This window comes from Silene latifolia, chromosome Y, assembly GCF_048544455.1.
Source record: "Silene latifolia isolate original U9 population chromosome Y, ASM4854445v1, whole genome shotgun sequence".
NCBI lineage: Eukaryota > Viridiplantae > Streptophyta > Magnoliopsida > Caryophyllales > Caryophyllaceae > Silene > Silene latifolia.
Window position 1 is genome coordinate 53,361,531 of NC_133538.1, and position 72,089 is coordinate 53,433,619.

Sequence of the window (72,089 nt, forward strand, 5' to 3'; positions counted from 1 at the left end):
GGTCGAACCCATTTCTCGCCACAAAATTTTAATCTAAGAGGACTATTTGTTGTTGGCTCTTTTTCTTATTTTGTGAATCTAGACCTTATTTTGTGAATCTTAGAGCTTATATTGTGAATGTTAGAAGACAATGTTGTGAAACTTGGTCATAAATGGTCGAAATCACCTATTTTCCTCCTTTTCTTATTTTGTGAATCTTATGCCCTATTTTGTTAATCCTAAAGCTTGTTTTGTGAAACTAGAAGACAATATTTTGAAACTTGGTTATAAATGATCAAAATCACCTATTTTTCTCCTTTTCTTATTTTGTGAATCTTATACCTTATTTTGTGAATCCTAGAGCTTGTTTTGTGAAACTAAAAGGCAATATTGTGAAATTGGGTCATAAAATGGTCGAAATCACCTATTTTGCTCTTTTTCTTATTTTGTGAATCCTAGACCTTATTTTGTGAATCTTAAAGCTTATATTGTGAAACTAGAAGGCAATATTGTGAAACTTGGTCATAAATGGTCGAAATCACCTATTTTCCTCCTTTTCTTATTTTGTGAATCTTATGCCCTATTTTGTGAATCCTAAGGCTTGTTTTGTGAAACTAGAAGACAATATTTTGAAACTTGGTTATAAATGATCAAAATCACCTATTTTTATCCTTTTCTTATTTTTTGAATCTTATACCTTATTTTGTGAATCCTAGAGCTTGTTTTGTGAAACTAAAAGGCAATATTGTGAAATTGGGTCATAAAATGGTCGAAATCACCTATTTTGCTCTTTTTCTTATTTGGTGAATCCTAGACCTTATTTTGTGAATCTTAGAGCTTATATTGTGAAACTGGAAGGCAATATTGTGAAACTTGGTCATAAATGGTCGAAATCACCTATTTTCCTCCTTTTCTTATTTTGTGAATCTTATGCCCTATTTTGTGAATCCTAAAGCTTGTTTTGTGAAACTAGAAGACAATATTTTGAAATTGGGTCATAAAATGGTCGAAATCACATATTTTGCTCTTTTTTTTTTTGTGAATCTTATACCTTATTTTGTGAATCTTAGATCTTGTTTTGTGAAACTAAAAGGCAATATTGTGAAATTGGGTCATAAAATGGTCGAAATCACATATTTTGCTCTTTTTTTTTTGTGAATCCTAGACTTTGTTTTGTGAATCCTAGAGCTTGTTTTGTAAAGCTAGAAGAAAATATTGTGAAAAATTTGATCATTTTTTATTTTGTGAATCCTAGACCTTATTTTGTGAATCTTAGAGTTTATATTGTGAATGTTAGATGACAATGTTGTGAAACTTGGTCATAAATGGTCGAAATCACCTATTTTCTTCCTTTTCTTATTTTGTGAATCTTATGCCCTATTTTGTGAATCCTAAAGCTTGTTTTGTGAAACTAGAAGACAATATTTTGAAACTTGGTTATAAATTATCAAAATCACCTATTTTTTTCCTTGTCTTATTTTGTGAATCTTATACCTTATTTTGTGAATTCTAGAGCTTGTTTTGTGAAACTAAAAGGCAATATTGTGAAATTGGGTCATAAAATGGTCGAAATCACCTATTTTGCTCTTTTTCTTATTTTGTGAATCCTGAACCTTATTTTGTGAATCTTAGCGCTTATATTGTGAATGTTAGAAAACAATGTTGTGAAACTTGTCATAAATGGTCGAAATCACCTATTTTCCTCCTTTTCTTATTTTGTGAATCTTATGCCCTATTTTGTGAATCCTAAAGCTTGTTTTGTGAAACTAGAAGACAATATTTTGAAACTTGGTTATAAATGATCAAAATCACCTATTTTTCTCCTTGTCTTATTTTGTGAATCTTATACCTTATTTTGTGAATCCTAGAGCTTGTTTTGTGAAACTAAAAGGCAATATTGTGAAATTGGGTCATAAAATGGTCGAAATCACCTATTTTGCTCTTTTTCTTATTTTGTGAATCTAGACTTTATGTTGTGAATCTTATACCTTATTTTGTGAATCTAGACCCCTATTTTGCTCTTTTTCTTATTTTTGTAATTTCGTTGTTTTTTGTGTTTTGTTTTAATGGTTTCGAGTTTGACGATCCATGTTTTTTTAGAGCATTGCGGATCCGGAGGAGTTGACTCGGGTCCATGCTGAGTTAGATGAGTCGAGGGCGACGATCCATGGACAGGAGCTTGGAATCATCAATCGTGACCAGAAGTTGCTGCGTTGAGAGGAGGAGCTGCGATGTCGAGAGGCTGAGATCGTCTCGCTTAGGGCCCAACTAGCTACAACGGAGGCTTCTCGTGTGTGGACAAGGCCCTCGGGAACTGCGTCCGAGGGATCCACACCGGCATAATCGACTCGAGGTTCTTTCGAATCGAATTAAGACCAATTAGAGTCGCCACCAAGTTTTTTGGGAACTTGGAACCGTTCAAGTCAACTTTACACCTTTCATCGAAAAGCATAAAGCCAATCGACTACGAGTGATTAAAGATAAAGACTTGTACCCTATATCACTCGATTTGAATGACTCTCGTAATCCAATGGTATTTCGACGGATCCACAAACCATAGATCTTGAGTAAGGGGTGAGGGTACGTGTTGGGAAGCCCATAAGGACACCCAACCCCGCCCGTCGATAACGGCCTCTACTAAGTCAAGTGTCGGAGTTCAAACAAGGTCATAGCTACTACGATGTATGATATGCAAACGTTGTTTTAACCCTATCATGTGACAACAATTTCTATGTCGTTTTAGATGCAACTAAACTAACTTTGTCAAAGTTGTAATTTAGCATGTGGGTTGATTGATCTAACAACATACAAATAAAGCAAACAAGGCTTAAGGGGGAATGGGGGAGCCGTTGGGATCTACCTATTACAACCCAGGCATTTCATGCCGACACAACAACTAATTAAAGATACAACTCGATCTAAATACAATTGCTACATACAACTCAAAACACGACACAAAACACACGGCCATTGGGCCTTGAAAACCGTGCACATGGGGGAGGTGACTCACGGCCTACATGACACACGGCCGTGGGTCCCTCCTCGTATTGCGTGCTCTCACTTAATCCCATCGAATTAGACATTGGGCTACGCACCAAAGCATGCATTAGCATAAACCGGGCCATGTTGCTTTAAACAACATGCGGTTTACTACGCTCCTACAAGCATTGGGAACAACCGTCTAACCAAATAAAACTAAGGTTTTCAGAAAAGGTTTTGACTCAAAAAGGAGAACTAATTACAAATAGATTACAAAACGTGACTCAAAGAAACATAAATTAATTACAAGTGATAAAACAAATAAAGAACGAACGATGCAAAAACAAACGAAATAGGAAAGGCCAAACACACGGCCAAACACACGGCCAACCACGGCCCAACCAAAGCCAACCTAGTTCCTAAGTTAGATTTATTGATTAGATCGAATGATTGCGAAAAGGAATCGAAAACAAGTTAGAAAACGAGTTAAAAACGATGTTGATTGATTGTCGCGCAAGGGTGCATTCTACACGGCCTAAAGGGTCCAATTAGGTTAAATTCGCTAATTAATTTAACTCATCGAGTGTCAATAAGAAGGCGCTAATCACGCACTCTTATACTAGCGAGAAATTAGGTGAAAGAGATAGATGCATTCAATTATTTACAGAAATCGTCGATCGATTTTATAACTTACGTCGAAGCCACCTAAAGTGTCTAATTAGATTATTAAATTGATTTAAAGTCATCTAATTACGTCATAGGTTAACAATCAGAAGTTAAACTAACATGCAACGGGTCCTAAGGTCCATCGATTTGGCGAAAACAAGAAGAGGGTCGAAGCGAAGATCGAAGTTAGATAACTTGTTTTATTTATGCCCTACCTTGAACACGAGGATATGTAAATGAGACGGGGGTGTACGACCGACAGAAGGAGCGGTTTCTTTTCCCATCTCAAGTCAACGCGGGTGTTCATGGTGGTACTTTAACTCATACTCGGACTAACTAGTTTCGTAGTTAATTTAAAACAAACGATAATTAAAACGAAAAACAAACAAAAAAAGACAATAAAAAAAGGCATAAAAAACGAAATAAAAAGAGAGAAGAGAAGGGGATTTGATGCACCCTCAACCTACATGTATCGTTGACACCGTCTTGGGTCGTAATCGATGGTAGATTTTATCTCGAGAGGCCGTCGTCGACGAAGTAACAAAGCAACACGCGTTTTGGAATGTTTCTGGACAGCAGTTTTAAAACAGTGATATCTCCCTCGTTTCACGACGAAAATTCGATCCGAAAGATGTTTTGGAAACTAGAAAGAGAGGAGAACAAGGATCTTAAAACAACCCCTGCTCGATTTGGGTTATTGGGCACGAAAAACGAGCACAAACAGAACTGGACAGACAAGAGTAAACCGCGAAAACAGAGTGTTATTTCACTCTGTTTTTCGAGGGATCTCGTGTACTCTCAAGGGCAATTTGGCTCGTAAATCTTTGTCTAATGTGTAGATGGATGTTATGTGGTTAATTAGGAACAAGAAACTCGAATTTTTATGGTGATTTGATGGAGGAACGAAAGGGTTTTCGAAGGAGACACACAAACAGTTTCAGTTTGTGTGTCGGTTTTGTTTAGGGTTTTTGGAGGATGTTTAGGGTTTGTTTCTGAGGTTTAAAGCTTGTGGGTGATGGTTGGATGTATGGAGAACTTAGAGGAATGAATGTATGGTGAAGGGGTGGTATTTATAAGGGTTTAAAATAGGTTAAAAGAGAGGGGAGGCAAATCGGGCTAGCTGAACATAGCTGCTGTCCAGCAGCTTTGAGGGGGGTTTCTAGGGTTCGTTTTGGGGGTTTTCTTGGTGATTAAGCTAGGATAATATGGGTAGGATACTAGGGTATGGGTTAGGGTTAATGGGTACGGGTCTTGGTAGTGTTTGGAGCGGGTTTGGGCTCGAGAATTGGCGGCCAAAACAGGGGCCTGTTGCGGTTTAGTGCGGGCTGCTTGGGGTTGGTTTTGGGACGAGAATTTGGGCTGCTTGTGAGGGGGTTCGAACAAGGGTGGATGGGTATTGATCTAGGTGGGTTAATGTACTCGAGATTCGTGCCAATTCGCAAAGGAAACGGGCTTAAAAACCGAGCTAAAATCGAGCTCAAAACACACGGTTAAAAACGAGTTCTTCGCTTTTAAAATCGATTTTTCAAATCAATTAATAAATTAAAATAAATGACTTTTCAAATCAAATATACTCATAAAATGATTTTTCAAATCAATTATTTATTTTATTTTCAATAAAATAAACTTAAGAAAATAAATTCAAAATAAAATAAAATAAATTGAATTTACCTAAAAAACCATAATTTAAATATCATTCAAATTAACAAAATGAACTCACTAAAAAACATTAAATTAAATATCATTTAAAATAATAAAATGAATTCCCTTTAAAAAAACATTAATTTAAATATCATTTAAATTAATAAAACACTTCATCGACGACGCCCATTCTACCTCGTAAAACGAGCTCCAAATAATGACAATGACAACTAAAGAATACATGTGTCCTATCATCATCGGGTGTTTGTCGGGTTCTCTATAAATTCCAATATCGACGGATACGGGTATCTACAGAGCCCCCACTTTGACTGAGGCTTGGACAAGGCGAAAGTCAAATATACCCCAGTCCCTTTCGACCCGAGGATTATGGGTCGTTTATAGTCCATTAGACTTGCGTATATAAGCTCGCCAGCCATAAGAAGAGATCATACCTGAAACTTCGTCGGGGATTAACTCTTCCTTCTGTTGCGTCGAATTATCTTCGTTGGTCGTCGACCCACAAATTGCGTATATGGTGGATTGAGCCTTATCCTTAGGCGCCTACGTATCCGTTTCTGACGGAATCAAACCCGCGTCGTAGTTCGGCCGCTGCTGACACATGCCCAAAGTTTATCATCTGCTGGCATTCGTCCGAATTCATCATCTGTTGACATTTGCCCAAAATTTATCATCTGCTGGCACTTGTCCGAAATTCATCTATTGACACTTGCCCAAAGCTTATCATCCGCTGGCAGGTGTCTAAATGGGACGGGACTTTCCGAGGAGGTTGCCGCCGCTTTCATCATTTGCTTTCAGCTACAGAATTCTTCCATTTCATACTCTTGTATTGAATTGAATTATTGGTGGATGTCATCCTCTACATCTTGATAATGGTCTCTGAAGCCAACGGCTTCAGAGCCCCCAGTTTGCAATGGCTCTAAAGTCGAAGACTTTAGAGCCCCCAGTTGAAGCATATCCTGCTATATTTGAAACACAGAAAATGTACAAGCAATAATCATCACATAAGCACATTTGGATCATCGATCTTGAAATTGGATCATTTGAAATACTGGGTCATCGACCCGAATTTTGAATTTGAAAATTTTGAGTTATTGGGCCATCGACCCGAATTTTGAAATTGGCATCACTTGGAATGTTGGGTCATCAACCCGAAACTTGAGTTTGAAAGACTGGGTCATCGACCCGAAATTTGAACATGTTGAAAATTTTGAATAATTGGGCTATCGACCCAAATTTTGAATTTGAAATGAATCACTTGGATGTTGGGTCGTCGACCCAAAATTTGATGCAAAAAGTTTTTGAAATTTTGAAATTTTGAAATTTTGAAATTTTTGAAATCGAACCTTGACAGGTGAGCATGAAATACGACTCAGACACTCCGTATGACTCGCGAACAACGTGGGCGTAGCCCGCTACCGCAAAACAAAAAAGAAAATAAAACCGTAAGTGTGCACGGGCTTTAATTCAAATATGGACTTGTCGAGGGTAGAAAATGTAAATCGGCCGTTCCGGCGCCAAAATATGGCAAATGGGAATCACAAGGTCGTCGAACTTGGGACGGAGATATCGTATGGCATGGGCGTGCTCCCGAGGGCACATGGGAATTAAGATCACTTGGCATTGACAAGGTGGATTAAAACTCACAGAGGAACAACGTTGGCTTCGCCCAGACACTAAACATAGGTTAATTTTATGAGAACACTTAGACATCACACATCACTCTTGTTGGGAACATGCTGTCACTCTTCTCCTCGCCTCCTTTCTTTTCAGCGAGTTTTCATCATTTCTTGCCACCGCCTTCTTTCTTTTCAGCGGGCTTTTACTATTTTTCTTCCACGCCTTCTTTCTTTTCAGCGGGTTTTTCATATTTTCTGTTCCCAACAAAAAAACTCACATCTATGTGACTCAGCATCTTTGCCTAAACCGTTAGATAAAGCTCATTCTGAGACTTGATACTATTCATCTGAACCTATATCCTTATCCTAGCTTACATCGAGTACTAAGACCAACTCAAACAAAGGTGGCTTCATTTAGACTTGGTTAAAACCCGTAAGAAACTAACAAGATGACAACTTGGATGATGGGTGGATTGAATCCCTTGTTCAGAAGGACTGCCTACGTATTCGCGTGGAGCGAAATCAAATCCGACGTAGTTCGATCAAGGTGCATAAACTTGGCATATTGATTGTGTGTACACACTCGAAGGTTTCACCTAAGGTATCATGTCGTATCCCATTCTAGCCTGTAAGGTACCGTTAAATCCCGTGTCTGGGGTTAGGTGTAAAAGGCTTGGATCTTCTGGGATGTGGAGCTTGGTAATAACAAGTTGGAATGGTTAACCATCATTCTGAAGGTTTGTTTTGTGGTGCTAAGGCCAAGGGCTATGGCTGCTGATGTGGTTGGAATGGGTGTCTCGGGTTTGATGAACCACGAGTGCAAATGGGTTGAAAAATGATGTGGGTTCAAATTTCCATGTCTGGACCCTAAAGGCTGGGTGTAACAACACAAGCGGAATGATTCTCAAAATTCCCGACTATACCCTTGTAACTGTCTCAGGAAGGACTTAGGGGTAAAGAGGTTACTACTTAAGCTTTTGGGCTTCGCCCATTGAACCTCAACTATGGGTACTTGACTTGAATTCTGGCTTCCGTAACTTCGACATTCAACCAAAAAGCATTCCGCAATAACTTCAACATCTTTTTCTTTTTTCTTTTTCTTTCATCTTTTTTTCATTTTTCCAGTTTTTCTCTTTTTCTCATTTTTCATTCTTTTTCATCTTTTTTCCTCTCTTTGAAAATGATCTTCTATTCATTCTCTTAGTCATGAATGGATACACCTTGAAAACTGGGCTTCGCCAACTAAATTGGATTAGAACTAACAATTCCTTATTAGAATGGGTTGATCTCTTCTCTCTTCGAGAGGGGATGATTTTATGGGGAAAAGGCTTGCCTTCCATCATCGATAGGGGAAACAAGGAGCTAGTCCGGGTTCGTCATAGAATCATCTAAAAGCTTGTCATAAACATTGGTTCAGATGGAGGTTTTCTACCACCAGGACATGGAATAGGTAAAGGAAATGTAAACGGATCCTAAAGTATCCTTACATTTTGAAACGGGACATATTTCTACCCCAGGGATGCCTTTGAGTGTGTTGTGCATTTTATCATGTTTCCGGAATGATTGAGGATTGAAAACAAGACATATTTGGAAACGAAACTGTAACTTTTTATTGGAAAGACAAATGCTTGACAGACTCAAAGGAACGATTCCTAGGACACACCCTAGGTCATCGCGGAACAAACGACTCAACTTCAGGAAAAGAAAGTCCTAGACTCGACTCGACTAAGATAAGAAAACAGATCCCAACTCATAATTTCAAATCTGGTCATGAGCTTTCTCTTGTTCAGCTGTCAGCTTAGATGCCCGACTCTGGTCCTTGATCCCTTTGATGGTCTGCCTCCATCCCGAGGTAGTCCTCTGAGGATCTACGCCAGTGATAAAGGTTGGTGAACCGAATTGTCTTTTATTAACTTCGTTAACGAGAGGAGTACATTCTAGAGCAAGACTCCCGACTTGAATTTCATTCTTCGGGTTTGGCAAGAATTCAAAGCAATCCACAAATATCTTCCCGATGAACATCCCTTTCAAGTGACATGGGCGTATAAGATGGGAATAATCGACATTGTCTTCGACAGAAACAAAGTTAGTGTGATCGCCAAATGGATTGGTGATGTTATTGGGTTTAACAGTTGGGATCGGGAGTGTTCCATTCTCGATCATGTCTTGGATTTCGTGCTTCAGTCGATAGCACCTTTCAGTATCGTGTCCCTTCCCTTGATGGAAAGCACAGTTGGCATTTGGTTTGTACCATTTTCCTTGTTGCTCAGCGGGAGGGTCCGGAGTTGGACCAATAGGCTTTAGCTTTCCTTGGGCTATGAGCCTTTGGAGAGCGTATGTATAAGTGCATCCGATATCGGTGAATGCCCTAGGTGCTTGGCGCTGCGACTTCTTCGATTGCCCTTCTAAGAGATTGATGGCTTCATCAATATGGGCCATTGCTGGGGCCTTGCCCTTAGACGATGAGGCCCCTTGGTACCCTTTCGGCTTTTCAGCCTCTGCCCTTATGACATCATCTTCTACCTTTATCCCGATTCTTATCAATTCTTTGAAAGAACCAAAATTCTGGTATTTCAGAGCATTACGGTAAACAGGTCGTAAATTCTTCACGAACTTATCTACCATTTCAACTTCATCAGGCTTCTTAGCTAGTTTCACGCTTTCAGCGCGCCATCTTGCGAGGAATTCAGTAAAGCCCTCTTTCTCCTTTTGTGTCATAACCTCCAAAGTTCTTATGTTGGTTTGAATCTCAACATTGTCAGCATAGTGCTTACAGAACTCCACCGTAATGTCTTCGAAAGTGGGGAAGTTCTTGAGGTCAAGATTGTAGAACCACGCCTTCGGGTGTTCTCCTAGAGATTGGGCAAAAATTTCAGAGAGCATATCAGCAGGTACTCCCTTCATGCTAAGTACCCTTTATAGGCCTTAACATGGTGAATGGATCTTCATGCCCTTGAACTTGGGGATGTCGGTGAGTACCATGTTCGTGGGCAATTTGTCTGAATCGGGGCATAGGCCCTAGCATTCTCATAGTGGATGTTCTTCCCCTGGGAGAGCTTCAAACGGTCCTCGATGAACTTGAACCGTTTCTCCAAATCAGTCAGAGGTGGGGTAGATGAAGAGGAATCTTCAACCAGCTTAGACTCGATCACATCCATTCGGGTCATCATGAGGTTCACGGCCTCCGTGAGCTTGTTGATAGCATCTTCCATTGCTTGACGTCGGGTTTTGGGCGGCCTTTCTACAAGAAAACCCCGTACTGAGTCAATATTTAAAGTAAGAGCCCCTGCACACTTAAGGACACGATCCCAACTTGACTCAAACAAAGACTCGACTTGAGATTGATTAACCAAAGGTTCGACTCACATAGCCCTTGGTTCATTTTAGACCTTGGTTCATTTTAGACTCGACAAAACGACACGACTCAAACTGTCATAACTCGATTCTAAACTGGACTTGGTGTGACTAAACCCGTGATTGGGCTAACATAGCCCATGGGTTCGAGTGAAACGTCCATAAGGCCTAGCTTGGACGTTTTTTGTGGACTATTCTAGACCAAAAGGTCGACCAACATGACTCAAAGCCCAAGAGGTGAGTTTGGGTGACCCGACAAGGTCGTGTTCTAGACTCTTGAAACAAACCCGGCCTAACACGGCCATGACCCGGACACGACTCGACGCATTTCATGCTTGGTTGAGGTTCGAGAAACATTTTGGATTGATTTTGAAAAACGAATGATCGATTTGAAAAAAAGAGATTTGAAATGGGCAAAAGATGCCGCTATAAAAGCTTGTTTTGGGCCGAAATTCTAGTCCTATTTGGGCAGCATTCCGCGTTTTGAAAATCATGCTAGGTTTGAAAGTAAGTTGTTCAAAAGTTCGGTTTTGAAAAGGACTTGGAATTTTCGAAAAAAGGACTCGGGAAAACACATTGCACGTTGTCATTCTCATGTTATAAGGATGTATGCTCCTAGACATCTCTAGGTCTCGGCAAGTCTTCTATAAGAAGGTCTATGCCCTCCATCCTTTTGCGGTCTAATAGAGCGAGGTGTCTTAAGGTAAAGTACCTAGAAGATCGTCCCCACCCTCAAGAACCACGCGAGGCGAAGTGGAAGCGAGCAATGTGCAGCTTCTGGCATAGTGGGACGTCGCCCCCACGCATCACGAAGAAACGCTGGGACGGCCCGGCAAGTCCTTAAGGGTTTATGCATGAATCGTAGCACTATGAGTAATGTTTTACTTTCCAACACTTTCTTTTCAAGTTTCACCTCGGAGGAAAAGACCCTAGAAACACAAAGTGTAACTAGTCCTCTTTTCCCCAGTGAGTCGCCAAATCGTGGACAAGGCCCTCGGGATCGCTCCGCGGGATCCACACTAGGCATAATCGACTCGAGGTTCTTTCGAATCGAATTAAGACATATTAGAGTCGCCACCAAGTTTTTTGGGAACTTGGAACCGTTCAAGTCAACTTTACACCTTTCATCGAAAAGCATAAAGCCAATCGACTACGAGTGATTAAAGATAAAGACTTGTACCCTATATCACTCGATTTGAATGACTCTCGTAATCCAATGGTATTTAGACGGATCCACAAACCATAGATCTTGAGTAAGGGGTGAGGGTACGTGTTGGGAAGCCCATAAGGACACCCAACCCCGCCCGTCGATAACGGCCTCTACTAAGTCAAGTGTCGGAGTTCAAACAAGGTCATAGCTACTACGATGTATGATATGCAAACGTTGTTTTAACCCTATCATGTGACAACAATTTCTATGTCGTTTTAGATGCAACTAAACTAACTTTGTCAAAGTTGTAATTTAGCATGTGGGTTGATTGATCTAACAACATACAAATAAAGCAAACAAGGCTTAAGGGGGAATGGGGGAGCCGTTGGGATCTACCTATTACAACCCAGGCATTTCATGCCGACACAACAACTAATTAAAGATACAACTCGATCTAAATACAATTGCTACATACAACTCAAAACACGACACAAAACACACGGCCATTGGGCCTTGAAAACCGTGCACATGGGGGAGGTGACTCACGGCCTACATGACACACGGCCGTGGGTCCCTCCTCGTATTGCGTGCTCTCACTTAATCCCATCGAATTAGACATTGGGCTACGCACCAAAGCATGCATTAGCATAAACCGGGCCATGTTACTTTAAACAACATGCGGTTTACTACGCTCCTACAAGCATTGGGAACAACCGTCTAACCAAATAAAACTAAGGTTTTCGTAAAAGGTTTTGACTCAAAAAGGAGAACTAATTACAAATAGATTACAAAACGTGACTCAAAGAAACATAAATTAATTACAAGTGATAAAACAAATAAAGAACGAACGATGCAAAAACAAACGAAATAGGAAAGGCCAAACACACGGCCAAACACACGGCCAACCACGGCCCAACCAAAGCCAACCTAGTTCCTAAGTTAGATTTATTGATTAGATCGAATGATTGCGAAAAGGAATCGAAAACAAGTTAGAAAACGAGTTAAAAACGATGTTGATTGATTGTCGCGCAAGGGTGCATTCTACACGGCCTAAAGGGTCCAATTAGGTTAAATTCGCTAATTAATTTAACTCATCGAGTGTCAATAAGAAGGCGCTAATCACGCACTCTTATACTAGCGAGAAATTAGGTGAAAGAGATAGATGCATTCAATTATTTACAGAAATCGTCGATCGATTTTATAACTTACGTCGAAGCCACCTAAAGTGTCTAATTAGATTATTAAATTGATTTAAAGTCATCTAATTACGTCATAGGTTAACAATCAGAAGTTAAACTAACATGCAACGGGTCCTAAGGTCCATCGATTTGGCCAAAACAAGAAGAGGGTCGAAAGCGAAGATCGAAGTTAGATAACTTGTTTTATTTATGCCCTACCTTGAACACGAGGATATGTAAATGAGACGGGGGTGTACGACCGACAGAAGGAGCGGTTTCTTTTCCCATCTCAAGTCAACGCGGGTGTTCATGGTGGTACTTTAACTCATACTCGGACTAACTAGTTTCGTAGTTAATTTAAAACAAACGATAATTAAAACGAAAAACAAACAAAAAAGACAATAAAAAAGGCATAAAAAACGAAATAAAAAGAGAGAAGAGAAGGGGATTTGATGCACCCTCAACCTACATGTATCGTTGACACCGTCTTGGGTCGTAATCGATGGTAGATTTTATCTCGAGAGGCCGTCGTCGACGAAGTAACAAAGCAACACGCGTTTTGGAAAGTTTCTGGACAGCAGTTTTAAAACAGTGATATCTCCCTCGTTTCACGACGAAAATTCGATCCGAAAGATGTTTTGGAAACTAGAAAGAGAGGAGAACAAGGATCTTAAAACAACCCCTGCTCTATTTGGGTTATTGGGCACGAAAAACGAGCACAAACAGAACTGGACAGACAAGAGTAAACCGCGAAAACAGAGTGTTATTTCACTCTGTTTTTCGAGGGATCTCGTGTACTCTCAAGGGCAATTTGGCTCGTAAATCTTTGTCTAATGTGTAGATGGATGTTATGTGGTTAATTAGGAACAAGAAACTCGAATTTTTATGGTGATTTGATGGAGGAACGAAAGGGTTTTCGAAGGAGACACACAAACAGTTTCAGTTTGTGTGTCGGTTTTGTTTAGGGTTTTTGGAGGATGTTTAGGGTTTGTTTCTGAGGTTTAAAGCTTGTGGGTGATGGTTGGATGTATGGAGAACTTAGAGGAATGAATGTATGGTGAAGGGGTGGTATTTATAAGGGTTTAAAATAGGTTAAAAGAGAGGGGAGGCAAATCGGGCTAGCTGAACATAGCTGCTGTCCAGCAGCTTTGAGGGGGGTTTCTAGGGTTCGTTTTGGGGGTTTTCTTGGTGATTAAGCTAGGATAATATGGGTAGGATACTAGGGTATGGGTTAGGGTTAATGGGTACGGGTCTTGGTAGTGTTTGGAGCGGGTTTGGGCTCGAGAATTGGCGGCCAAAACAGGGGCCTGTTGCGGTTTAGTGCGGGCTGCTTGGGGTTGGTTTTGGGACGAGAATTTGGGCTGCTTGTGAGGGGGTTCGAACAAGGGTGGATGGGTATTGATCTAGGTGGGTTAATGTACTCGAGATTCGTGCCAATTCGCAAAGGAAACGGGCTTAAAAACCGAGCTAAAATCGAGCTCAAAACACACGGTTAAAAACGAGTTCTTCGCTTTTAAAATCGATTTTTCAAATCAATTAATAAATTAAAATAAATGACTTTTCAAATCAAATATACTCATAAAATGATTTTTCAAATCAATTATTTATTTTATTTTCAATAAAATAAACTTAAGAAAATAAATTCAAAATAAAATAAAATAAATTGAATTTACCTAAAAAACCATAATTTAAATATCATTCAAATTAACAAAATGAACTCACTAAAAAACATTAAATTAAATATCATTTAAAATAATAAAATGAATTCCCTTTAAAAAAACATTAATTTAAATATCATTTAAATTAATAAAACACTTCATCGACGACGCCCATTCTACCTCGTAAAACGAGCTCCAAATAATGACAATGACAACTAAAGAATACATGTGTCCTATCATCATCGGGTGTTTGTCGGGTTCTCTATAAATTCCAATATCGACGGATACGGGTATCTACATCGTGTCACGACAGAGCCAGAGATCGTGATGGAGGAGGAGACGCTAGAGAGCTCTCCAGAGAGGTGGCCAGAGTGCGAGATCGTGTTTGCTTTAGTCGCGACTTCTGGTGAGACTGAGACTGGCCCGCCAGGGGGTGCTGAGTAGTTTGTTGTTGTTTGCTTGTATTTTGGAATTTGACTTGTTTATGGCGAGGCGGCCGACCTCACCAATTTACTTCATAGTTTTGTGAATCCTAGACCCGATTTTGTGAATCTAACACACAAACAAGTGACAGTGGACATATATTAACATTGATAAATATATTATAATCGTATATTTATATTGGTTTATCTATGTGGGACTCGAACCCACACCTTGCGCAATAGCACAATGCTCTACCTTTTGAGCTAATAGATAATAAGTACAAGCAGTGCATCAACAAAATCAAGTTTCTACTACATAAGATTCAAGTCAGCCCCCGTTTTAAGGATTCAAGCCTCACCCCCTTTAATTTTTGTTGTTGTCAAGTTCGGGTACTATTGAATCAAAAGTACCTAAATCGACTGTGCTTGATTATGATCAATGACGATTAGAAAATCCATGGCCAAAACCAACTCCAAAACCAATGCATGCTTCAATATTTTTGCACCTATCTTTTTCAAATTTGGGAAAGAAAATCCCATATCAGAGTAGAAGAAAGATACCCGAATTAAGTGAAATATGCTCAGGTATTAAATACAGGAAAACAAAGAGCAGACATAATCTACGTACAGATTGATTCACATGTCTTCCGACACCCGAGACGGAAACGGAATTAATAAAGTAATGTGTACTGCTGATATGCAAGACAAATGAACTAATTATTGTGGTAAAGATGAAATGATAGGATAACGGTTCTTTTACCTCCATACCAAAGTAATTAAACTGCCCCTCAGTATATATAGATAAAATCACACAGAAACCCAATTAAGAAATATAATGAGACATATAAGTATATAACCACTCTTACTTTGACTTAAGTCATTGCAACACACACCCTGCACAAAGTAGAATAAAAGCTGCCCACTGGACTTCACTCAACCTGGAAATAAAGTAATAGAATAACTCATTTTGTGAATCAAATACACTCTTGATGCCATGTTCGTATTGTAAGATAAAAGCCTATGTGCAAGATATTATATGTTCGGGAGTGAATTACCATATTAGGCACTATGATTTGTCATGTTATCAGTTCCAGATCACATTGATGTGAACTAAATTACGTGCGCAGCAAAAAAAATTATTACTCCATATTTTTTTCTTGACTTGATTAGTAGAAAGAACTTAATAGCATGGCAAAAAAAAAGAGTATGCTTGGTGATTGTAAGGTGATGATAATGTAACTTGATTAATTATTAATGCAATTTTCACATTTCACCAAAAAAAAAAAGAACTTAATAGCATGACTCAACACAGTATAGAACACCCGTGTTGATGATATTCAAGTTTTTCAATATCTGATAGCCTAGAGCATCCACATATGCGAAGATATAATACTGCTCAAGGAAAAGGGTAAAATGAGAAGTAAACGACAACAGTCCAAGTTGACTACTTGTTTTTAAATATACATGTACATTAATCCCCGAAGCCATAAACAAACCTGAAGTAGATTCTTGACAAGATAAAGAATTGCTGGAATGGGGTAAACAATGACTTCATCAATCGTGGTGCTTAACCTAAGGGAAGCAAAGCAAATAAATCGAAACTTATATGGACATTTCACATTAAAAGATCACCAAATGATAAGCGGTAGAGTTCATAAACAATCAACAATTACCGACTAAGGCGAGAACAAATCATTCATTCCGTTATCTCGCTAATAGGATGGAAACACGCAAAGCATAAGGCAAAGTTCACTAACCTATTATCTTCAGTAACACCATCTTTCCTCCAAATCCTTACCAAGGCAGCGAGTGATAATGCACACTTTAAAGTTTCAACCTAGTTCCAGAAGAAGAAGGATTTGAAGTCAATGCACGAAATTCAAAGGAAACAGGTCCAATTTATACGAGGGAAAATGACTAATTTTACTGATTTTCCAAAATCAGCTATTGTACCATAAACTACATTATTTGAGATAAAAACAAATACAGTATCACATATAAAGGTGACTTCAACAGTCACCAATGGCAGGTTGACGACTGCAAGCAACGTTCAACAATATTTCGGATTTCATATCCCGTTTTTTGAAATTCTGACCCAATGAAGAGTGCATCACAACATATAAAAGACAGAAAAGGAAACCATATAATTCAATTCAAATATAAACATTGCTCACCATAAAATTGGCGGTGGTGACACTGTATTCATATTTCCCAGCTCTCTTAGACCAGACAATAAGTATTGCTTGTGAACTTGTAAGCGAGTCGTCAAAAGGTAACCAACGACCTATTTTAGTGATGGCGAAGGTATAAAGCACCATATCAGTCGATAAACCAACTCCGAATCTAACTCCATTATCAAAAACAGCAAAAAAACAAGCATACTTGCGTTTCCATTGAGGTTTTGCACCTGTTATCCCTCCCAATGCAATTACATTACTCACAGTACCACCTGATATTCGTCGAAATCCATAAGAATCGTCGTTGCAAGTTGCAACACTAAAATTAAGGTTTTAAGAATCCAAGTACACTAAACTGAAATTATATCAACAAAAAAAAACGAACATTAGGAATAATTCGGTACCTTTTAAGCGCGAACTTTCTATGTCACCTTCAGATTCTTCGTCTTTATCCTACAAAATTAATCAAACACATTCGTCAAATTCTCTGATCGAGCTTAATTTCTCAATTACATACAAAATTTCACACAATCGATCAATTAACTAGAATCAGGAGAATCAATCAAAGAATTATGAGATCGTCGAAAATCATCGCGGCCGTGAATCACGAGCTCATTTTCATCATAATCATCATCAAATATCTAAATACTTAAATTTCACACAATCGATCAATTAACTAATGAATTAATCAAATAATTTCACCAGAATAATACATAAACAAAATAATAGCTGTGTAAGATGAACAAATTCAATAGTAAAACCTAGAAAATCGGAAATTACTAACAATAATAAAATTTGAACAATAAAAGAGCAAGTATATTATCAAATAACTGACAAAAATCACATGAAGATCGAAGAAACATGGTGAATCACAGCATGATTATGGTGTGGACGATGAAAATCAGGGTGATAAAATGGTAATTGAATTCGAAGTGAACGTCGAATTTGAGTTGAAGAACAATAGATGAAGAGAGAGAAAGTGAAGAGATGTGAGTGATTGCGCGTGTGACTAAATGAACAAAATTGAAGACGGAAATGTGTTTTAGTTGGGGTTTTGTATGGGGACACGTGTCATCATCTGAGCCATCTGTAGTTTTTTAATCTGACGGTTTAGAAGGTGTCCAGCCGCCTCACCCTAAGAAGGGTGCCTCACATGATTCAATCTCTCTCTCTCTCTCTCTCTCTATATATATATATATATTATATTTTGGTTTGACTTTCACAGCCAATGTTCCTTCATTTTTCAATTTTAATTAGTTTTGATCTGTATTCATCAAGTTGTGTTATGGTCTTCACCATTGTTTTGCAACATAATTTACTGTGAAATGTTGCAATCTGTCTTCATTATAAACATGTGATTTGTACAACAGTTTGTCTTTCAACTGTCTTTACAATATCCCGCAACTCATTGATAGATATGGGGCGAAAGATTGTTGCAGCCAAGGATAAAGTTCTACTAAAAGAAGGTCGGTCAGTCAAAGATTATTTCCCACCAAAATCGAAAGCTGCAACAACTGATGCTGTTGACACAAGTAATTTGAGTAAGAAAATCAGTTTAGTCTTGCACATTCATGAAAAAACAATATCCTTATCAGTGCATGAAGTAGCGTTGTACATGCATGAAAGAAAAATGTATGTACATTAAACAACCCTACACATGCATGAACTAATCAACATTAATTTTGACAGCCTCGCAAAATGCAGCCTCTCCTTAGAATGAGAAATAAGGGAAAGGGTTTAGGGTTGGATTAGGGGGATCGCTACCGCAGATCCGCCTAATCCAACCCTCAACCCTTTCCCGTTCCGTTCTTGGATACCTGGCAACATATGTTTATTAAACAACCGTGTACATGCATGACAAAGCAGAGTATGTGCATTAAACAGTCTTCTACATGTATGAGAAATAAGGGAAAGGGTTGAGGGTTGGATTAGGCTGATCCGCGTAGCGCGGATCTGCCTAACCAACCCTCAACCCTTTCCCGTTCCGTTTTAGGATACCCGGGCCTCTACATTTAATCCCGTCCCCAAACAAGGGTTCACTCAGCCCCTCTAGGGTGTCTTTTGGTCTCGCGGCCGATAGAGTGAGAAGGGAAAGGGTTGAGGGTTGGATTAGGCGGATCCGCGGTAGCGCTCTGCCTAATCCAACCCTCAACCCTTTCCCGTCCCGTTTTAGGATACCCGACCCTCTACATTTAATCCCGTCCCCAAAAAAGGGTGTCTTTTGGTCTCGCGGCCGATAAAGTGAGAAGGGAAAGGGTTTAGGGTTGGATTAGGCGGATCTGCGGTAGAGGTCCAACTAATCCAACCCTCAACCCTTTCCCGTCCCGTTTTAGGATACCCGGCAACATATGTTTATTAAACAACCGTGTACATGCATGACAAAGCAGAGTATGTGCATTAAATAGTCTTCTACATGTATGAAAAATAAGGGAAAGAGTTGAGGGTTGGATTAGGCGGATCCGCGGTAGCGGTCCACCTAATCCAACCCTCAACCCTTTCCCGTCCCGTTTTAGGATACCCGTCCCTCTACATTTAATCCCGTCCCCAAAAAAGGGTTCACTCGGCCCCTCTAGGGTGTCTTTTGGTCTCGCGGCCGATAAAGTGAGAAGGGAAAGGGTTGAGGGTTGAATTAGGCGGATCTGCGGTGGCGGTCCGCCTAATCCAACCCTAAACCTTTTCCCGTCCCATTTTAGGATACCCGACCCTGTACATTTAATCGTGTCCCCAAAAAAGGGTTCACTCGGCCCCTCTAGGGTGTCTTTTAGTCTCGCAGGTGATAAAGTGAGAAGGGAAAGGGTTGAGAGTTGGATTGGGCGGATCCCCGGTAGCGGTCTGCCTAATCCAACCCTCAACCCCTTCCCGTACCGTTTTATGATACACGACCCTCTACTTTTAATCCCGTCCCCAAAAAAGGGTTCACTCGGCCCCTCCAGAGTGTCTTTTGGTCTCGCGGCCGATAGAGTAAGAAGGGAAAGGGTTGTGGGTTGGATTAGGCGGATCCGCGGTAGCGGTCCGCCTAATCCAACCCTCAACCCTTTCCCGTCCCGTTTTAGGATACCCGGCAACATATGTTTATTAAACAACCTTGTATATGCATGACAAAGCACAGTATGTGCATTAAACAGTCTTCTAAATGTATGAAAAATAAGGGAAATAGTTGAGGGTTGGATTAGCCGGATCCGCGGTAGCGGTCCGCCTAATCCAACCCTCAACCCTTTCCCGTCCTGTTTTACGATACCCGACACTCTACTTTTAATCCCGTCCCCAAAAATGGGTTCACTCGGCCCATATAGGGTGTCTTTTGGTCTCGCGGTCGATAGAGTGAGACGGGAAAGGGTTGAGGGTTGGATTAGGCGGATCTGCGGTAGCGGTCCGCCTAATCCAACCCTCAACCCTTTCCCGTCCCGTTTTAGGATACCCGGCAACATATGTTTATTAAACAACCTTGTACATGTATGACAAAGCACTATATGTGCATTTACATTTTACATCAGTTGCTAGGTTATTTGATGCAACTTCTGTTGATACATTAATGCTAAACTTTTCCATTTTAGGTGAACTGCTGAAACAATAATGCATTAAAAACTTCTGCATATCACCTAATTGATGTTTAATATTTGACACATGATGAGGATGTTTTATCAGAAACAGTTGACAACGAAGCTTCTAAACCAGAAACAGCTGACAAGGAAGCTACTAAAACAGAAACAGTTATTCCGCGTCGAGTGAGTCCTCGTACTAAAAGACCAGTTGATGAGGCTGTCTTACCGAAAGATGTTCAACCATCTACCAAAAAAAGGAGAGTGTCCACTGTTTCTGATAAGAAAGATGCTAGCAGCAATCCTAGTAGGAAAGGAATTCCACATAGGAAGCGTGGTGAAGATTATGATACGCTGGTAACTAGGATGAGTTCTTCTTTGATAATTAATTTTGTCAACTCGAACCCGTCTGAGAAGCAAATTGAAGCTATTCAGAGCATGGGTTTTGGAGAGTTTATAAAACTTCAATCGGAAGAAATTCATGGCCATTTGGCTAGATGGATTGTGGAGTCTTTCAATCCATTCACTTGTTTGTTGATGAATGGGGATTTGACTATCACAGATGAGGATGTCTACCTTGTCACGGGAATTCCTATGGGGCCATTAGAGATCAATCCAGTTGGGAGGTACTGTAAAGAAGAGGGTTATTCAGAGGCTGTCCGGAGATTTAAGGAGCAATTTACGACTATAGATATTACCAAGAAGGTTTACTAGAGAAGATGATTGAGCAGCGGGATGCTGGAGATGATTTCAAGAGGAATTTCCTCGTATATATTGTTTCTGTTCTGTTGATGGGGGTAGCTAGTGATTATCCCAACACACGTATATTAAGCCGCATATCCGATCTGTCCAATGTACCTAAATATAATTGGTGCAAGTTACGAAGGAAAAGATGGACAAGGAACTCATGGAGGGACCATCTTTCAGTCTCTTTCACGGTGAGGATGCGTTATATACATCTCAAGAGTTCCGCGAAGCACAGAGGTCTGGTGATATGCGTCATATGGACGTTCCCCATGCGAGCACGTCAATTGCACCTTTTATTCTATCCCCTCCCTGTGCAACCACGTCAGCTACACCTTCAATTCCATCCCCTCCCCGTGGAAGCACTTCCACTGCACCTTCCATTCATTCTCCTCCCCATGCAAGCACATCAGCTGCACCTTCCATCGCATCTCCTCCTCGTGCAAGTACGTTAGCTACTCCTTCCAATCCATCCCATGTATCACCAATACTTATCTCGTCACAACTGTCATTGAATGAATCTCCAATTATGCCTTCTACTCCGCTAGTAGAACTGTACCCAACCGTCCCCTCCCAGACTCGCAAGTGTAAGAGGAAAGTTGAGTTGCCTGACGTTTTTCATTCACCTTTTTTCATAAGAAATGTGAATGTGATGGCTGCCTTGAGTCAGTCTGAAAAACTGATTGGTGACTATGCATTCGCTGCTGACTTAGATGAAGGGTATGTATTAGTCTATTAATTTTGCTTTTATTTTTTTCTTATTCGGTATATGTATTATATTTTCTTTCTATAACACTAGGGTTTTATTTTTGTAGCGAGGTTCTGTTCAACCGTGGGGGCAAGATTCTTACACGATATGATATGAAGACCTTGCTATTTGGTGGTAGCGTTAACATCGATGTGATCAGTGTGTGGTGTGATTATCTGAATAATGGAAACAGGTTAAGAGATCGTTGATCAATTTCCCGTCTCTTTCTCACTGAAACAACCGATGTAAGTTTGATATTTAAATTTTGTTTGTCTAAGTTATCAACTTGTACCTTTTTATTCTCTAATACGGGTCACCTAATTGAAACAACAGATAGCATTATTTGATATCAACTTTAGAGACGTGAAATTGGTAAGTTCAACATTTGAAAACTTTTCAAAATACATAATTAAATAATATACAAATCCAACTAATCATTGTTTGACAGGTTTTTTTCCCTGTTGTTGCACCAAACCCACTTCTTCATTGTTTTGATGTTGATCATAACTTGTATGAAGTTATACACCCGTGTGATCAAGGTTGTGCTTATTTTAATATCAATGTTCAATATGTGGTATGTTTTCACACCGTTTGGCAATACGTCTGTTAAATGGCTGATTTAATTATTACGTAACGAACTTATTTGCTTGGCATTGTCTTTGTCTAACAGAAGAAACAGTTAAGTGCAAAGCTTTCTTCTATGATTCCAAAGCTGCATGCTACATATTTTGTAGTAGCCAAAGAGTATGTTCCGAATAAAAGTTTCTCTGTCGAGCGTGATACTGGAATTTACATGATGCGACACATGGAGACGTACAATGGGAACAAGTGTCGGTATACTTTAAAGCTGCTCAAGGACGTTAGTCTCCATTATTTAAGTCAAATTTTTAGTTGGTGTTTCTATATTTTCTGATGCCAGTAGCCATCAAGATGCATGGATTAGCTTTGTTCTTTCATGAATCAGCCTTGTATGTGTATTAGATATGTAGGTTCTACTGTTGATTTCACTTTATATTATTGTTTAGAGAAGTGATGTGAAGCATTACATTGTGAGGGTTTGCAATGAAATTTTGACTTGGAAAAACAACACTGTGAAAGATCAAGTGACGTCTAAAGCAAAGGCTTACAAGAATGGCTGTGAGATTCGGTAATCAGAAATCTTTTACCAACAATGCTTCTCATTAGTATATGATGACTCCTGGTTTATTAAAAGTGTGATATGATTATTTAATTGTTCTGTGTTTATCCTTTTTTCTCCCCAGGAATGAAGTTCCACGAGACTTGCCCTATACAGATGAACACTTGATGAATTTTATTAGGACAAATGAGGCAGATAAGGAGTAAGTTATCACTGACCATATAATATCTTTTTAAGTTATTTTTGTCCACTTTGTTGTTCTGTGTGCATCTAATTACAATATGTGCATTATTAGTGACATTGTTGTAGACACTCCATGGCTGCAAGTAACCCAAGAAGCAATGTCGACTTTGTTTCAAGGAAAATGGCTCATGCATATGGTAATTGACCTTGTTGGTCTTCGTTTAACACTTGAAAGACCAAATCTTGTGTACTTTCCGACAATAATGAAGGTATTCATATTCATCCTTAGTAACCGCTAATGTTTCTACTTGGAATTACCAACATTTTTTACAAATTTTCTCAACTTTCAGGATGTTGTCGCTAAAAACAGTTTTCAAAGTCAGTACATTAAGCTTCAGTACTTGCCCAAAAGTCTAACCAAAGCTAAACTGGTAATTATCCTGTCACTTTTTTATTTTATTGTATCGACGGAATTTACTACTTGCCCAAGAAAGAACTTAATTAATTATACTATCTAACCTGTTTGTATATTATCTGTTTTCATTTCCCTATGTGCGTTTTTACAGGCTTTCTTTCCTTACTGTGTCAACCGTCAACATTGACTTGCTTGCATGTCTGACTTTGTTAAAAAGACCAACTTTATACTTGACTCAAGCTTGCCTAGGCGTCCTGACGGAAGATGTAAATTTTTAGTTGAAACGGTATGATTATATCCGTATGCCTTAGGGGTTTGTTACCTCAAGTTTGTCTTGCTTTTCCTTCGCTTTTATATTATTGTGTTTTTTTTTTTTGGTTTTTGTTTTTGTAGTTATTTCCTGCTTTGGGGATTATTGCAAGAGACTTTCCAAGATACAAAAAGCTGTTGCAGATAAACAATTCTTCGTTTGTGATTGTGGATGTGCCTCGACAAAAGAATGGGTACCTCACATGTTTAAATTATACTCTACTCGTTTTAATATTTTCGATGGGATACACACCATTTTAAAGCGTTTAACAAATTTCATTATTTTAAAAGGTATTCTTGCGGAGTCTATTCGCTGAAGTGGCTAGAAAACTTGAGTTGTCAATCATTATGGTCCGATAAGACTTGTTACGAGGTAATGATATCTAAACCAAGTTATATTAGTCAAACATTATTCGGCATTTTTTATTGCAACACTTTCATTATTGTTGTCAAATATATATGCAGAATTTGGATGAATATGGTGAGAGTTTGATTGTAGATCTTATCAGATGGGAGGAAAACAAGAGAACGGTAATATCAAGATCTTTCGAATGCTTTATCTAATTTTGTTTCTATTATTTCCCCATCTTTTAACTGCAAGACTTTCAATATTGATGTCAAGTGACTTAAACGTAACAATATTTCCCTACCTTTTTTTGTAGGATTATAACTAGGTGTTATTTTTGAATGAATATGGTGAGAGTTTGTGTGCTTAGCAAACGGGAGTGGCAGAGAACCTTCTCATTGTCTTTTGTTGATTCCTTGATTTGGGCAGGCATTAGTTTGTAGGAGGAGTAAATTTGTAGGTTTCATATGTGTAGATACTCTAAGTAACTTTTGCCTGTATAAAACACCCTTCTACGTGCATGAGAAGGCGTTATATGTGTATGAAATACCTTTATACGTGCATGCAATTTGTCAACTTTCGGGTCCGTTTATATGCTAAATTGTAACGTGGGGGCACAATTATGTCACTTGATTATGGCCTTTTTTAATGAGACTTGTAATGAAAATTAACCCATTTGTCAGGGGGGTGTCGTTTTAAAATCCCAAAGTAACATGCCTAACCCGATTTAATAAACGTAGTAATGTGGGCCAAAATTATATAACTTGAATATTTACATGCATGAGAAGGCGTTATATGTGTATGGAACAGCCTTCTACATGTATGAAATTTGTCAAAACACAATTTACTTGCGTTATTTAGAGATCGCCTAGGCAATGATCGGTCATGGCCTGGGCATTGCTCAAAATGCCCGGTGCCGGCCCACCGTGTTGTGAAGTTGACAAATTTATGGAAGAAAAAGGCACAGCCCAGGCCCAGGCCTGTGTCGTGCTCGAGCGTGCCTGACCAATTCTTCAACTTTAAGCCAACTCCTATGTATTTTGAGCGTGTCGTGCCTAAATTATGGCCTAAAGTGCTGATAGGATGGGCCCGACTTCTTCAATAATCACTCACATTTAAGTTTTGAGACTTGAAATGAGAATTAAAGCCCACATTTATATTTAGAGACTTGAAATGAGAATTAAAGCCCAAAGTAACATGACTAAATTAAGCCCAATTTATTTGTTAAATTATGGCCTTTTTAAATGACTTGTAATGAGAATTAACCCATGTCATTGGGAATTAGCCCATTTGGGTTATCTGTGCATGAAATGACCTTCCATGTGCATGGAATAACCTTGTATGTGCATGATATTAAACGACTTGTCGTACACGATGATGATTCAACTAATCACATTTTATTGTTGGCCTATTTTTTTTCAACTTTTTAATTACCAAATTTGGAGAAACAATGATCACATTTTTCAGATGTCTTAATACTTGCCTTATGTGCATAAAATGATCTCGTACGTACATAAAATGACCTCGTACGTGCATGACATAATTTGCTCAGGGAAACACATGTTTTCCATTCTTAAATCCAGAATCACAATTTCATCTTCTCAAATATACAATTCAAAAATCCGGAAGACTCCCGTTACATTTATTACTAAACAATTGTGAATGAAGAAAAATAATCCAAAAAACAAATGTTGTCTTCTCAAATGATGCTCAAAAATTCCGCTGCACAAGTCCAATTCCTCGCCAAAGACTTCAATCTTACACATAAGAAAGCAAATGTCAGCAAAGATAAAAATTAGAGGGAAACAAAAAGGGTAAAAATAGAAAACTTATGCTAATAAGAGACATCACTTACTCGACTAATTGTCAGTGATCCTTTGGTCGGTCACAATTCCTGCTGTCGTGGTTCGCCATCTGCCCATAAGCCTTGCATCTTCTTAGTGGTTTCTTACTGACTTCCCCCGCTCTTTCTCTTTGTGAAATCATTCTTTTTCCCGAGCCTTTGTTTTCGCATTGTCTTGGAGACAAAATTTTAATTTCGCTAGGCACACTTGTTCCCAAGAGCATTCTAATTTCAGCATTTTTGTCCCTTTTCTTTCCAATACTACTATTACCACCATCATCAGCGACACTACTTGTTGTTTCTGCAAGTACCCTTTCCTTGAACCCACGTAAAATGTTTAGTAACTCATCACAATTAACAGAACTTTGTTCAACTAGTGACACACAAGTGAACATTTCTGACCACAATTCACTCAGTTTGTTCTTCTGTGCATCGACTGATCTGCAATCAGCAAGCAACTGCCCATCAGAATTGAAGATTGGCTGGCAGGTTGCTAGTTTGCTCCACCTATTAAATAGGTATTTGCTTGGAATTTTCTCAAAACTATAATCTTTAAGAACACAGAGAATATGTCGACAGAGTATTCCATGTCTTTCAAATTTCTTTCAATTGCATACTAGTTTCACTTCATCTGTCTTATAACCCACCTTATAGTCTTTCTTTCTCTCACGATCCTTGACGTCTATGTAGAGAATTGCATGATTCTTATCTTTTTCTTTGTCCCCAATGGCAGATGTAAAGCATGCTGCTTTTATTTCCTCTTTGAACTCATCGAAATTCTCGAAGTGTAGGTTTCTGCTGCATGCTTTTCTAGGTCTAGAGGAATAGCCAAGTTAGAAACGAGTACTTTGATTGTGCAATCAGTTTTGATTGAGCCCATCGTTGTGTATCCATTTCACTCTCAAAGCGCATCCAAAATTCAACAAGGTTCAAATTTGGATTAGTGAAATTGCTAAAAAAATGATTTTCTGACTCGGACCTCGAGGTTGTTCTCATCAACCCTCATAAGAACAAGTCACGAAAGTAAGCTGGAATCCAAAATTGTCTATTGCCATACTTTTCCTGAAGCCACTCATTATCCGACAACCTATGAGCTTCTACAATGGTTGTCCATCTTTCCTCAAATTCAGCATGCTCCACAGCTTCGCCCCAAACACATGAGTTTATCTCTTTCAAAAACTCAGTTTCTTTACATATCACAGGCCCTACCTTCTCTGGCAACTTCTTCAATATGTGCCACATGCAATATCTTATTGCACCTTATCTTTAAAGACTTTCTTAAGTCCTCCTTCTATCCCCAAATCTTCGTTAGTTATTATACACACAGGATAACGACCCCCCATAACTTCTAGGAATCTCGTAAATAAACAAGCAAATGACTCCTTGCTCTCATTAATAAGAAGTCCAGCCGCAAAGGTCACACATCTCTTATGATGATCCACCCCTATGAAAGGGGCGAATATCATTCTATACTAATTTTTCCTAAAGGTAGTGTCAAAGGATGCCATGTCCCCAAATAGCAAATAATTTTTTATATTAATAGGGTCAGCCCAGAAAACATGTGACAATCTACCTTTCTCATCTACCTCAAAGTCAAAGTAAAAGGATGGACACATTCTTTTTATTTTCATAAAATGCTCAATAAGCATTTGAGCAACCCCTTCTGACAAGAACTTTTTGATATCCCTTGAAAAGTTTTTAAAGTCTTCCAATGAAGCACCCACATTCTGATAACCTCTGACATACTCCTTAAACATCCTATAGGTCATAACTGGACCTTTGTTAACCTTGAGTTGCAACTATCATTTTTTTATGAACTATATTCAATTCTCTCGTTTGCGTCAGATGTACCATTGTTAATGGTGTAGCTGGCATATGATTATGCCCTTCAACAAAACCATAAATTTGGTATTTACCTTTAGCAATTCGTTTAAAGTTAATCCTAGCAAGGCAACCTACCCTAGTCCTTTGCCAACAGTGTTTTTTGCCTATGGCTTCACATTCTCCAGCCTTATTACACAAACAAGTTTTATGTGTAGTGACACCTTGTTACTTTTGTGAGCCTTTTCTAGTCACAAACCCACATTCTTTTCCATATGCTTCATAAAAGGCAATACCGAGTTCAAGTGTATCAAAGACCATACCAATAACAGGCTTGAGATGGGCAGGACTGTAACACCCGCGAATTTCCCATTTTGACAATTATAATTTATTAAACCGTTTAATTACTTTATTTTATATTTTTGAATTATTCAATTTAATTAATTTTATTTTAAACACGATTTTTATGGAAGTAATATTTTAAAGCTTAATTTATATAAAAATACGTATTTTAGTCGGATAATATTAATGATGATAATAATAATAACAATGTTTCCGTCTTAAGATATAAACATAATTCCGTCTATTATAAGACCGTCACATTTTTATATATGAGGCTAATTTATTCGGACAAATCTGTTTCCTACTACACATACTCACACCCACCTTATCCCTAACTTAAAATATTATTATTATTATTATTATTATTATTATTATTATTATTATTATTATTATTATTATTATTATTATTATTATTATTATTATTATTATTATTATTATTATTATTATTATTATTATCCCGTCCCCACCCCCCCTTCATTCCCATTTTCCATTTCGTTGATGTTGAATCAACAGCAAAACAACAACAATTGCAAATAACCCAGAAAACTCCATTTCCGCCGTCCTTTAACTCCGATCCCGTCCCCATTTCTCGACCAAATCCCATAATTTTTGTACCATTCCCCTCCTTACTTCCTCCTTCATCTTTCAAGGTAATAAAGTCTTATTTTTGTGACGATTTCGTTTTTCGCCGTCTTATAAAAGTTTCGATTTTTGTCTCAATCCTTTCTTTTTCTTGCTCCTTGATAAAGGTCTCGAAGACCCGGTGGAAGACTCAATCTTTAGGGACTGTTTATTCGAAGAATAAGGAGCGTTTAAGGTAACAGTGATAGGTTACTCGACAAAAATGTCGAAATTCCGTCTTATGGGTCGTTTTATATACTCTTGTGTGATACAGTTGGGTCCTCTATGCTTTTCTCTTATTAATGGTCGAATGCGTCGGAATAATTGTTTTAGTGCCTGGGTTATATATGTGAAATTCCGTCACAATTTGTGCTAGCTTTGGACCGTGTTTACTCAGTAGAATGGTGGATCGTGTTAATGGTCATCATTAGTGCTAGGGAGTTTAGGATATAGTTATTTTGTTCAAGGAAATTTTGCTGATGAATGATAATGACATTGAAACGCACTTTGCTCCAAATCAATTTTTGTGTACGTAGTTCAACTCTTAGGAAGAGACCTGCTGGAATGACCGGGTCGTAGGGGACTGTTTTTGGGTTGTCCTTGAGACGCTTTCATAGGGCATTCGGGACTGTTTTTAGTCGTGAAAATGGTACCTTGTTGGGACCGGTTTTGGTGTTTAAAAATGCAGGTTTTAAGACGATTACATGTTGAGTTTAGGGGACTGGTTGTATGCATTTTTAGGACTGTTTTTGAGTCAGTTGTTGCAGGTATTCTAGGACTGTTTTGGACAGTTTAATCGCGGTGCATTCAGGTCAAGTGGGACTGCTTATAGGTCAAGTGGGACTGCTTATAGCGGCTGAGCTGAGAAATTTATAGGGCTAAAATGTTGGTTGAATACGTAAATTATTTGAACTTCCGTCTCAAGTTTATATCTGAATTTTTCCCGCTTTCACATGCTCTCTCTCTTCTGTGTTAGTACTGTTTTGGGACGAGAATAGGGAGTGTGTTGGTACTGTTTTGGGGCGCAAAACTGTGCTATTTTGGGACTGCTCTGAGACGGAAAATGTAGTGTTTATAGGTGTTGTACACGGCTGTTTTAGCAACCTATTTTGATGGTGTTTGCGGCCTGTTTTGGGTGGTTGTTTGCAGCTTGCTTTGGCCTACTTTGTGGTCTGGTTTTGGCAGGTTGCGTGATTAGTTTTGGGTCTGTTACGGCCTGTTGTAGTGTGCGGTTTTGGCCTGCTTTGGGGACTGTGTTGGTGGCCTGCTCACGGCTTGCACTTGGCTGTTTTGGTACGGGTTTTGGGGCAGGAACTCGGGCCTTTTGATACGGTTTTGGGTAGAAGTAGGGCTGCCTGTGGCATGTTTTGAAGGTGGGTCACGGGTGGTTGTTGGGTCGTGAATGGGGTTGCCAAAAAGGTCCTTTGAGTCGTGTCATAGCTCGTTTGGCGCAATTTGGTTATTTGAAATATTTAAATTCCGTCTCATATTTTATATAGCGTAATCCGTTAAATATCGCTCTTTCACATGTTTTATTTATTGGGCTTAACATGTTCTATCTGTTGAGCTTGTCATGTTTATTTAGTTGGGTTTGACATGTTTATTTGAGTGGGTTTGTCTTGTTAATTTAAGTGGATTTGTCTTGTTAATTTAATTGGACTTGTCTAGCTTGCTTGTTGGGCTAAGTTTGTTCTATTATTTAGACTTAGGTTGCCGCTCTCGTTGGCCGCACTGCCGAGAGTTGGTTAACATACTCTTTCGATATTTCTCTCATTGGCCGTTCTGCCGAGAGTTGGATATCTTATTTTATTTACGCCGCTCTCGTTGGCCGCACTGCCGAGAGTTGGTTACGATACCCTTTCGACGCCTCTCTCGTTGGCCGTCCTGCCGAGAGTTGGATGTCTTATTTGAGTAGTAAAGGTCTTGCTTGGTTATAGATATTGGTATCTATCTTTTTATGCCTCGTGTTGTTAGTCTTGGTCCTATCGGATTCTAGAGGTGAGATGCAAGCCTCCTAGTTGCGATATGATCGCCGGGATTGATGTTCCCATCCGTCCTTATGGTGAGATGCAGGCCATAAGTATGAATGTGACATTAGTAGCCACGTCCCGTGCAATGGTTGTTAAGAGGTTTTAAAAGTAACGGCTACAGTTTCTATTTGATCCCTTACTTAACTGCTTCACATGATTCGGATTCTAATCTCATATCTATGTTGTATTTCCTTGAAATGCGTGCTTTTGTATAAATGACCGTATTCTTGTCTTTTATATTATTTAATTGTCTCACATGAATAGTTGATTCTTTATTATGCTAATGTTGATCTATCTTGTTCCATCTCATTTAATTGTCATGTTTAATTATAAATTTGATATTCATATCTTTTGTAAGTGTCTTACATGACTTACCTGTTTTAGTTGTTTGTTATGTTCGTTTCGACTTATTGTGGCTAGGAGAACCTTGAGTTACTCCCCACTGACTGTGGCGTTCATGTTTACATGAATGACAGGTATTAGTTGGTGCATTCATGGGGTGAAGACATGTGTGAGCTAGCGAGCACTTTGGCCTAGTAGTTGGTTTATTAGGATCGTTTAGACTCACCTTTTATTGTATTTTCATTCGAGAGATATATTTTCCCTCACATTTGACTATCACGTTTGTATAATTTAATCTTTATTTCCGCATTCTTTATTTGTCTTTTAGATTTTTTTTTTACGAACCCGCGCTTTATAAACTTTAAAAGTTTTAAAAATTTCCTAAAATTCCGCATTTTATAAGTTATATTTTCCGCGTTATCGCGGGGTGTCGCAAGGACAACCAAAAATCCGATTCATGTTGCTTGAACCGGACGCCTCCTCCTCCTCTGCATCCTCTATTACCTTTGCCTCCTCCATTACCTCTGCCTCGTCTACTACGTCATCTGCAAATGTGATGAAATTAAAGTAGAGTTAGGATTTAGGTTACTGGATAACTCAAGTATACAACAGCACAGTTATATAGAACAGTATCTTATCATTCAACAGTTCAACATAATTGTACCTTGTACGATTTCTGAATTCAGATTTTCAGGAACATCAATGTTAAGGGCAAATATTTCTGATATGGATTGAGATGCAATAACTTCAACCATTTGTCCTTCATTTGTAATGTCATATTGTCATTTGTAATGACATTAGAAGAACTATGCGATCCCATTGAACTAAGAATGTCATTGCTGCAATAACAACCATTGAAAATTAAATAACTAACAATAAAATCATATCAGGAAATTATTACATAGATATAACCCAAATTTTGATGCACATAGCAATAATTTGATGCATGTAGCTAACAGTTTGACGATTGTAAAACCTGTCTAATTCATAAAACTGAGACAACAATATCACGATTTCAACCAATTTAAGCAATTTCTCAATTTACCGAACCCTAATTTCTCAAATTACCGAACTGCAATTTCTAAAAATAGCTAAAGACGATGATACAAACAACAAATTCAACAAATTTCATCGATTAATTGAAAAATTACAAACATATCAAAATATAAACCCTAATTTGATGCACATAGCAACAATTTGATGCACGTAGCTAATAGTTTGACGATTGTAAAATCTGTATAATTCATAAAACTGAGTCAACAATATCGCGATTTCAACCAATTTAAACAATTTCTCAATTTTCCGAACAATAATTTCTCTAAATATAAACCCTAATTTCAAAAAAATTAATCAGCAATTTCGAAATATTACCTTGAATAAAAAGGTTTCAATGATGAAGGACGCGTCGAATAGGTAGATCGTTGAAGAGATTGATGGATCAGTAGTTGAGGATTAATCGTATCGATCGTAGAAGAAAGAAAGATCTAGCGTTGTGTAAGATGGTGATATTCGAGGAGAGAGAAAGAAAGATGAGAGGGAAAAGAAAATTGGTAAATGACGGAGTTTAGAAGGTTTAGGGGTACGATATTGATTTTGGCGCGCTGTACAATTGATACGTGACGTTAAGCGTATACAAATTAATAATTTATAAACCTATCTTAACCTCAAAAATATAAACATAGTAAAGGATAAGTAGGGTCGATCCCACGGAGAGATTGGAAAACTAATTAACTATCTAGTATTATTATCTACTAACTTAGATATATATACCATAAGCTACGTATTTACGGCTATTAACATTATGTACGATTAGGGGGGTTTTCATTGTGATTAGGTAACTAGACGAACGGAACCAAATACTAAAGCAAGACCGAAGTAAAATACCCCATTAAGCACATATTCTACTGGTAATTCTAGTTTATCAACCGGTTATTGTTTACGTCAAATCTCCAGTTTATTCATAGATTAAATGCAGAATTCAAGATAACAAGAACTCCCTATCTTCTCTTAGATTACAATTGACCTGAACTAAGACAAGATCAATTCTTAACTAACCGACCGATGTAAGTTTGTCACACCCTACTAAAGACCGAATTAGGAGCATTATCGAACCAAAAAGATATCATTAACCCAATTAATCCCTTCAGTGTCGTCACTACCTAAATATTAATCGACCAAATTTTACTCCTAGCTTAAACTAAACCCCAATTTGCTGAGATTTACCTAAACTAGTTGCTACTGGGATTATGTGACAAGAACTAAGCCATAATCACACAATTAGCATAGTTAACAATCTCAGGCCATAATAAGATAACAAATTATAAACTAAAATTGCAACTTTCAATTAAGAACGAGTAAAATTTCGGATACAAATAACTGAAAGATTAACAATAAACATCCAACGGTTTCCAATACTAAAATTAATCAACGAAAATAAACCATAAATTAAATACAAGAGAGGTAGAGAAAACTTAATTACTGCCCGGAATTTGTAGTCGGAACATTGGATGTCGCACCTCAGAAACCGCCTCAAATTCGCCCTTACTCGACCGTGTGCTAAGACTCCGCCCGAGTACATCTCCTACGGCTCTCACGACCCAATCAGGTCTCAAATCGTCACTCTTTATCGCTCAGTATCTCTAAAATATTTGGGTATTCGGCTCTGCCTCCTTCGCCTCCCGCTCTGACCAAGGAATCGGGTATTTATACTCGATTAGGGATCAAGTTTTGTGAGATATAAGATAGATTTTGTGATTAAAATATGGGAAGAGATCGAATTCGAGAATCCAAGACGGAGTTGAATTTTCATCTTCATTTGGTTGCTTTGCGTTATTCCAGTAGCCTCCATCTTATGTTCTTATTCTACTGCTTCTTTACTTTTGCTTTTATTCATTTGGACTAAGACCCACGTGTACAAGTTGGGCTCAATGCTTCTCTGCTTTCTTCATGATCTATTTTATACTTCAGCGGTCCATATGCTTGTGATCTGTCCGTTTTATTTGATGGCCCGCGAATCTTGCGTTATTGGTTAAAGATTACGTACGTGCTTGCTTGCGTGCTTCTTTATTTGCTTTGTTTCGCTTTTTATTTTGTTCCTTGGTCCGTTTTACACATACTTGCGTCATACTTTTGATCCATTAAGCGCGTCATTCAACCCATTCTCTTCCGTCTTGTAATCTGCTATACCAAAACACACTAAATAAGCTCATTTGCATTTAAAATAATAATAACAGTAATTAAATCTCGAATTAACGAATATATAATAATTTAGCTTAAATAATGCGAAAGGCGATACTAACAATATACGGATATGGGATAAAAACATATATAATTATGGGCTCATCAACAATTATTACAATAGATTAAGGTGGTCTCACGGTTCTCATTATATGGGTGGTTCTCACTAGATCTCGAACCTATATATATATATATATATATATATATATATATATATATATATATATATATATATATATATATATATATATATATATATATATATAGAATTAGGATCACATGAGTCCACCCTATCTTTTTGAGTCCGTGAGTCAATGATATAATATCACACGTTATATTAAATAATATCACAACCTTACAAAGATATCACACGTTATACTAAACAATATCACATCAATTTGGAAAAAAAAAACTTTTGAAAAACAAAAAATTGAAAAAAAAAATCGTGATATTGTTTTGTAATACAATATCACCCGTTATACTAAACAAAATCACAGCTTTTACGAAAAAAAAAATTGTTAAAAAAAATTTTCGAGAAAAAAATTTGGAAAAAAAATTTTAAAAAAAAAATTTCGTGGTATTGTTTTGTAATACAATATCACAAGTTATGCTAAACAATATCACACGTTATACTAAACAATATCACAGCTTACACGAAAAAAAATATGTAAGAAAAATAAATTCAAAAAAAAAATCGAAAAAAAAAAATTGAAAAAAAAATTTTCGAAAAAAAAAAATTTATTTTGAAAAATAAATTCGTTATATTGTTTTGTATAATGCGTGAATTCGTTATATATATATATATATATAGAGAGAGAGTGAAGTTCAAATGAGTCCACCTAAATTGAAACTTTAATATTTTAAAAGTGAAACTTTAATCTGTAAATGTAACTTTAATTATTAACATATGTAACTTTAATTTTTTAAAATTATTTTGTATATAAAAATTTAAATTTTTGTATTTTTGAATATAACTTTAGTGTTCTAGACTGAAACTTTAATGGAAAAAAAATGTAATTTTAATTTTTTTAGCCTATTTTTTAATATAAAAATTTGATTTTATGAAATAATTTAATTGGGACTTGTATTTATTTAATTTAACTAATTTTAAAATATAATTTTAATGTTCTACGACTGAAACTTTAATGAAAAAAATGTAACTTTAAATTTTTTAGCCCATTTTTTAATATATAAATTCAATTTTATGAAATAATGTAATTGAGACTTGTATTTATTTAATTTAATTAATTTTTGACTGTAACTTTAATGATATACGAGTGAAACTTTAATATTTTAAAGTGAAACTTTAATGACTAATATTTATTTAATTTCACTAATTTATGAATGTAACTTTAATGTTGTTCGAGTGAAACTTTAATGTTGTTCGAGTGAAACTTTAATGTTGTTCGAGTGAAACTTTAATTTTTTGGCCATTTGTAATTTTTCCTTGTTCATGAAACGTTATTCTTTTAAGATTGAAACTTTAACCCGTGACTGTGAAATTTTATACTAAATAGGGTAATTTTGAATATATTAATTTCAATTTACATAAATTTAGTCGTTAGAAGTGTAATTTTAGTCCTCATCCATGTAATTTCAGTCCATATCGTTCTTAACCACCTCTGACCACCAACCACCGCCTCCACACTAGCCACCTTCCAACCACCCACTCGCCACCCTCTGACCACCAACCACAACAATTTCGATCGAAAAAAAGTGTATATCTGACCAAATAAATAAAAAAAATGTCGACAATAACAAAAAAAGTGTAGATCTTGAGTTAACTAAATCTGAAAAAACAGATAATCACCCATAACCCACGCCCACGGCCCGCCACCAACACCACCACGGCCCAAAACCCACCAAATCTGGAAAAAAAAAAGAGGGCAACTTCTGCCGCCACCATCTAACTCGCACCCACAACCACCACCACCACAGCAATTGAAGAAAAATCAGGAAAAAAAAAAGTTAAACTAAATCAGAAAAAAAAACGACAACCACTACTACCACCATGGTCCACCACCTATCAAATCGGGAACCACCAGATTTTAAAAAACAAACAGAGAAAAAGGAGGAGGAAGGCGGCACGTTGGCGTGGAGGCGGCGAGGCAGGGGGTGTGGCAGGAGCGGGGTGGTGGCGGTAAGAAAGGCGTGACAGGGGGTGCACGGCAGAGTGGCGGTTGTTTTAGGGGGTGTGGCAGGAGCGGGGTGGTGGTGGTTGTGTCAGGGAGAGAGGGAGGCAGCGGCTACAGGTGAGATTTTCGAAAATTTTTGAAAAAAAAAAAGAAAAAAGAGTAGGAGAGAGCGGCGGCAGCGTAGGTGGTGGCAGCCAGTTGTGTGGCGGCGTCGTGGGCAGGTAGAGAGAAGTTGAGAGATTTATGTTTGAGAGAGATGAGAGGTAGAGAGAGAAGTTGAGAGATTTGTGTGATGACTGAAATGAAAAATTAGGGTTTTGGAGTCCTCTTTTATAGTTCACCCTTTCATTTTGTTCTAATCTTAACCTTTCATTTTTTAAGAACCAAGGGCTGAGATTTGGACTTACGGACTCACTAGAGGGGAGTGGACTCATTTGATCCTCCTTCTATATATATATATAGGCAAGATCCGGTGAGTCCACCTATATATTTGAGTCTATGAGTCCATAAAACAATATCACGCACTAGACAAAACAATATCACGAAAGGTTTTTTTCGAAATTTTTTTTTTCAAATTTTTTTTTTCGAAAAAGATTTTTTTTTGTGTAAGCTGTGATATTGTTTAGCATAACGTGTGATATTGTATTACTTCCTCCATTTCATTCAATTCCATACATTTGTTTTATACACGTATATCAATGCTCGTTTTCTTTTATTCTTATCTTTAGTTCCATATTAGTAAAAATTATAAAAATTTGTTATTTACAATGTACTCGGTAAGACAATTAAAACAAGATCTCACATGACTATATTTTATACTATATATTAGAAGTTGTATCGAAAATTCTCCCTACTTGTGAATAGTGCTCAAAAAGGCAAATGTATGGAATTGAATAAATTGGAGGAAGTACAAAACAATATCACGATTTTTTTTCGAATTTTTTTTTCAAAAGCTTTTTTTTTCTGCTTTTATATTGTTTAGTATAACGTGTGATACTGTAAGTTTTGATATTGTGTAGCATAATGGGTGATACTTCCTCCGTTCCATTGAATTGTTTACGTTTGTTTTTTGGACACTATTCATAAGTGAGAAGAATCTTCAATACAACTTCTAATCTATAACATAAAAGATAGTCATGTGAGATCTTTTTTATATTGTCTTACCGAGTGCATTATGAATATCAAATTTTTATATTTTGTAATGGTATGTAACTAAAGATGTGAACAAAAGAAACAAGCATTGGCATACGTGCATAAAGCAAACGTAAACTATCATATGGAATGGAGGAAGTATTATATTACAAAACAATATCACGATTTTTTTTTTGGAGTATAAGCTGTGATATTGTTTAATATAACATGTGATATTGTATCATGGACTCACGGACTGAAAAAGATAGGGTGGACTCATCTGATCCTATATATATATATATATATATATATATATATATATATATATATATATATATATATATATATATATATATATATATATATATATATATATATATATATATAGAGAGAGAGAGAGAGAGAGAGAGAAAAGTTCATATAAATCCCTTATATTATTTGAGTCCCTAAGGCTTTACTCTAGCCCTTGGATCATCCAATATGGATGGTAGAGATTGAAACCAAAAAACACCATTAACACTAATTCATCACTCTCTCTCCTACTCATTTTAATTAATCACTAACAATATAATTAAACACTAATGCACTATATATATTTTCCTCTCACCCACTTCTCTCTCATCTCACACATTTCAATACTCTTCTCTCTCAAAGACCAAAAAAATAAAAAATCCAAAAAAATCAAAAACCCAAGGAAAAAAAATCCAAAAAACCAAACAAATAAAAAACTCAAAAAATCCAAATAAATCATTTACTCATCTATTTCTCATTCACCACCACCGCCAACCCCACCACCACCGCCGCCACCACCACCACAACGTCCTTTTTTTTTAAAAAAAAACTGATGTTTGGGTGTTGTTTTTATTTTTTTGTTGTTTTTTTCCTCAAATATCGTCTTGCTATACCATCTTGTTTTAAATTTGTGAGTTTATTTTATTTTGATCTTAGATCTACTAAAATAGATCAAATATTATTTCTACTTTTTTTTTTTTCATTTGCGTTTTTTTTTTAATTTTGATGTTTTGGTCTGTTTTTGATATTTGTTATTTTTCAAATTTTCATATAAAAATGATTATAGTTACATCGTCATAGACTAAAATTACAACCTCAATGAACTAGAGTTACACTTTTATGGACTAAAATTACACTTTTGTGGACTAAAATTACACTTTTGTAGAATAAAGTTACACATTTGAGGCTTAAAGTTACACATTTTTGGACTAAAATTACACTTTTATGGACTGAAATTAAACTTCTGTGGACTAAAATTACTCTTTTATGGACTAAAATTACTTTTATGATCTAAAATTATACTTTTACGGACTAAAATTACATTTTCGTGGACTAAAATTACTCTTTTTTGGACTAAATTTACACTTTTGTGGACTAAAAGTACACTTATAAAATGATAAAAGATGCACTCTATCAATGTACTAAAGTTACACATTTGTGGACAAAAGTTACACATTTGTGGACTAAAATTACACTCATAAAATGATAAAAGATACACATTATCAATTTACTAAAGTTACACTTTAGTGGACAATGATTGAAATTGCACAATATCAATGAATCAAAATAAATGAATTGTGTAACTTTAGTCCAAATTGTGTATTTTAGTCCAAATTTAGTCGTAAATAGTGTGCTGTGATATTGTTTAATATAACGTGTGATATTGTATCATGGACTCACGGACTCAAAAAGATAGGGTGGACTCATGGACTCATCTCCCAACAGCTTCTGAGGTTGCAGCTCTTATTGTTGGGGACATTGATGAAACATTAGAGAAGAGGGACATAATTATTGAGACGCGTAGTGGCCGATTGCAACGAATATCTGAGTTGCATCCTTCCTACCTATCATTGCAGTATCCTCTCCTATTTCCATTCGGCGAAGACGGTTACAGACTCGGCATCAAGCACAGTGAAAAATCAATTTCTAAGTCAAGCAAAGGTGAAAACGCACGAAATCAGCTAACTCTTCGTGAGTTTTTTGCTTTCCGTATACAGGATCGACCGTTGGACAAAGAACCTTCAACGTTATTATCATCGGGTAAAGCATTCCAACAATTCTTGGTTGACGGCTATATGATGGTGGAATCACAACGGCTTTCCTTTATCCGTTACAACCAGCCAAAACTTCGATCAGAGAGTTTCAAAATTCTAGCTGATTCGGTAGCAAGGGGAGAGACCGAACCATCTTCATCTGGGAGCCGTATCATTGTACCACCATCATTTTTAGGAGGTCGCAGTTACTTGAAAGCAAACTATCAGGATACCATGGTTATTTGCAAATGGTGTGGTTACCCCGATCTGTTCATCACATTCACGTGTAATCCAAAGTGGCCAGAAATAACCAGGTTCCTCAAAAAGAAGGGACTAAGGTCTGAGGACAGACCTGATATACTCGATCGAGTTTTCAAGATAAAGCTACAAGAGCTCATGAAAGACTTAAAAGAACGTCATATTTTTGGGCGCACAAGAGGAGGTTATTTCTTTACCTTTATAACTTTGTAATGTAATTAGGCTTTTATAATCAAACGAATTTAACACCAACAACTGAACTAATCCACGATTTTATATATTTCTATTTTCACAGTGGTATACACAATTGAATTCCAGAAACGTGGCCTACCTCATGCTCATATATTGCTCTTCTTGCACCGAGATGATAAGTTCCCCGAAGTTGCTGATGTGGATAAATTGATATGCGCAGAGATACCAGATCCGGCTACAGATCCTGTTCTGTATGAGGCAGTTAAGGAATACATGATACACGGTCCGTGTGGGGATGGTTATCCACAATCTCCGTGTATGGTTGATTCCAATTGCTCTAGACATTTTCCAAAAAAATTTAACGACCGAACAATTGTCGACTCTGAAGGATACCCTCGGTATAGGAGGAGGAAGAATGGACGAGAAGTTGAAAAGGGTGGCAAACTTCTTGATAATAGCTTTGTAGTCCCATACAATACCACATTGTTGCTTAAATATCGCGCACACATTAATGTGGAGTGGTGCAATCAGGCGAGGTCTATCAAATACTTATTCAAGTATATTAATAAGGGCTATGATCGAGTCACGTTCACCAACTCACGGAAGTCGTAATAATCGAATCCGGATCGATAGACGAGATCCGAGGTATTATGATTGCAGATATATTTCACCGTGCGAAGCTGTTTGGAGAATTTTTTCGTTCGACATTCATTATAGGACACCACCCGTTGAGAGGCTAGATTTTCACCTACCAAATGAGCAGAGGGTTGTTTTTAATGATGAAGACCACATCAACACGGTCCTTGAAAGAGACAATATTAATAAGACAATGTTCTTAAAGTGGATGGAATATAACAAACACCATCCTGAAGCAAGAGAATTGACATATGCTGAGTTTCCGATGAAGTATGTGTGGAAAAGGGATAAAAAGAGATGGTCCGAAAGAGAACGGGGATTCTCCCTTGGAAGGATGCACCATATGTCCCCTGGTGGTGGTGAACTGTATTATATGAGAACACTATTGAATTTTGTCAAGGGTCCTACATCATACGAGGACATACGGACGTTTAATAAGGAAGTTTTTCCAACGTTTAAAGAAGCGTGTTACGCTCGAGGCTTGCTTGGTGATGACAAAGAATATATTGATGCTATCATAGAAGCGAGTGATTGGGGATCAGGTGTATACCTAAGACACCTCTTTGCCACCTTATTAATGGCTGGCAACTTAGCTAAGCCTGAGTTAGTATGGGAGAAGACCTGGCGTCATTTGACAGATGATATTCTCTATAGAAGACGTTTAACACTACGGAATGAAGGTATTTTAAAACCATACTCAAATTTTATATAATGTAAGCTTTATGAAATAGTTTGATTACATTTTTAAGGGTTCGTGTACAATGTGCGTGATCTACAACTTAGCGAGAGAGAGCTGCAACAAAAGATGCTTTGGCAGAAATTGAAGCATTGCTCAAAAGCAATGGTAGCACCCTTCGTAGGTTTGAAAATATGCCATCCCTTGATGATTCATTCACATCAGGAGACATAAACCAATTGATATTAGGTGAGTTGTCTTATGACAAAGATGCACTAAAGGAGGAGCATGTTAAACTTATCACATCTATGACAGATGAGCAAAGAGCTGTGTATGATGAAATAATGGATGCAGTCAAGGCTCAACGAGGAGGGGTCTTCTTTGTCTATGGATACGGCGGTACGGGAAAAACTTTCATATGGAAGACGTTATGCGCCGCCATAAGAAGCGAAGGAGAGATTGTACTTGCTGTCGCTTCAAGTGGGATTGCAGCAATCCTACTTCCAAATGGATCGACAGCTCATTCAAGATTTGGTATACCGATCAATGCGTCCGAGCACTCCACGTGTCCGCGCATAAAACCGGGTACTGATTTAGCGGAATTATTGATAAGGACTAAGCTTATTATCTGGGATGAAGCACCCATGGTCAATAAAAATTGTTTTGAGGCTCTTGATAAGAGTTTGAAGGATGTTATGAGGTCCTCGGCTGGTGGTGACCAGAATAAGCCCTTTGGTGGTAAAGTTGTCGTCTTTGGCGGCGACTTTCGTCAGATTCTACCGGTGGTGCCGAAAGGGAGTAGGCAAGATATCGTGGGCGCTTCGATCAGTTATTCATACTTATGGTCTGAATGCAAGGTAAAAAACTATACTTTATACGAATTTACTATTACCTACTAACATATATATATGGTTTTATACTCCATTTCTGATAAGCTATTTTTTTTTTAATATAAAGGTGTTAAAGCTTACAAGAAACATGCGTCTCCAAGCTGGAGGTTCTAATTCCAATGCAGATGAGATCGGGCAGTTCTCGTAATGGATATTGAAGGTGGGAGATGGGTTACTCGGCGGCCCTAATGATGGGGAGGTTGATATTGAGATGCCAGAGGACATTCTCATACCCCAAACAAGTGACCCTATTGCAAACATTGTCAATAGCACTTATCCATCACTGGAAGATAATTTAGGGAGCCACGAGTACTTGCAAGAACGGGCGGTTCTTGCTCCCACGCATGAAATCGTTGAGACAGTCAATGATTATATATTGTCGAAGATTCCCGAGATTGAAAAAGAATACTTAAGCTCAGATGAAATAAGTAAAGAAGAGAGCAATATATACATGCAAGATTTGTACTCTACCGAGTTTCTCAACACTATAAAGTGCTCTGGTATCCCCAATCATAACCTAAAGTTGAAAGTCGGTGCTATGGTAATGCTCCTTCGAAACATTGATCAAACCCGTGGTTTATGCAACGGCACAAGGCTGGTGGTTACTAACCTAGGGGAACGCGTTATTGGTGCCACTATCATAACCGGTAGCAAGGTGGGGGACAAAGTATATATACCTAGATTATCTTTGTCTCCTTCAGATGAGACTAAGTTCCCCGTTAAGTTCGTAAGAAGACAATTTCCAGTGACCGTATGTTTTGCTATGACTATTAATAAGAGCCAGGGACAATCTCTCTCCCATGTTGGGCTTTACCTCCCTAGGCCGGTGTTTAGTCATGGACAATTATACGTTGCAATCTCAAGGGTAACAAGTAAGAAGGGATTGAAAGTGCTTATTTGTGACCAAGAAGGGGTCACATCTAATGTGACGACAAATGTCGTCTACAAGGAAATATTTGATAATTTGTAACGGCATGTTGTCAGCGTACATTATTGCCTACTATTTGAACTTAGCTCAATAAATTAGCGACTCTTTTTACTCTTTAATTTCAATACATTAGAGCAAAAGATTTATGGTTCGAATCATAAAATAAAATAATAAATGCTGTGTATAATATTAACAGCAGATCAAACAGTATTTTTAGAAGTAATACAATCATATTTCATGTTCAATTGCAAAGATGTATTTTCACTACCAACAAAGCAATGATGTTTTTGTTAGGCCCTTTTGATTTTAATTTTTATTTCATTTGTCCTACCATGAATTAGAGTGCTACCTGCTCAAATATGAAGTTTCTTAGAGATGACTAAGAGACCCCCCTTTTCCAACTACCTGCTCAAATATCACGTGAAATCTACTTCTACTTTTTTTTTTTTTTTGTATTCATAAGATTTTATGACATGCAAAAAATAATATTTGAGCGTATAAAAAAATATTTGCAAATTTCGTCTGTATAAATATCATTCAAATTATAATATTAGGTATACCTGTGATATTTTTAAAATAAGAAACAAAAATTACTCACTTGTCAAACGTATGAAACAATGAAACATAATTTTTAATTCCAACAAATAGTTTATACAAAAAAACTTTTAAAAAGGAAAAACACATTTTATATATAAACAAGGTCAAACACCCCCTATATCTTATCAACTTATCTTCTCTTAAAAAATTATCTTCTCCAATATAAATATATATCTTATCAACTTATCTTCTCTTAGAAAATTATCTTCTCCAATATAAATATCCCTAAAATAACTGAACTAAAATGATATGCGAAATATACGACCTAAAATAACGGCAATTAGGCCACAAAAGAAACCCTACAAGAATCACTATAAAATCGACAATACAGCCCCAATCATCTCCATTGTTCACAACCACAAAAAACTTAAAAAAAATTAAGAATTCCAAAGATGTCTAAAGACAAGGAGACAGAGAATGGATCAGAGAGTTTCAAAAATATAGATAATTGTGTAGTGAAGGCAGAGATCGAACCATCTATATCTAGGAGCCATATAACTATACCGTCATTATTTTTAGGAGGTTGCAGCTACTTGAAAGCAAACTATCAAGATTACATGGTTATTTGCAAATACTATCAAGACGTTGCACTGATTTCAAACACCAAAGAAGTCACGCCAAAGAAAATGAATGATAGTGTTTTAATGTTGAGCAGGTAGCACTATTTATCTTATGCTGTTTTAATTAAATGTATTCGAATAAATCATCAGCGTGTGTTCAAATATCGTGTGACGACGGTTTTTAGAAACCCAAATAATTATGGTAAAAGAATTTTTTTTAGTGTGGTTACTGTTGTTAAAATTCCGGTGAACAACAAAACGACTAATGTTAAATATTTGTTCCCTAATGTCAAATTTACATTGCTTCAGAAAACTCAAATGAAATCACAAGTATCATCAAATTAATCACGAATATAACAATCAAGGTACAAAAACTCACCTTAATTGAACAATCGAACATCAAATAATCAGCGTGATCTGAGTTATCACTCCGCCCTTGACATGATCATCACGACTGATAAAATACGATTCCCAGCTGTGATTCTTTTCCCTCTAAATACAGATCTGCTTCCTTGACAACATAAAGAATCACAAGTAACATCAAATTAAATTACCAGCACAGCAATCGTTAGCATTATATAATCAAAATATCTGATACAAAGGTAATAATTACTCACCGAGGACGACATCCGTTGATGCGAGATGATCTGTGACATAATTAGACGATCAATACTCAGATTAAAAAAGAATATGTTTACAAGAGCTGACCTTTGCATAGGAGCTATTGTATCTCTCCATGTAACCGGGGAAAAGATTAAATCTTCCTTTCTTAGAAGCATCTGATTTAGGATCCAAGTACTTGCCAGTGAGGTTTCCACCACCGAGAGGAGAATATGCGAGCAGACCAATGTTGTAATTATTTGGATGACAAACTTCAACGAGGTCAACTGCAAAGCATTAAAAAACATTCTCAAAGATCAAGGCGAAATTATAACTTAGCAGCTAACAAAGTTCCTACTGATTTGAATTCTCAAGAAATCAAAGTCAGAGACGGGTTTGGATTCTCTGGGAACAAAATGTTGTGTAAACACACTGGATTACGTAAACTTGCCTTCAAACTTGCATCGAGTTATCAAGTTATAGCAGTTCTGGATGCTAACAATCTTTGGAAGGCCTGCAACTTTTGCAGCATGGACAAACTCCATCACTCCATACGAAGTTTCATTTGAAACACCAATGTATCTCACCTACATATGTAATAAGTATTAATAATAGTGTCAAAAGGAACAAAAGAGGTAGTTCCGACAAAGACAAGTCATTTCTCGAGGAAAATGCAAATTTGATGGGAAATTAATCAATTATGCCTTAATTTGGATCAGAGGTCAAAACCATCTTGCATAAGGTTTCTCAGCCACTCACATATCTCATAGCATAGAATCCACGCAGCCCACAGAAACTAATGGAACCGTTGTGACATTGTGAAAGCAAACATATCGAATTTACATGTTATATATTTTTGAAAAACAACATTGTTTCATTCATCTTTATCAAACCTGAGTTTCTGACAGCGTGATTCACAACTATAGCCAGTTCAGAGTACAACTACAAATATATACACTTCTCCCATTCGTTTGGTCTAATCCCTCCTTTTCCTATTTTGAGACTAATTTTGGCTAAGATCTATATATTTGCCAAATAGCTGCAAGATGCATTAGCATTCCTACACTTTCTGTAAGGATGCAATACCTTTCCTTCATCAATAACTTCCTGTAAAGCCTTAAGTTGATCCTCAAATGGCACACCCGACCTCTATTTATTGAAGTCATAAGTAAATTCACCAAAAATTGCAACATACCTATCTGGCCTGAGAAAACGAAATTTTTCTTTAATCAGTAGTCCATCAAAAAGGGACGCGGAGTCATAAATGTCAGAAATTTTGAAAGCGGAGAAAAAAATTTGTTAATGTAATAAAGGAGAAAATTATACCAGTGAATTTGCAATAAATCAATATAGTCAGTGTTAAGCCGCTTAAGGCTTTTCTCCACGCTTTCCTTTATGTTGGCAGCATCAACGCGCAATACCTTTGCATTGTCGCGGATATAACCTGATCGCATATAAGACAAGGATATCTTTAGTGGTAAAGATTCAACGGCGGCCATTAACTAAATATGATGACGGATTTACCTTAACAGTTCGTTCAGCGGCCTATAGATCAAGGAAGCGGGATCGGAACCATGCATTGATTGTCAACGCGAGAGACGATTGAATTTGAGGTCAATCGGCCATTAATTATTCCCAGATCAAAAAATGGGAATAATACAGCAACACCATCTTCAATAATACAGCAATAGACCTCAAATTTAGAGGAACTTCGTTCAACGCGCGAGATGATGATGATGATTGAGGTAGAAGATGGTGGGGTGTGACGATTGAGGAAATGATGAAATCAGACGGAGTTCAGTTGTTGGACGAACGACGGAGTTTTCTAGATGTAAGAGAGAGTTGGACGGAGTTAGGTGAGGAGGTAGGACGGAGTTTTCTAGATGTGGTTGGACGGAGTTAGGTGAGGAGGTAGGACGGAGTTTTCTAGATGTGGTTGGACGGAGTTAGGTGAGGAGGTAATGTAAGAGAGAGTTGGTGTGTGAGAGAGTGGGTTAGGTGAAGATGTTTAAACGGTTTTATTTTTGTTTTAGCGGTTTGTGTCGAGTAATGTAAATTAGTAATACGGACATTAATTTTATTAGAATGTTGTAAATGGACTCGGTTTCTTACCCGTGAATTTTAATACAATATTTGATATTTATATTCTATTAATGAAAATTGAAATGTTTAACTTTATAAGAGTTTGATGATATTTTTAGTAATCGAGTTTGTATCGAGTAATGTTTAATTATTTAACACAATTTTTTGATGATATTTTTATTAATCGAGTTTTCTAACAATCCGTAATACACAAATTTTAATGTAAGACTATTTTTATATATTTTTAAAGTTTGTGCAATAGATAATTAAATTTTTATATATTTTAAAATTTTGTGCAATAGATAATTAGATGTGTACTAATTGTATTGTAAGTTTTGATCATAGTACTGAACACGACATATCTCAAAGATGAACACTTATTCGAAAATAATAACTACGTAACATCTTTAAACTATATATCTTTGTTACTATTAACCATTCTGATGCTACCTCAAAAAACAGACCCGTGAATTTCACGGGTTTTAACCTAGTATATATATATAGGCAAGATCCGGTGAGTCCACCTATATATTTGAGTCTATGAGTCCATAAAACAATATCACGCACTAGACAAAACAATATCACGAAAGGTTTTTTTCGAAATTTTTTTTTTCAAATTTTTTTTTTCGAAAAAGATTTTTTTTTGTGTAAGCTGTGATATTGTTTAGCATAACGTGTGATATTGTATTACTTCCTCCATTTCATTCAATTCCATACATTTGTTTTATACACGTATATCAATGCTCGTTTTCTTTTATTCTTATCTTTAGTTCCATATTAGTAAAAATTATAAAAATTTGTTATTTACAATGTACTCGGTAAGACAATTAAAACAAGATCTCACATGACTATATTTTATACTATATATTAGAAGTTGTATCGAAAATTCTCCCTACTTGTGAATAGTGCTCAAAAAGGCAAATGTATGGAATTGAATAAATTGGAGGAAGTACAAAACAATATCACGATTTTTTTTCGAATTTTTTTTTCAAAAGCTTTTTTTTTCTGCTTTTATATTGTTTAGTATAACGTGTGATACTGTAAGTTTTGATATTGTGTAGCATAATGGGTGATACTTCCTCCGTTCCATTGAATTGTTTACGTTTGTTTTTTGGACACTATTCATAAGTGAGAAGAATCTTCAATACAACTTCTAATCTATAACATAAAAGATAGTCATGTGAGATCTTTTTTATATTGTCTTACCGAGTGCATTATGAATATCAAATTTTTATATTTTGTAATGGTATGTAACTAAAGATGTGAACAAAAGAAACAAGCATTGGCATACGTGCATAAAGCAAACGTAAACTATCATATGGAATGGAGGAAGTATTATATTACAAAACAATATCACGATTTTTTTTTTTGGAGTATAAGTCATGATATTGTTTAATATAACATGTGATATTGTATCATGGACTCACGGACTGAAAAAGATAGGGTGGACTCATCTCGATCCTATATATATATATATATATATATATATATATATATATATATATATATATATATATATATATATATATATATATATATATATAGAGAGAGAGAGAGAGAGAGAGAGAGAGAGAGAGAGAGAGAGAGAAAAGTTCATATAAATCCCTTATATTATTTGAGTCCCTAAGGCTTTACTCTAGCCCTTGGATCATCCAATATGGATGGTAGAGATTGAAACCAAAAAACACCATTAACACTAATTCATCACTCTCTCTCCTACTCATTTTAATTAATCACTAACAATATAATTAAACACTAATGCACTATATATATTTTCCTCTCACCCACTTCTCTCTCATCTCACACATTTCAATACTCTTCTCTCTCAAAGACCAAAAAAATAAAAAATCCAAAAAAATCAAAAACCCAAGGAAAAAAAATCCAAAAAACCAAACAAATAAAAAACTCAAAAAATCCAAATAAATCATTTACTCATCTATTTCTCATTCACCACCACCGCCAACCCCACCACCACCGCCGCCACCACCACCACAACGTCCTTTTTTTTTAAAAAAAAACTGATGTTTGGGTGTTGTTTTTATTTTTTTGTTGTTTTTTTCCTCAAATATCGTCTTGCTATACCATCTTGTTTTAAATTTGTGAGTTTATTTTATTTTGATCTTAGATCTACTAAAATAGATCAAATATTATTTCTACTGAACCGTTTTTTTCATTTGCGTTTTTTTTTTAATTTTGATGTTTTGGTCTGTTTTTGATATTTGTTATTTTTCAAATTTTCATATAAAAATGATTATAGTTACATCGTCATAGACTAAAATTACAACCTCAATGAACTAGAGTTACACTTTTATGGACTAAAATTACACTTTTGTGGACTAAAATTACACTTTTGTAGAATAAAGTTACACATTTGAGGCTTAAAGTTACACATTTTTGGACTAAAATTACACTTTTATGGACTGAAATTAAACTTCTGTGGACTAAAATTACTCTTTTATGGACTAAAATTACTTTTATGATCTAAAATTATACTTTTACGGACTAAAATTACATTTTCGTGGACTAAAATTACTCTTTTTTGGACTAAATTTACACTTTTGTGGACTAAAAGTACACTTATAAAATGATAAAAGATGCACTCTATCAATGTACTAAAGTTACACATTTGTGGACAAAAGTTACACATTTGTGGACTAAAATTACACTCATAAAATGATAAAAGATACACATTATCAATTTACTAAAGTTACACTTTAGTGGACAATGATTGAAATTGCACAATATCAATGAATCAAAATAAATGAATTGTGTAACTTTAGTCCAAATTGTGTATTTTAGTCCAAATTTAGTCGTAAATAGTGTGCTGTGATATTGTTTAATATAACGTGTGATATTGTATCATGGACTCACGGACTCAAAAAGATAGGGTGGACTAATGTGATCCTAATTCTATATATATGTATATATATATATATATATATATATATGTATATATATGTATATATATATATGTATATATATATATGTATATATATATATATGTATATATATATATATGTATATATATATATGTATATATATATATATATATATATATATATATATATATATATATATATATATATATATATATATATATATATAAAAAGAAGGATCAAGTGAGTCCACCTAAAATCCATGAGTCCATAAGTTCTCATTAGGACCATTGAAAAGATGGGATGAGGGGTTGAGATTGAAAGGAAAAAGGGGGGGGGGGGGGGGATTAAGGCTAAAAGGAGGGGATTGATGCTAATTAATCACTTTCCCTCACTACCATCACTAATCTAACCTCTAATTTCACTATATAAGCTTCTTTTTCCACTCACTTCTCTCTCCTATCACACAAATATCATTCCTCTTATCTCTCTAAAAACCAAAAAACCAAAACAATTCCAAAATCAAAAAATTCAAAAAATCAAAAAAAAAAGAAGAAGCTCCTCTCATCCTCACTAGTCACCCCAACGACCACCCCACCCCTACCTCCCTCACCACCGCCGCCCACAACCAAACAACAACACCACCACGCACCACCACGACAGCCGCCTGCACTCGACATCACCACCATCTCACCCCACGACTGCCGCCACCAACAACACCCCACGACAACCACCACCGCCTCACATCACCCCACGACTGCCGCCACCAACAACAACCACCAAAAACTCCCACAACCGCCACTTCCTCCTTTCTTCTTTTAGATCTAACCACCATTTCTCGTCGCCTCCTCCAACAACCAAAACCACCACCATTTCCCGACCCGACCACCACTGACCACCCTCCTGTCTCTTACTCCACTATTGCGCCACCACCTCCACCACCCACACCCACAAAACCCCTCTTCCTGCCGAATTTAGAAATATTAATGGTGTTGTTGTGGATGTATGGTGATGTATGGTGTTTGGTCTTATATTTCGAATATACTGTCTTTTTTGCTTTTTGATGTTTGGTCTTATATTTCGAACATCTGAATTCGAACATACTGTGTTTTTGCTTTTTTTTTTGTTTTAATCTTTTCTATTTCAGATTTTTTTGTTCCAAGATAGCTTCGTCTTATGTTGTTGTTGTTACATAATTTTTTTTTATTATTATTATTTTCATTTGTTATTGTGGATGGTTAATTTTTACTTGCGTATCTCATCTTTTTTTTTTTTCTTTTTTAGATCTATAAAGTTACACTCTGGTGATTTCAGATCTATTTATTTTTTTGTGTTATTTTGAAGTTACACTCGTTTTTCTTTAAATTTACACTTGTATTTCCTCACATTTACACTCGCATTTCTTTACATTTACACTCTTATGAAGTGTAATAAATTGTTGATCTTATTCGTAGATCTAATAAATATATAGTAGATTTTTGAAAAAAAAATCGTATTAACATGATTTTTATTCTTAGATCTAATAAATATATTAATTTTACTCATATTTTTTTTACATTTACAATCGTATTTTGTTACATTTACACTCATATTTCTTTACATTTTAACTTATATTTCTTTACATTTACACTCATATTTCCTTACATTTACACGCATTTTTCAGATTTACACTTGCACTTTTTACAGTTACACTCGTATTTCTTTACATTTACACTCATATTTTTTACATTTACACTCATATTTCCTTACATTTACACTTGTATATCTGTACATTTACACTCCTTAAAATTATATAGATTTGCACTCACATTTACACTGGTTTTTCTTCACATTTACACTCATATTTCTTTACATTTACACGCATTTTTCAGATTTACACTCATATTTTTTTACAATTACACTCGTATTTCTTTACATTTATACTCGTATTTCTTTACATTTACTCTCGTATATTTGTAAATTTACACTCGTTAAATTTATATAGATTTGCACTCATATATTTTTGTGGATATGAGTTGGTGGTGGAGGACGACGGTGGTGGTGTTTGTTGGTAATCGGACAAAAGTTTTACTCGTAAAGGACCAAAGTTACACTTATAAAGGACCAAAGTCACACTCAAAGCACCAAATTTACACTCTAAAACCTTCAAATTTACACTTAAAATACTACATTTACACTCGGAAAACATCACATTTACACTTGTAAAATGTTAAAATTATATAAATTCAAAATTTCCGTCACAAAAAATCAAATTTACACTCTAAAAATGTTACATTTACACTTGTAAAACATCACATTTACACTTGTAAAATGTTAAAATTATATAAATTCAAAATTTCCGTCACAAAAAATCAAATTTACACTCTTAAAATTTTACATTTACACTCGTAAAACATCACATTTACACTTGTAAAATGTTAAAATTATATAAATTCAAAATTTCCGTCACAAAATCAAATTTACACTCTTAAAATGTTATATTTACACTCGTAAAATATCACATTTACACTTGTAAAATGTTAAAATTATATAAATTCAAAATTTCCGTCACAAAAAAATCAAATTTACACTCTTAAAATATTACATTTACACTCGTAAAACATCACATTTACACTTGTAAAATGTTAAAATTATATAAATTCAAAATTTCCGTCACAAAAATCAAATTTACACTCTTAAAATGTTATATTTACACTCGTAAAACATCACATTTACACTTGTAAAATGTTATAATTATATAAATTCAAAATTTCCGTCACAAAAAATCAAATTTACACTCTTAAAATGTTACATTTACACTCGTAAAACATCACATTTACACTTGTAAAATGTTAAAATTATATAAATTCAAAATTTCCATCACAAAAAATCAAATTTACACTCTTAAAATGTTACATTTACACTCGTAAAACATCACATTTACACTTGTAAAACTCATACAACATTACATTTACACTTCTGAAATCTGAAACTCAAAACTGATTAATTAGAGGCTAGAGAGAGAAAGAAAAATTAATTAGTGTATAGAAATTTGATTAGTGGGAATTTTTTTTTGGTAATTTTCAATCTCAACCACCCATCTCAAACCACCCATCCACATTTTTTACCTTTTCTTTTTAATAGCCCTTAATCAAATTCATCTCAACCATCCATTGAGTCCATCCAATGGTCCTTAGAAGAACTTATGGAGTCAATGACACATGTTGCACTCATTGAACTCCTCTCTCCCTCTCTCTCTCTCTCTCTCTCTCTCTTTCTCTCTCTCTCTCTCTCTCTCTCTCTCTCTCTCTATATATATATATATATATATATATATATATATATATATATATATATATATATATATATATATATATAGAAATGTTCATATAAGTCCCTTATATTATTTGAGTCCCTAAATCTTTACTCTAGCCCTTGGATCATCCAGTATGGATGGTAGAGATTGAAACCAAAAAACACCATTAACACTAATTTATCACTATCTCTCCTACTCATTTTAATTAATCACTAACAACATAATTAAACACTAATGCACTATATATATATTTTCCACTCACCCATTTCTCTTTCATATCACACATTTTAATACTCTTCTCTCTCAAAGCCCAAAAAAATAAAAAACCCAAAAAACCAAACAAAAAAAAAATTCAAAAAATCCAAATAAATTATTTACTCATCTATTTCTCATTCACCACCCACCTACCACCACCCACCCGACACCACCACCATCACCAACCCCACCACCACCGCCGCCACAACCACGCCCTTTTTTTACTTTCTTTTTTTTAAAAAAATTGATGTTTGGGTGTTGTTTTTATTTTGTTGTTGTTTTTTTTCTCAAATATCGCCTTGCTATACAATCTTATTTTAAATTTGTGAGTTTCTTTTATTTTGATCTTAGATCTACTAAAATAGATCAAATATTATTTTCATTGAACCGTTTTTTTTCATTTGCGTTTTTTTTTTCAATTTTGATGTTTTGGTCTGTTTTTGATATTTGTTATTTTTCAAATTTTCATATAAAAATGATTATAGTTACATCGTCATGGACTAAAATTACAACCTCAATGAACTAAAGTTACACTTTTATGAACTAAAATTGCACTTTTGTGGACTAAAATTACACTTTTGTAGACTAAAGTTACACATTTGTGGATTAAAGTTACACATTTTTGGACTAAAATTACACTTTTATGGACTAAAATTATACTTTCGTGGACTAAAATTACTCTTTTGTGGAGTAAAATTACACTTTTATGAACTAAAATTACACTTTTACGGCCTAAAATTACACTTCCATGAACAAAAATTAAAATTTTGTGGGCTAAAATTACTCTTTTATAGAATAAAATTACACTTTTGTGGACTAAAATTACACTTATAAATTGATAAAAGATGCACACTATCAATGTACTAAAGTTACACATTTGTGGACTAAAGTTACACATTTGTGGACTAAAATTAAACTTTTGTGGACTAAAATTATACTCATAAAATGATAAAAGATATACATTATCAATTTACTAAAGTTATACTTTAGTGGACAATGATTGAAATTGCACAATATCAATGACTCAAAATAAATGAATTGTGTAACTTTAGTCCAAATTGTGTATTTTTTGTCCAAATTTAGTCGTAAATAGTATGTTATGATATTGTTTAATATAATGTGTGATATTGCATCATGGACTCACGGACTCAAAAGGATAGGGTGGACTCATGTGATTCTAATTCTATAATATATATATATATATATATATATATATATATAAATATATATATATATATATATATATATAGTGTCAAGTTCTTATAAGTCCTTCATATCTTTTGAGTCCATAAGTCCCTCCCATATCCCTTAGATCATGGTTGGTGGTTGCTTGAGATTGAAAGTAAGAAACACACTTAACACTAATTAATTCACTTCTCTCTCTAGTTTTAATAATACATTTACTAATTCATTATCATACACAATTAACACCACCATTTATATTATACTTAAAAGTTTATGAAAATTTTGTTAACACTTTTCCAGTTTCAGTTTTTTTCCGTTTTTTTTTAGATAAGTTTTCGACATTTTAGGATTTTACGAGTGTAATTCTAATAGCAAAAAGTGTAACTTTAATCTACGAAGCGGTTTTGACGGATATTATTTTGAAATTTTTAATTTTAAGGAATGTTTACGAGAATTTTGCGTCTTACGAGTTTAACTTCAGTCTTTTTTGACTGATTTTGACGAATAATATTTTAAATTTTGTGTAATTTTATCACAACTTATTGTAATTTTAGCATTTTTCGAGTGTTATTTTAGTCAAGGAAAGTGTAATTTCAGTCCAATGAGAGTGTTATTTTAGTCCAGGAAAGTATTTTTTTAGTCCAGGCAAATGTAATTTCAGTCCAATGAGAGTGTTATTTTACTCCAGAAAAGTGTAATTTTAGTCCAGAAAAGTATAATTTCAGTCCACTGAGAATGTAATTTTAGTCCATTGAGAGTGTAACATTAGTCCAATGAGAATATGAGAATATGACCAAGTCCATGGAGAGTGTAATATTAGTCCAATAGTAGTAAGTGTAATTCTAGCAGAAAAAGTGTAATTTTAGCCGAAAAAAGTGTTATTCTAGTAGAAAAAAGTATAAATTTAACAGAAAAAGTGTAATTTTAGCGGAAAAAGTGTAATTTTAACAGAAAAAGTGTAATTCTAACAACAACAAAAAGTGTAATTTTAGCAGAAAAAATGTTATTCTGGCAGAAAAAGTATAATTTTAACAGAAAAAAGTATAATTTTAATGAAGAAAAGTGTAATTTTAACAGAAAAAAGTGTAATTCTAACAGAAAACAGTGTAATTCTAACAACAAAAAGTGTAATTTTAGCCGAAAAAGTGTTATTCTAGCAGAAAAATGTATAATTTTAACAGAAAAAAGTGTAATTTTAATGAAAAAAAGTGTAATTTTAACAGAAAAAAGTGTAATTCTAACAGAAAAAAGTGTAATTCTAACAACAAAAAGTGTAATTTTAGCCGAAAAAAGTGTTATTCTAGCAGAAAAAAGTATAATTTTAACAGAAAAAAATGTAATTTTAATGGAGAAAACTGTAATTTTAACAGAAAAAAGTGTAATTCTTACAGAAAAAAGTGTAATTCTAACAACAAAAAGTGTAATTTTGGCCGAAAAAAGTGCAATTTTAATGGAGAAAAGTGTAATTTTAAAAGAAAAAGGTGTAAGGAACACCCATCTCTACACATAAAAAACCAAGACAAAATGAAAGGAGAGGAGGCATGCGTATTTCATCTTCATTTGTTGAAGATCTACACATAAACACCAATATACTCGGATTTTAGTATTTATCTTCATTTGTTGAAGTTCTATAAACTAAAATAACCAAAAAAAATAAAAAAAAATTGAAAACATTGAGGAACACCGATCTCTAGCACCCGATAATATATACCTAACATATAATAACACCCGATTTTTTTAAAAGGAAAAGAAAAGGGGAGAGGACTACTAAAAAACGAAAAAAATGAATATTACACTCAAATCTGAAAAAGAGAGACAAACAAAAAAAAAGTAAAATAAAATAAAAGGGGTATAAAGGAGAAAAGGAGAAAGAAGAAAAAAGACAAAACAAAGGAGACAAAGATTTGAAAAGCAAACCGGACAAAAGAAACAAAGATTTGAAAGAAGAGGAGAAAGAAGAAAAAGGCTAGATCTGAAAATAAAGATAAAAACTGAAAAACGATATTTAAAAAGCAAAACGGAAAAACAAAACTAAGGAGGACGTGTTCTTGTTGTTGGCGGTAGGCGGAGAGCGGGTGGCCGTGGCCATCACACCACCACCACAACCATCAGATCTGCACCGCCGTTCAACCCACCATAACTGACCACCTCTCACACCTGCCGTTGGTGGCCGAGATAAAGGAGGGTGGTTGGTCAGTGAGGTGGTGGTTGGCGCGGGTAGGGGCGTGTGAGGGATGGTTTCGGTGTGTGATGGGTGTGTGTGCGGTGGTTTTGGTGTGGGGTGAGGGTGTGGTCGTGAGCGGCAGTGGTGGCCGTGAGTGGTGGGTTTGGCAACGGTGGAGGTCGGGGTTGTGGAGAGGAGGATGGTGTTGTTGTTGTAGTTGTTGTATGTGGCGGTGGTGTTACATATTGTTGTTGTTGTTGTTGTTGTTGATGTCGGTGGTCGAGATCTCGATTTTTTGAGGAGTCGGTGGTGGTGGTGGTGTTGTTGTTGATGTCGTAAGGTGTTGTTGTTGATGTCGTGAGGTGTTGTGGTGGTGTGTGGAGGTATTTGCGACGGGAGTGGAGTAGGTGTAGGGTAGTTTCGGTGGTGGTGGTGGATGTGGGTATGCGGTGGTGGTGGTGGTGGTGGGTTATTGGCGGCGGGAAGGGAAACAGTGGCAGCGGGGTGGGAGGTGGTGGTAGCCGGTGGGTTGGGTTGGAGAGAAAAGGGGGGTAAATTTTTTGATTTTTTTTGTTTTTGAATTCTTTTGGATTTTGAGAGATGAGAGATTTTTGAGATAAAATATGAGGAAAATTGTGTGGATGAGAGATAAGTAGGTGGGAGGAAAATGTATATATATTGAATTAGTGATTAATTAGAATTAATTAGTATGGGTAGTGAGAGAGTGGTTTAATTAGCTTTAATCTCCTTTTTTCTTGTGTAAATCTCAGCCATCCTTTTCCCTCATCCAAGGGCTCTAAGGAGAACTTATGGATTCACATGTAAGAGGTGGACTCATATGATCCTAATACTATATATATATATATATATATATATATATATATATATATATATATATATATATATATATATATATATATATATATATATATATATATATAGCAAAGTTCTCCTAAATCCTTAATATCTTTTGAGTCCCTAAGTCTTTATTAGGGCCCTTGGATTAGGTAAATGGAGAGTGGAGATTTGCCTAGTGTAAAGGCAACATAGGCGTCAAAAAAAAAAAAAAAGGAAATAGGTTGAGGATGAGAGAGGGTGTGTGTGTCAGTATGATTTCTATTACCCACCGTGCACACACAAACACATGCATAATTATTCAACCAACATTTCTCAACACAATTCTAAACAAACTCCACAAGAAACACAATTTGAAAAAAACTCATCTTCCTTTATCATCTTCCTTTAAAATCTGCAAATAAAAATGGCGATAATTTTGAGCAAACAAAACTTGTGCAAATAAAAATCATACATCCTTCCTTTATCATCTTCCTTTATCATCTTCCATTCTTATAGCCAAACAACAATACCATATTACAACGTAAAAAATGACGGATTTGCAAATGATTCCATTTGTCAATGGTAATTTTTGGATTGTTTATTTATTTGCTTTATTGAACGTTAGCTCATAATTTCATTTTTATAAATACATTAGGTTAAATATGAGAAGGAACTGTATTTTAGGTATTGTTTTTAAGCTTGTTTTTATTGTGTGAAGTCTGTAAATCCACTCATTCAACATGAACTCCAGCATTATTGAGTTCAACATCAACTCTGTCAAGTTGAAGTTAAACTTGTCAAGTTGTTTCATAATTTAGTTTCTTATTTGTAAAAGTCTATATAGTATTTGCAACGTGAAAGTAAAAAGACTGCGTAAACAGAATAAAGTGTAATTGTAACATGCAAAAGTGTAATACTGACGGACGAAAGAGTAATTTCAGGATTTACAAAACTGTAATTGTAATGGTCGTAAATATAATTGTAACCACCAACGGTGTGATTTTAACAAACAAAAGTATTATTGTAATTGTTATGGTAGAAAGTATAATTGTAATTGTAATTTTACGAAGCACAATTCTTGAAACTTTAATTGTAATGGTAACAGAGAAAAGTGTAATTTTAACAACTCAAAGTGTTATAATAACAAACAAAAGCTGTAAGTTTTTAAACTGTAATTGTAATTGTAACAAGTATAATTATAACAGAGAAAAGTACAATTTTAACAAGCAAAAGTGTATTCTAACAAATAAAAGCTTTCAGTTTCTAAACTGTAACTTTAATAGTAAAAAGTATAATTCTAGCAGACAGAAGTGTAATTTTAACAACCAAAAGTGTAATTCTATCAGGAAAGTTTCGAGTTTGTAATCTGACACTCTAATAGTAAAAAGTATAATTCTAGCAGACAGAAGTGTAATTTTAACAACCAAAAGTGTAATTCTATCAGGAAAGTTGTGAGTTTGTAATCTGACACTCTAATACAAAAAAGTATAATTCTAGCAGACAGAAGTGTAATTTTAACAACCAAAAGTGTAATTTTAACAACCAAAAGAGTAATTCTATCAAATACATGGGGTACATGAAAATGTGATTAATACAATTGATAATAATTTTACTATTGACAGATAATATTGAGCACAATGGAAAACGAAAACCGAACGAGGAAGAATTTTGCAAGGACGTTGAAGATAAGTTCACCCCCTATGTTGGTCAGGAATTTCTGGAAATAGAGGAGGCAGTGACATTTTATAGAATTTATGTTGTTGCTTGTGGTTTTGATGTGCGGAAGTACACGACTAAGAGATGGCGTGGCGGGGAAATAAAATCTAAACTGTTGGTTTGCAACCGAGAGGGGTTCAAACATAAGGGACAATTGGAGTGTAGTGGCCGCCAGAATTCAGGTATGAGATACAAAGTCCGGCGCGTTGGGTGCAAAGCGAGGATTAGGCTGTTTATGAGGAATGGGCAATTATTAATTGACAGATTCCATAGTGGCCACAACCATGAACTCGTATCAGCCAGAGATAGAGAGTTTCAAAAGTTGGCATGCAACATAACAGACTATCACAAAATGATAATCCTTTATATTTCAAGGGTGAGTATTCTAGGTTTGCTGAAGTTAGCCTTCGCCTTCCTAAACTTACAGTTTTGTTGGTTAGAATTACAATTTGTTTGAGTCATTAGAATTCTACTTTTTTTTATTACAATTACTATTTGAGCCGTCCAAATTACACTTTCAAATACATCTAAAAGATTGTCAATGATTAACAGCTGGAGATAGGAGCAACAAAGACTTACAAAATTTTGAAGGAGCATGTTAATGGGTTTGAAAACATTGGAGCTAGTTTAAATGATTTTAAGAACTTTCACAGAGATGTGAAATGCTACATTCATGAACGGGACGGTCAGATGTTCGTGGACCACTTTAAGGAATTGACTATTAATAGGTCATGGTTCTTCTTTGACTATGATGTTAATACTGACGGTAGCCTTAGTAAAGCTATATGGGCCGACGGAATCGCTAGAAAGAACTACTTAGTTTTTGGAGATGCAGTGTCGTTCGATCCGACGTATTCCACCAATAAGTATGACATGGCCTTCACACCTTTCACCGGGGTTGATCACCATAAACGATCAGTCACTTTCTGTGGAGCGCTTGTTGCTCATGAAGATGCAGACTCGTTTAAATGGGTTTTCACCCGTTTTTTGGCTGCGATGGGTGGGAAAGAGCCTAATTATATTATCAGATCAGGATCCTGGTATTCTTAAAGTGGTGCCATTGGTGTTCAAGACAGCGCGCCACCGATATTGTATGTGGCATATCATGAACAAGGTGCCAAGCAAGTATGGAGTGACGAGAGACGATTATTCGGTCTTTGTAAAGAAATTAAATGCCATTGTTGGAATATGTGTCCTCCGACAATAATGCGATCACAACTGTCGATCATGATGATCACATGTTTAAGTCTTATTTTAAGAATACATGTGGGAAGTAATATTTCTACAAAACTGGTCCACACATATCGGTAATGATTGGCTGACTAGAGTTTGACATTACTGTCGTGCGACGGTGGTGATCAGTTGATCCCCTTAGGTCATACCTAAAGGGCAACACTCTTAATTGATTATTTAATTGATCGTATGACGATACGGGTTAATTAAATTACTTAAAATTGACAGACGATTTTGGAAGTAATATTTACGTGTCTCATTGTAATTTGATTAGATAAGATACGGTTTAAGTAATCGAATTGTTTAATTACTTGGATGAAATTATTGTTTACGGAAACAATTAAAACGGAATGAATAAATTATTATAAATACAGAATGTTGTAGTTTAAAATTCGGAAACACCTTTTGATACAAGTAATTATGAATTACTAGGTTAATTTTATAAGTGACATATTTTATTAATATGTTGATTTTTAATTGTTAAAAATACATTTTATACACATAATGTCATGGAACTTGTGACATGTGACAATTGACAAATGACAAAATATAAAATGGACTTCCCATTATATATAAGTGCCGAAAATAAAATGGAGGGAGTGTAATGTTTAATTTGTGTTAATTATTTAAGTGGAAACAAAATGATTACTACACATTCTAGCCATGCACACATAGTTGCTTTTGTGAAGAGCATCTTGGTCATGCATTGGCCATTACCACCCCCCCCCCCCCCCATACCCGGTTTTCCTAGACCAAGGCCAAGGGTTTTTGCTCTATATTTTTCCTAATATACAGTACAACAAATATGTGTGGTTATTCATTTATTCATAGGATCTAAAACTTAAAGAAATTTTAGAGAGAAAAAATTACTCCTTCTTTCCTCCTCTCTTGACCGAAAAAGCAAGAGACCAAAATAATTTTGGTGTCAATTTTAGTAAGATTAATATTCTTCTAATTCAAATAATATTAGTCTTTAAGAGGTTATCTTGGGTATATATCTTTGGGAGGGATTCTACCTTTGAATCCTTGTTCTTCCATTTGAAAGGAAAGCTCAAGAACAAGTGAGTAGGAGAACTCATTTGTGCCCATATATCCGAAAACTCAAAGTAAGGAAAACAATTTCTTCTTTATTCTTATTCATGTTTGCATGCATAAGATCTAAATTTAATTTTATGACTAAATTAATTATCACATATATGAATATGTCGAAATATGAGATTAATAATTTATAACAAGCGGTATCATGAGCCTTAGGTTGTTTGCATGCAAATGGGTTATTGTTTTTCCGAGTTATACGATTAACACATAAAACTTATAAATTTGTGTTTATTATGATATATCAGGAAATTTATTATGCATGTTAAAGTTTCTGGTCCTAAAATGTTCTTAGGATATTTTAGTTTATTTATGGATTTTATTGTTCATTTTTATTAATAATGTCATTAAAAATGTGATTTTTATGATTAAAATGTCATATTTGGACTAAAAATAGCTAAACTTTGCTTTTTCCAGTGGTTTTTGGATATGTTTTCACATATATTATCTACTGATGACCTGAAAATTTTCATAATAAAATGAGTTGTTATGCTCGAAATATGGATTTTTAAATTTAGAATCATATTTAAATGGTAAAATAGGTTGATATGAGTTATATTTCGAATCTGGTCATAGAAATTTAGTATGTTGTCACATGCAATGTTACAAAATGTATATAAAATAATTGGCTATAATGAAGTCTTTATGCATGATTTATGAATTTTTGATGAAAAATCATATAAATAGTGACTTTAATTAGTAAAAATTGCTAAAACATACTTCATGACTAAAGAAAAAGATCACATGTTGTATTTTATCTTATATTTCAGATATAAAAATGAAAAGTTAATAAAAATAATTTTTCTCATATTTTTATGGAAATAATTGATAAATCCGATAAACCGCAACATTGTTTTTCTCGATCAATTTCGAAATTTTTAACCTAAGTTTTTGAACACTATGAGTGTCATGGTATTTTTTACAGAATGTTCATGAGTTTAAATTTTAAATTTTGAAATTATTTGAAATTTTTATGATTTATTTGAAGTTTATGACATAATATTATAATTTTGAATCCATTTATGAACAATTTTAAGAAATATAAGTTAATTATTGTCAATATGTTAGTGGAGACTAATTTTGAGTCCTAAGTTGGTTAGGGAATTAACTTGCACATAAATATGAATTTATGTAATTATTGTGATTATAAAAGGTTAAATCACGCAAATCCGTAAAATCCGATTAATATACGATATTGGCTCCTTAAAGGCGATTTAGCATAAAAATTGGGCATGTTCATACATTTTATAATGCTGCATTTTATTTATGATTGTCATAATTTTATTTTTATATAATTTTGTATTATGTAATTTTACTTAGTATGGCCTTAGTTTTAGTTGATATTACCCGAAATGTATGGGAATATCGATTCGGTTGTAATTTATTGTGATCTCGTATCACCGTTTTGTAATTTAATAGATTTATTTTATTTTAATTACAAATGTATAATAGAAAATTATGTAATTTGTTATGTAATTTATTTATTCCGGAGTTCCTTGAAGACGGTGCCACTCGAGAAGGCGATCCATTAAAGAAATTTGTTGCCTTGAAATGCGTGCCAAGACCGAAGTTCAAGGGACCAAAGGAGTTGGTTTCCGAATTTGTAATAGTTTATTAGATTTTCTATTCTAGGAAGGCCATACTAGGATTTTAGTTTTTATGCTTTGCATCGCTAAATCGCCATAACTAAAACATACATTATCTTTTAATCGAGTTTATCGACCGTGTCAATTACAATTATCATAGTTCACCGCTTTAGTTCACTTAAAACGTGATAGATAATAAATTGACATGACCTCTCGCTAAAAATAAACAATTGAGACTTAGCCTTACCCAAAAAGTAGAAACCATGAAAACCTATTTCGTGAGGGAGTGCACTCGGCTTTAGCGGGGTACAAACCTTGTTACGTAGGGGAAGTGGGTGATAAATGTCTACCCACCGAATTTATAAAGTTGAGGGTTGTTTTCGGCTTTACCGATGCCCAAGTTGATGTAAATTTGGATCATGGACACATTTATTCGAAATTTGGGTTAAACTCAACGAAAGTATTCTCGACGGTTGCCGGATGTGTTTCGGGCTAAAGATAAATTTTAATGTAAATTTATCGACCAAGAGTTCTAAAAGTAGAATCGATTAAAAAGTTAATCCACCGAGTTATATTGATAAGGGTTGTATTCGGCTTTACCGATGCCTAAGTTAATATGAATTTGGGACTTGGAATCATTTATCAAAGTTGGGTAGAGGTCAGTAGATAAATGCAATAAAACTTGTTTAAATTAAATTTACAAGTATTATTATTATTGAGAAAACGACAAATGTTTTATTCCTTCTATTTTCGTTTTGTAGACCACTTTTATTTCTCATAACAAATGGCCACTCCAAACACCAACGCCACACCTCTCACTAATACTTCATGGCTCCGATCCTTCATGGATCGTTGTAAACTTGAAAAGAATGGGTCAAATTTCTCCGATTGGGATGCCCAACTCAAATTAGCCGCCCAAGGTGATGACAAGCTTCGTTACGTCACCGAGGCCTCTCCACCCGAACCTAATGCTAGGTCAAGTTCCACCACTAGGGAAGCATATGAGGCTTACCACAAAGAGTCCGCCGCAATGAAAAATGTGTTGATTTTTGCGATGGAGGCGAATCTCCAAAGGAGAGCCTTTAAAATGGGCACCGCTAATGAAATTTATTCCAAACTCGTGACAATGTTTTCACAAACTCCGAGGATCGTCCAATATGAGGCGGCCTCGGCATTCTTTGATCTCGATTTCAAGGAGGGCCTAAAGGTTAGCCCTCACGTGCTCAAATTGTTGGAGCTATTCGAGACTTTGAAGATTCAAAAAGTTGAAATCCCCAAAGAACTCATTGTAGATAGGATTCTACACTCCTTATCCAAAGTCAAAGCGTATGTTCAATTCCGGGTAAATTTTAACATGCAAGAAAAGGACGTGTCACTTGAAGAATTTCACAAGTTACTTGTGCAAGCCGAAAGAGACATGGGGTTAAATGTAAACCCACCTAAGGATGTGCTTAACATAAGCACCAAGAGCAAGGGGAAGTTCAAGAAGAATGGGAAAAAGGGTAAGAGGCAAGCTCCCATGTCCACCAAGGCTAAGACTTTTGAAGGTAGCACTTCCAAGACCAAGAAGGGTCCTCTTGACAAATGCCATTATTGGAATGGTGTTGGACATTGGAAGAGGAATTGCTCCAAGTACCTTGGTGACATCAAAGCTGGAAAGATCACTCCAGTAGATAAATGACTATCCTTTCTTTTATGTTTCTAATTCAACTATGGTATTTTGATACAAAGTTGTGATAATGTATCCCCTTTTTATTGTAAATAGGGCCTCCTCCAAGCAAAGACAAGGGAAAAGAAAAGCAAGCTTGAGAAATCATGAAGGAGCTAGGAGTAGCTACCGATGAAACTTCGCTTTTATTATTGTCTTTATTTTAATGTTATGAATTTTAGAACTATTTTGATTTCCGTGTTCGACATGGAAATGGTTGATCCTTTCTAAACAATGGTTGTATTTTGGATTTTGGTGGCTTGGTTTGCAACCCAAGTCACCTCCTTTTATCGCATCTCCTTGTTCTTAAAATTCGTCTTTATATGCTTGCACATAGAAACATATGATCATCCACTTAAAGTGATCCAATAGACAACTATAATGATGGGATTCATTATATGTCCACAAGCTTAAGGCTTGTGTATGATCAATTATAAAGTGATGTTGAGTTGATGAACTCTCCTAAAGGAATGTAAATTACCAAGTACAGTCATCAAATCTAAAACTATTAGTCAATCTATGAGATAGTCCTCCTTATACTTCAAAATCATTATTTGTGTCTCATAAGCTATCTTTGAATCTCTAGTGTATTTATTCTAAAGATAGAGTGGGAGAAAAATGAACACAAAGAACACAAAGCAAATTTGTATACTTGAGTAAATGAGATCTATGAAAGAAAGAATGATTTGTATACATATAGATAGTGTACACGAATAGATGAGATCTATGGTCTCGAATAGATGAAATCTACATGACAAAAGAGACCAAGTGAAGTAATCAAAAGAATATGTTCTTAAGATAACTACACAAGGAGACCAAAAGAAAGTTTGGAAGAAAATGACTAATGAAAAGTCTTAACAAGAGATTTGGCTAGTTTATGAATAACATTTGACCAAGAGTTTTAATATTGATATTTACTTAAGAGCCTAAATGAAACAAAGTTGCATCCTTGAAAATAAATGAGATTTATGACTAAAAGTTGCAGAGAAAGATATGCCGATATCTAAAAGAGCTAAGTTAATTGTTAACCACGCTAGTGTCATTACTTAATCTCATTATGAAAATGAAATGGTTAAACCTCCTTCCGGAAAAGGGTATTTTGAGAAGGACGTGTATTAAATGAAATTCACATTTAAATAATGACATTGCTACGCATCATTATACAATGAATGAGTTAGAGATAAAAATCTCTTTCCATAAGTTTAAGACTGAAACCTTTTCAAAATAGGTATTTTGAAAGGATATGCTAGGAACATATATGGTTTTAATCTTACTAACTTGGCAAAGCAAAATGTATTTAAATTCTTGAAATGTTTCGATTGAGTAGTCTATTGCGAAGCATGTGGAATTGAGTGGGAGTTTGAAATTATCATGTGAAGACATGAAATTTAGTGGGAGCAATCATCTTGTAAAATTTATAACTCATTACTCATTGAGAATGACGAGCTAGTACTATCTTTCACAAAGATATGTTTGAGTTTTCAATTCTGGATGAAAATGGACTATGATGAATCCAATTACATCATGGGATGTTGGATAGATATTGAGATATACACATAAAATCAACGAGAAACTTAGGTTATTCATATCGATGAAAATGGAATTACCATAAGCAGTCATGGTCATTCATTGAACCTAAAAAAACGGTTGATTACATGATTAAAATTACTAATGTTTCCGCCATTAGAATAATCATGCACATGTCCAATAATGAATCATATGCTTAAGAGCATGATGAATCATTGGCAGGCTATAGAAGAATCGTCATGAACTCTCAAGGAGATCTAATGAGCTATTCTAGTGTTTGACAGAACACTCTGTTATGTGACAAGAAGTTGCACATATTGAAATTCGAGAAACACGTAAGGATTTATGAAAACCCTTAGCCATTCAAGCTAAAAAGAGAAATAAGAAGTTTGAAAAGATACTTTTTTTAGTAAGAAGTTACTAAAAACAAATATTTTCTAATATGCTAGGACTTATGAGAAATGCTAGTCTAATCATCTTGACAATTGTTGCAAAACCCTACAAAACGTATACCTAGTGCATTGCGAGTTGGTAGAACACTTGACCGGTGGAAGTTATATCATCCACCACAATTCCTTGGTTATGTGATAAACAACAAGTAAGTTCTTTCAAGATAAAGAATCTATACCTTTGTTGGGAACCTAGATATGTACTTGGTAAGGTTCATGCTATGAGAGATAGCATGAATATAAAGGATAGTGCAATACAAGAAGTATGAACACATGGACACATGGTATGTTAAACTTCTATTGCAATCGACTAGTGTTTACACACTTACGATATACATCATAAGGTTGTAATATGGTATTGACAACCCGAATGTGATGTCGACATTCGTCGTTTGAGTTATTATTAACTCACCTTATACTTTGTTACATCCAAACGGGTTATAGAGACATTGAACCCCGTTAAAGTGAACACGGATTAGCATTGTAAACGCCCATAGTCACTTACATGAGGTGACGTCTCGAAGTGACTAGAGTGTGATGCGATTGATGGCAAGTTCAAGTGCCATGGAGTCATGTGAGATGACTAGTCGATCACATAGGCAGACTGTTAGGAACACTTTGTCGGGCTAATGACCGCTTATAGAGTTCTGGCAAATTTATATAGCCCGGTCGTGGCGAGAGCTATTATAGTATTCTAATGAGTCGATTCTTTTGACTAAAGACTATTCGCCTAAGGTGGTACAGTTACAGATTAACTTTGATTTATGTTACTGCGACCTTCGTAAATGGGGTCAAATGGGCATATTTTGGGTTATGATAGCTGTGGCTAGTCGAAGAGAATAAGTGCGATAGGAATTGTCCACCCCTTGTCAGGGTTATAACAATATCTCAGGGCCACTCGAGGAGTAATGAACTGGAAATGCGTGGCCATGCTCGGAAGGTATCTATGGTAGATAATTCCGGTCAATCAGTTATTCTCCAGATCGAGGAAACCACTCTCGATATGATCACTTGCAAGTACGACCTGAAAGACACCTTGCATTGAGTGGAAGATAGTAATAGGACAAGAGAATTGGTGACGCACACTTGTCAAAGACAAGTGGGAGATTGTTGGAATATGTGTCTTCCGACAATAATGCGATCACAACTGTCGATCATGATGATCACATGTTTAAGTCTCATTTTAAGAATACATGTGGGAAGTAATATTACAGTCAACTGGTCCACACATATCGGTAATGATTGGCTGACTATAGTTTGACATTACTGTCGTGCGACGGTGGTGATCAGTTGATCCCCTTAGGTCATACCTAAAGGGTAACACTCTTAATTGATTATTTAATTGATCGTATGACGATACGGGTTAATTAAATTACTTAAAATTGACGGACGATTTTGGAAGTAATATTTACGTGTCTCATTGTAATTTGATTAGATAAGATACGGTCTAAGTAATCGAATTGTTTTATTACTTGGATGAAATTATTGTTTATGGAAACAATTAAAACGGAATTAATAAATTATTATAAATACAGAATGTTGTAGTTTATAATTCGGAAACACTTTTTGATACAAGTAATTATGAAGTACTGGGTTAATTTTATAAGTGACATATTTTATTAATATGTTGATTTTTAATTGTTAAAAATACATTTTATACACATAATGTCATGGAACTTGTGACATGTGACAATTGACAAATGACAAAATATAAAATGGACTTCCCATTATATATAAGTGCCGAAAATAAAATGGAGGGAGTGTAATGTTTAATTTTTGTTAATTATTTAAGTGGAAACAAAATGATTACTACACATTCTAGCCATGCACACCTAGTTGCTTTTGTGAAGAGCATCTTGGTCATGCATTGGCCATTACCAACCCCCCCCCCATACCCGGTTTTCCTAGAGCAAGGCCAAGGGTTTTTACTCAATATATATTTCCTAATGTACAATACAACAAATGTGTGTGGTTATTCATTCATTCATAACATCTAAAACTTAAAGAAATTTTAGAGAGATAAAATTACTCCTTCTTTCCTCCTCTCTTAACCGAAAAAGTAAGAGACCAAAATAATTTTGGGGTCAATTTTAGTAAGATTAATATTCTTCTAGTTCAAATAATATTAGTCTTTAAGAGGTTATCTTGGGTATATATCTTTGGGAGGGATTCTACCTTTGAATCCTTGTTCTTCCATTTGAAAGGAAAGCTCAAGAACAAGTGAGTAGGAGAACTCATTTGTGCCCATATATCCGAAAACTCAAAGTAAGGAAAACGATTTCTTCTTTATTCTTATTCATGTTTGCATGCATAAGATCTAAATTTAATTTTATGACTAAATTAATTGTCACATATATGAATATGTCGAAATATGAGATTAATAATTTATAACAGCCATAATATGGGATGAAGACATTGAAGCGGCAGAGTTCGATGCAAAATGGGAAGAAATTGGCATAGAATACAATGTTAATAACATTGACTGGTGCCAAGAAATGTACGCTAAAAGGAAGCAGTGGGTTATGGATCATTGTAGGGACCTAGATATGGGGGGTGTTATGAGGACAACCCAAAGATCAGAGAGCGAAAATAGTGTTTTTAAGAGATTTGAGAGTAAGTCGGGAACGTTAGTTTAGTTTTCGATGCGTTTTGACAGCGCGATGGACCAGCAAAGACACACACAGAAAAAGATTGACAACTTTAACAGACACACTTTCCCTATCATATCAACGCATCTGGCTATCGAAGTGCATGGGGCGCAAGTGTACAGTCATAGAGTATTCGAGGAATTTCAAGAAGAGGTAAATTACTCAATCGGTACTTTTAAAAGCAGAGGATTTACTGAGTGTGACTCTTTAGAGGTGACCACTGTAAGAGATTCAAACAGGGACATAAATTATGAGGTCACATACTGCCCAGGTATCATTCTGTAGCATTTGTTTGTTAAAATTATACTTTTATCCGTCAAAATTACACTTTTGTTGATTAAAATTACACTTTGGGTTGTTAAAATTAGACTTGTCTTAAAATTACACTTTATGCAGCTAAAATTACACTTTTGCCTTTTAAAATTACATTTATATTTTGTGTTATGTAAGGTCTATCTCACATCCTTTGCTATGCCTTAGGTTAGAATTACACTTATGCCGGTTAGAATTACACTTTTGTGTATTACAGTCACACTTTCTTCTGACTGATTTAACTAACATATTACTCTATATTGTTGATCTAGATACATTGAAAGCCACTTGTAGCTGCCGAATGCTTGAGAGGAAAGGCATTTTTTGCCGGCATGTCATATGTATTTACTCATCAAACGGAGTGGAGATTATTCCAGAACAATGTGTTGTTAAAAGATGGTGTAAAGATGCAATGTTGTCTAAAATGTTCGATTGTAATGGTGAAGCAACTGAGGAGTTGATATAATAGATGGAAAACAGATTGCGATGTCAATAAATGGTCAGAGATTCATCAGACAGTTGGTATGCTCATGGGCAAATTGAAGAATGATGTCGACAACTTTTCTAGTCTAATTAGATAGTTTAAGGAGAAACTTTCACCATTAGGATCCCCATTGAATAAATAACAACAGTTGGAGAAAATTCTTGGTTGTTCTCCTAGTCAGGAGATAACCCTTTTGCCGCCTAAGAAATCCAAAAACAAGGGAGGCGGAAAGAGAATGTTGTCGATGAAGGCAAAAGCAGTTGCTTTGGAAAGGAAGCCAAAACTTATGTGTAAAAATTGCAAGCGATTAGCTAACCATGACAAAAAGGAACTGCCCTAATCCTTTCGCAGAGCACCCACCATTGTCGCAATCATCAGAGCCCTTGTCGGAAGAAGAAGAAGAAGAAGAAGAAGAAGAAGAAGAAGAAGAAGAAGAAGAAGAAGAAGAAGAAGAAGAAGAAGAAGAAGAAGAAGACAACTTAGAATAATCAATATAATACCTAAAAAGCAGTATATTTTTTTGGGGATGTCTATGCAAAATACGAGTTACAACATGATGTTTCGTATTGTGTTTAGACATCAAACTGCCAGGAAGGCAACTGGTCGCCGTTGGTATTACAATGTATTTTGTTGAAGTATTTTCAATTGGACGAAACAGTTATAATGTGCAACATCAGAACGTTCAATTTTTCACTCTTGACTATTATTACAATTTATGTTCTTAGAATTACAGATATCTAGGAAATAAAATTACAATGGCCTCATATCTACTTAGGGTAGGATTGTTATGATCAGAATTACACTTAAACTCATTATAATTACAGATTATGCGATTAAAGTTACACTTCATCTATCGTAAAGCCTTATAACATAGTTTGTGAAAACAACATAAATATTATTGCACCATCTATTAACAACATAAATATATTTTCATAAAACACCTTGTCTTATAGAATGTTGAAAGCTAACAATAAGCATCTGCTAACATTGTTTATACAAAAACTAACTGCCTAGATTAAGGTTGCTAACATCTGATAATGATACCAAGTATGAAATAAATGTTTACATAGGCAAGGCAATATTCCCACAAAAACTTAACTACTAGATTAAGGTTGTTATTTTTTCACATTGGCACGGGCCAATCTACGCTTCTGGGATTTGATAATCCCTTCCACAATTTGTCCTTCGTGCTAACAAAAGCTTTGACCTTCTCGAGGACACCTTCGCGCAAGACGTTCATGTATGCTAGAACGAGGGTAGCTATAAGCTGGATCACCAAATATTGCCTTGATTTCTTCTTCTCAAGGTCTTCATGTTGAAAAGGAAGACCCTCGTATAAGAGCATTGCCATCATGGTGAACAGACCCGATTCTGGTTTGTTGTGAGTAGGTGAGTTTCCGCTGAAAGGTATCTGGCGTAATGCATAATTAGGAATTTCCCGTGCTCTAATGTTCACCTTTTCCTTATCCCGTGATTCTAAATAATCACTC

The 72,089-nt window shown here is 35.6% G+C and overlaps 2 protein-coding genes and 3 long non-coding RNA genes across 5 annotated transcripts; 1 reads left to right on the forward strand and 4 right to left on the reverse strand.

Annotated features, from left to right (window-relative positions):
* Positions 1–15,988: 15,988 nt before the first annotated feature.
* LOC141627152 (uncharacterized) lies at positions 15,989–16,923 on the reverse strand. Its single transcript, XR_012536712.1, has 4 exons — positions 16,839–16,923; positions 16,422–16,501; positions 16,161–16,236; positions 15,989–16,056 (listed from the first exon to the last, which is right to left on the reverse strand). It is a non-coding gene; the product is annotated as an uncharacterized LOC141627152 (long non-coding RNA).
* Positions 16,924–16,933: 10 nt separating this feature from the next.
* Positions 16,934–17,298, reverse strand: LOC141627153 (uncharacterized). Its single transcript, XR_012536713.1, has 3 exons — positions 17,246–17,298; positions 17,047–17,113; positions 16,934–16,948 (listed from the first exon to the last, which is right to left on the reverse strand). It is a non-coding gene; the product is annotated as an uncharacterized LOC141627153 (long non-coding RNA).
* An 8,831-nt stretch (positions 17,299–26,129) lies between these two features.
* Positions 26,130–32,017, reverse strand: LOC141628054 (uncharacterized). The gene is made up of 6 exons (XM_074441241.1): positions 31,927–32,017; positions 31,767–31,807; positions 27,693–27,905; positions 27,164–27,330; positions 26,777–26,922; positions 26,130–26,656 (listed from the first exon to the last, which is right to left on the reverse strand). Exons 1-6 carry the CDS (start codon positions 32,015–32,017, stop codon positions 26,130–26,132), a joined length of 1,185 nt encoding a protein of 394 aa, XP_074297342.1.
* Positions 32,018–38,245: 6,228 nt separating this feature from the next.
* LOC141628055 (uncharacterized) lies at positions 38,246–43,432 on the forward strand. Its single transcript, XM_074441242.1, has 6 exons — positions 38,246–38,252; positions 39,503–40,252; positions 40,364–40,796; positions 40,978–41,503; positions 41,680–42,429; positions 42,623–43,432. Exons 1-6 carry the CDS (start codon positions 38,246–38,248, stop codon positions 43,430–43,432), a joined length of 3,276 nt encoding a protein of 1,091 aa, XP_074297343.1.
* Positions 43,433–45,036: 1,604 nt separating this feature from the next.
* LOC141634042 (uncharacterized) lies at positions 45,037–46,593 on the reverse strand. Its single transcript, XR_012538782.1, has 5 exons — positions 46,474–46,593; positions 46,234–46,351; positions 45,599–45,734; positions 45,165–45,434; positions 45,037–45,051 (listed from the first exon to the last, which is right to left on the reverse strand). It is a non-coding gene; the product is annotated as an uncharacterized LOC141634042 (long non-coding RNA).
* Between the last annotated feature and the right edge of the window lie 25,496 nt (positions 46,594–72,089).

Excerpts from the sequence above, each read along its gene's own strand:
- LOC141628054 (XM_074441241.1), bottom strand. The coding sequence starts at position 32,017 with ATGGTTGAAGTTATTGCATCTCAATCCATATCAGAAATATTTGCCCTT. Across the intron at positions 27,331-27,692 it reads CCTTTTACTTTGACTTTGAG|AAGTTGCCAGAGAAGGTAGG; the intron begins GTAGATGAGAAA and ends CACATATTGAAG. Across the intron at positions 26,657-26,776 it reads CTACATAGACGTCAAGGATC|ATTATAGTTTTGAGAAAATT; the intron begins GTGAGAGAAAGA and ends GTGTTCTTAAAG.
- LOC141628055 (XM_074441242.1), top strand. Across the intron at positions 41,504-41,679 it reads ACTTAGCTAAGCCTGAGTTA|CGAGAGAGAGCTGCAACAAA; the intron begins GTATGGGAGAAG and ends TCTACAACTTAG. Across the intron at positions 42,430-42,622 it reads ACTTATGGTCTGAATGCAAG|GTGGGAGATGGGTTACTCGG; the intron begins GTAAAAAACTAT and ends TGGATATTGAAG.